Below are 72,089 nucleotides of genomic sequence, written 5' to 3'. Positions count from 1 at the left end.
CTGAATAAGATGGCTTTAGGTGGTAATTGATTATTCTCCATTTCTACTAGGACAGAGTAAACAGAAATGCACTTGATCTGTTTCAGAAAGAATTAGAGTGTTTCAGAAATGCCAGTAGGATTGAGATGCTTGAATGATGGTGTTATGCCCATGAGAAAGCACCCCTGACTTAGACTAGGTGTATATGGTGTGCCGTAACCTGGTTCTCTGGGGGCACAATGTTCCTGTTTGTAGTGTTTTCCTGGTTCTGTGGTGCACATACTCCCATCATGGCCAATTTCATGCCACCAGTGTGTCATCACTGAATGGGAAGATGGGAAGAGACATGAAGAATTGGCTGTCACTAGCCTGTGCCAGCTGGCTCCAGCTCACCCGACATCCCCTAATGCAGCGATCCCAAGAGGGGAATTTAAGTGCAGGGAACAATGGCATTGCTACATAAAGGAATAATACCGGTTTTTCTTTTTTTTGAACCAAGTAGAAATTTAAACCAAATCCCAATGTAGTGTGCAGTTTATAGATTTGGGCTGGGCTTCTCAGAATGTCCTTATGAGTCACCCGTGGGTCTTGTTAAAATGCAGATGGATTGTGGTTAAGTAGGATCTAGACTGTAGTCAGAGAGTCTTTGTTTCTCACAAGCTCCCCGGTGAGGCTAATGACGCTAGTCCAAGGACTATGCTTAGAGAACCAAAGCAAGTTGACTGACTTTGCCCCCCTGCCCAAACACTAATCAAAGCCTCAAAACTTACTATTCTAAGAAGTCCAAAGCCATGCTATAACCAGTGCCAGAGGAAATAGAGACTGAGAGCTCCAAATACTAGATGAATTGTCCTAATATTTGGCCAACCAGTTCCATTGTGCTCCTCCTCTGGAATGGAGTAATTAGAAAGGAAAGGAAGGCTTCTCTTGTCCAGAGACCAATGTCAAAGGACAATCCCTTGCCTAGGTGGGTGTCTGAAAATGGGGATCATTAACAAAGGCTGACTCAGGAATCTACTTTACTAGAGAGGCCATAAAGGACTTTGGAGGAACAGGGGCATCCATTGAAAGTAGGGGTTCTGCTTCATGTCCCTCTTTTAAATACACCACTTTAGAGTTTCTAAAGCATCTTTGAAGGGTTAGAGCTGACTTTTGGGGCCAAGAAAACCAGCCTTGTTATTGAAATAATAAATATCTCCTTCCACTGTCTGAATAATAGATATTTTTGAGTGTTTAAGGGCGTTAAACACTGTGCTAGATGTTTTATCTGCTTTTTCTCCAAATCTCCCACCAATCAGGCAGAGTGGGTATTATCCCCATTCTCAAATGAGAAATTAAGGCACAGTGAGATGATATAACATGGCTCATGTGAAGAAGGTATGAGTAAGTAGGAGAGCCAGAATTTAAACCCAAGTTTGTTTCTGCATTATCTGTGGATATTTGACCTTTTTGCCTCTTCCTACCTATAAACTTTTGAAAATAAGGATTATGCCCTTTCTTTTTTCTTTTATTTCATCCTGGAGTACCCAGGTAGGTTATGTGTGGGCTCATGTGTTTATATGCACAAAAAAAGTCTATATGCAATGCTTTGTTTCTTGGGGCTTGATAACTGAGCAAATAAAAATAAAATAAAAATGTTAAAATCACATTATTTATATACTTATATGTTCATACAAGTCATTGTGCCACAAAAGACTCCAATACTATTTTATAATTATTGGATGTAATTTTCAATATGCAACTGGTAGACTCCACCAATGATGTACAAGAAATGTTATGTGTGTGGTATGAAAACACACATCTGGACCACTCAGGGAGAAACCATCAAGCCTAACAGCAGAATGGAGTTGGAGAAACAGTTTTCATTGCAGTGGGCACAGAACCGAAGGACACTTACAAGCCTGGCAAGTGCCTTGACCCAGTGAGAAGTCTGAGCCAAGCCAGGTCTGAGGTGCCCTTCTCGGATTTCCTTTTCCTCCTCAGACCCCAGAGCAGGTTGGGCAAGGCCTGGATGACTTTGTGTGGGCCAAGAGGAAGTCTGCTTGGCTCCCTAGAGACCTTAAACTCAAGAGACCCTCAGGAAAGGGAGACCCTCTCTCCACAGCTGTCAGCAGTCTTCCTGGTAGCCCTTTACTGCTCCTCGAAGCACACAGCACTGGTATTGAAGTTGAGGCCTGCACCTACGCTAGGAAGGGCTTCCCCCACTTTCAGCATGCTTTGGGGGTAAAAGGTACATGTGTTTTGACACGAGTTGACCTCTAATCTTTGTAAATGTACCAGACACTGTTGGTGTTGGCCAGATTGGTGTTCTCCTCCTCCCTGGCAAAGCCATCCTCCAGTATTTTTGTATTTGTATTTTGTATTTTTGTATTGTTAGGGTAGATACCCAATAGCATGATTACTGGGTCATAGGGTAGGTCTATTTTTAAATGTTTGCAGAATCTCCATACTGTTTTCCACAGTGGCTGTACCAGGTTGCATTTCTACCAAGTGTGCAAGAGGGTTCCCCTTTCTCCACATCCTTGCCAAAACCTGTTGTTTCATGTGTTGTTGATTTTAGCCATTCTGACAGGTGTGAGGTGATACCTCGTTGTGGTTTTGATTTGCATTTCCCTGATGACTAGTGATGTCGCATCTTTTCATGTGTCTGTTGGCCATCTGTATGTCTTCTTTGGAGAAATGTCTGTTCAGGTCCTCTGCCCATGTTTAATTGGATTCTTTGTTAGAGCCAGGGTCCTTGATGTCATCATTAAGCTCCTGACCCAACCCTGGGGCCCAGATGTCAGGACAGCTTGTTCTGGGTGATAACTCACTATGTTTTTTATTGAAGCCATTGTTCAGTATTCTGTTACTTGCGGTTCAGAGCATCCTGAGTGATACACAATTTATATAATCTCTCTGAACCTAAGCTTTCATATCTAAAAAGTGATGCTAGCACCACCTAGGAGAGTTGGGGATAATTAAAGAATTGGATCTTTGTAGGTCACCTGACATAATGCTGCCTCCAAGTAGGTACTTAGTACATTTTAGTTAAGTGTGAAGAAAAATTGGGAGTGGGAAGCACTGCTTTTGGCTGAATATGAATATTGCCACAGCTACTTGATAAGGCTTCTGATGTAGAGAATGAACAGTACGATGATTTTTTTTTTGGCTTCGTATTGCTTTATGTTATTATTTGATTTATAAATACCTTGTGTGTATAAATATGCATTTATTCATTTTTATAAATAACCTACATTTATTATTTTTTTTTTCTTCTAACATCTTTTTCAGTGCTTTGTTAGGGAGCAGACAATCTTCCTCTTTCTCTGGGGAAGAAGGTTTATCACAGCAGAGTTTAAAGGCTCAGAAAACAGTCTGTTTACTTACAATAGCTCTCCATTTAAGAACTCCCTCTACATCTGTCTAGGCTGGTTTAAGCCTCCTCGTATCAGATTTTCTTGGTAACATTTTCCAAGATTGTATAAGCTTCAGCAGGCCACAGGCTTTACTAGAACTTTGTGCAGAATGCTCATTGATCTAATATGAAAATATTTTGAAATCCATTTTTCTCCCAGATGGGGGAAAAGCACTTGCTGGTAAAGCTGCCTCTCCTTTGTTTCCCTTCTCTTTGTCCCTTCAGAAGTTGCTGCTCTCACAGACTCTTGGGTGGTTGCTGAAATTGGCTTTATTTTTCTGCTTCTTAGAAAGCAATCAACTTGTCTATGAAAATCATCTTCCATTGTCAGACCAACAATGGCTCTTGTAGCCTTCTCTCTGTCTTCAAGTGGGATTCAGAAAGCACTGGTCTCTTCCAATTTCAAAGGGGCAGAAAGCAGCTGAAGTTTTGCTCCTAATGTGTCTGAGGAAAGTACTCCTGTGTCTTCTTTCTCAAGAAAGTCTATGAAATGGCCTGTTGTCACTGGGAAATTTTCAAAAGGAGTTGAATCGACAACTTCTTATATTCTCCTCTTACCTGTAGTACACTATACTCGAAGATACAAAGACCTATCTCTTTAGTAGAAGTGGCGGTGGCAGCTGGTCTGGCGTGGACTGGTGCCGAGGTGGGCAGGGGAGCCTCATTCACATACCCACATTACCAACATTTGCCATGCAGATAGAAGTCATATGATTGTGTCATCTCCCTAAATCCAGAATTTGAATATAGCTCAAAAGGTAGCTTTCACAAGTGGTATCAACTCCTGGAGGCAGATATATTTCAATACTTATTTTCCAGAACATTCTAAAACATACCTAGTCAAGCAAAAGAACTTCAAGAGTGGTGCTTGGTTCTTAAGAGCATTCATCTTACACTATGATGCCCTGAATGGGAATCTTCTGTCAGCTACTAGGTCCATGTTCCCAGGTCAAGTTCTTTCACTTCCACTTTGTGATTTGTAAAACGAGGGTTTTAATGAAACCTATCTCCTAGTAGTGCCTGTAAGGACAAGGTGAGGCCGTGGTATTTATCCACAAGGTACAGAAACCCACAACCCTTATGTACTGTTTTCATAAATTCTTTATAATCTCCTTATCAAATACCATTAATTCAACAAATATCTTTGAGTGCCTACTATGTCTCAGGAACTGTTCTCATGCCAGGAATTATCCGCTTCCTGCTAATGTTCACCATGCTGCATTCACTTGAAAGAGTGTGGCCTGCAATCCCCATCAGCTCTCCATCTCCTCCAAGGATCTGCCGTTCCAGCAGTTTCCCATAGAAAGCATGGCCCCGGCTGAAGAAGGCAGTCCATCCCCTACCACGGAGTAAAACCCGGTCTCAGCCAGCTTTTGTGCTCTGTAACCAAACCTGGCTTGTGAGAGCGTCTCAGATCTGCTGAGAGTTCTGGGAGCACATGGCTTGCTGGATTTTTACCTAACAGGCCTCACATAGTGAAGCGCTCTGCTCAGCCGAAGTACTGCTTTGATTTGCTAGGTGCATTTGGCTCCCCTTATGGTGAAATGCCTTGAGTATGCCTGGTGGCTTCTGAGCAAGTATGTAACCACAGACAAGGAAAATAGATGAAAGAAAGTACAAAGGATTTCTGGGGGCAGAAAATATAAGGGAAGATGATGTTAGGTCTCTTTTTTTCAGATATTATGTTCTCTTTCCTTTCCATGACCTGCCTGTTCAAAGAGGCCTCTAAAACACTGCAGGAGAAAATAAGAAAAAGGATTTTAAGTCCCTCTGTGTGAAAAGACCCTAAGAAGGCAAATGAGATGCCATTTTTATGTTGTAGGGAGCCATGGTTCTTGAGTGGTGCTGGTCATCCCACCACCCCTGGAAGGGAAAGTAGTAGTGGAATGAGGTTATGTACTAAGTGCTGGTATGAACCAGACCCAAGCTCAGAGATGGACAAATATTAGCACATTTAATTTTTTTACCCCCTCGGGTAAGGATTCAGTTGATTGCCAGGAGGAGTTCGAGGTCTGAACAGTCTAAATCTTCCAGGGGCACTTTTAATCGACACAGTTGTGTTACACCCCTGCTTTTTGTCTCCTCCAAGTCTGCATACCAGCCACCAGTGAGGACCTGGAGCCAGACTGACAGATTTGAACCCAGTGCAGCTCCCTTCCGGCTCAGTGGCCCAGGACAAGTGACTTAACCTGTCTGGGCTCCTGGGTCCCAGTCTGTACTTCCTATTTCATGAAGTTGTTTGGGCAGCCCGAGTTATTACATGTAGTACAGAGCGCGACACACAAAAGTTCTTGTCTTTGTTGATTGGGATATGGTCCCTGAGGAAAAATACATTCTTTGTATTTCACCTGTTCAGTCTTTTCTTGCAGGTATTAAGCTTCCTGGTCTATAAAAAGAGAATAATGGTATCTATCTCCTCTGATTGTTTTAATGATTTCCTATCTTGATGTATTTCAGGTATTACCCTATATACTATCTATTCATAAATACAATCTCTCAGTAAACGAGCTTGAACTTTTCAATGAATATATATATATATTCTTTAATATAGAAATTATTTCGACCTCAAAAGAATTATTTCTTGCATCAAGTGTAATGAAAAAATAAAAGAACTGTTTAAAGAAGGCAGTGTAAAAAGATCATTTCCTCATTGATGGGGACTTGTGAACTGCAATGGATTTTGACTCCAGCAAACTCGGCGTCTATTAACTGGTTATCTGTGATGGTCATAGCATTGTGCTGGATGAAGGAAGAGGGAGAATTAATTCTGACCCCAGGGAGCTTCCATCTACCCAGGCAGACAGCGCACACACACGAAACCGGAACACAAGAGCAGAAGGCAGGGTGCGATTGGGCCATGAGCCCCCAGAGCTCAGAGATGTTGTTGGAAATCAGTATGGAAAGATGTCAGGGGCAGCAGTGGGATTTTCAGATGAATCTCAGGATGTTTAATGATCTTACCAGACTGAGGGAAGAAAGGAAGGGCATTCAGGTGTTGGATTTGTCAACACGTGGGATTGGTGGGCTAACCATGGAGCGTCCTGAATGGCAGCCATGGGAGTGACCTGAGTGCATCTGGAGAATGTTAGCATTTAGAAAACACATTTGGAATAAAAGATAAGAGAGAGCCAGAAATTAGAGACTGACAGGGTAAGAGTGATGGAACGACACAGATGTGATCAGGAAAGCTTGGGGTGGCGTGAGGAGTCAGGGCCTTGCTGACAGGCAGTGGCAATGGGGATGCATTTAATTGAGTTTTTGAAATCCCCTTGTGAATGTGAGGAACCTTTAGTACTGCTTTACTGGGGGCATTTAGAGGGAGGATGGCTTGTGGAGGGGAGAGAAATAAATGATGATGAATTTGTTTTTCAAAATCTTTACTTTGGACTGAAGGCCAAGTAGAGATAACAGTATATGACGTCTGTGGACCCCTTTCTCTTCTCTGTGGGGGCACAGGGCTGCACAGTGATGAGCTCCTCTCCTCTCATCTTAGTAAATTACTCAGCTGTTAGGTGAGGTGGTGGTAGATGGTGGTATTTAGCTCCTGTAAACATAAACTTTCCTGTTTCAGAGCTGTTCAAAAATAAAATCCATATGGGGCACCAGGGCGTTAAGTTGGTTAAGCGTCAGACCCTTGGTTTCAGCTCGGGTCATGATCTCAGGGTTGTGGGGTCGAGCCCTGCGCTGGGCTCCATGCTCAGCTCAGGGTCTGCTTGAGACTCCCTCTCTCTCTTCCCCTCCCCCTGCTTTGTCTCTTTCTTTCAAATAAATACATCTTAAAAAACAATAAAATCCAAATGAGAACATACTATTTGCCCATTTTACAGAGGAGAAAGCCAAGCCCTAAGTGAGTTGAACAGTTTACCCAAGGAAGCAGCTGGTAAGCAGCAGACATGGGATGCAGGCAGATTGTCTCAAAACCCATGCTTGCAGGCAGATTGTCTCGAGGCCCCACACTTTCCCCCACTGTTCAGGGCTCAGTCATGTGAGAGGGTGAGAATTCTCTAAGAGCCGACGTGATCCTAATTCTCCACCATCTGAGAGTGGAAGACTCTTCCCTACCCATTCCTGCTCCCCTCCTCTGCAAATACCCTCCTACAGAGAGTGTTGTAAACAAATAAATAAATAACCCAGTACTTGTACAAAAATCCTGTAGAGTCCCACCCTCACCCCAAGTTAGATGCTCAGAGGAGAAGCTAGCAGCTCCAGGAAGTGCCCTCGCTGGTCTTTCCAGGCCAATGGACTGTATTGCTACAACCTTGCATGGGTTGGCAAGAACAAACAACACGTAGGAATCCATCAAAGTGAGCATCATAGGAAATAAACTTGCTACTACTTAATTCAAGGTCTACTGCTATGCCTGTTTTATGCCTTAGTTATTTCTCACCTGGACTATTGTTGGTTCCTTGGCAAGCCCTTTCTGTTCATCTGTCATGCTTTTACTGTCTATTCAAAACACAGAAACACATTTATTTTTTTCCCCACCAGCTGTAATTCTCAAATCACCCTTTACTCAGGCAATTATACCAGTTTCCTGTTTCATCAGAGAATTCAATTTAAAATTTTAGTGCCAGTGGTTAAAATACTTACTTCATACATAACTTCAAGTTTGTATGGTTTTAATTCACATTTATGTTTCTGTTCACACTTTGCATTCTTTAATTGATTTATTTGTTAGCTATGCCATCTGTAGATTTTAAGTACTGAGCTTTCACAAATGACTTTCCTTCCCCCTCTGAAAGCTGTTTTGAAAACTATTTCCCTCACCTTATTGCAATTAAATCTGTGCAACATTCTCATCTTCCGGATTTGAACATTTTTATAGTGTTGTCTTCTTGCATCTTTACCCTAAGTTAGACTATTAAACAGTTCTGGGCATACACAACAATATAACTTTTTAACTCCATAGATACTATTTTTTTTTGTGTGGTATCCCATGGGAAGGAGATCTCGAACTTGAGCTCTGTGATCTGCTCCACAGGCATCATGAAAATGCAAGTGGAATGAGTTCCACAGAGTTCTTTGGTTCTTTGGCATAGTTGGTGAGCATTCATCTGGTGAATGCACAAAAGTCCTCTGACTAGCTTAGAGATTGTGTATAGAGTTTCTACCTTATATTCCATAACCTTTGAGTGAAGGGTCCTTTCTATTTTGTTGTACCTAGAGCCTACCCTGGTGCCTGGAGTCCGGAGGTGATCAATAAATTACTGTTAGAGGAATAAATTATAAGTCCAGGTTGGTTATTTTTATCAATATAAAAGAAGATAAGGCCATTTTCTGCATGGAATAGGGAACAAAGGGGAAGGTTGCCTTCCTTTTGACTTCACCCAACCTCTTTAATGTCTTGGAAGTATATATGACCTATGAGGATGGAAGACCATGCATCAGTTCCCATCTTTCTCTTTGCCTATAAAAGTTGGTGATTGTATGGTATCTTGTGGATAATGAGACTGAGGGTTCTTTGCCTCTGACATCCAAGAATGTAGAGTTGGTCAAGTGTCCTCGCAAAAATACCTTTGCGTATAAGTGAGTTTTAGGATTTTGACCTAATGAAGTTCTTTGCTCCAAGTATTTATTGCTAGAAAAACCAATCGCTCAAGATCCTTTCCACATGATAGCACACATGAATATACAGATAGCAATGGTTCTTACGTTGGCTGCACACTGGAGTCACCTGGGAAGGTTTAAAACACATTGATGCCTGCCTCTCACCCCAGATCTGATTTAATTGGCTTGAGGTGTGGCCTTGGCACAGGGGATTTTAACAGTTCCCCGGTTGATTCTGATGTGCAGCCAAGGTTGAGAACTCCTGATGATAGAATATTATTTTTAAATACTCAAAAGGCTTGAAGTCTAAATGTGGCATAATACATTTTGTTTTACTTTAATATAGCTATTTTTGAACTGTTTTTCCACATGACAATATTCATAATGACTAGCACTAAACTGCATAGAAAAATATCTTTCTAGTGTCAGTGATAGATCACCTGGAAAACTTGTTAAATATGCAGATTTTTACCTTAGGCATTCTGATTCAGTACGTTTGTGGGAAATCCAAAAATCTGCATTTTAAGAAGTGTACTTGAGTGATTTCCTGTGCACACCAGACTGAAGAGATTGTCACAAAAAGACATCTGAGTAAGTTAAAACAGGTCGTGGTACTTCCAACAAGGAACATGCCACTTGGTGATCCCGGTGTCGTAGAAGAATAAGACCTCAAAGTATAGGGAAAACACAGGCTCGCATTTTTTTTTTTTGTAAATGTCTAAATATTCTAGTTTTGGAATGCAGATACATATTGACAACAGGAAGAATTTTTGAAAAACAAGGTGTGAACCATTAATGCATATGTTTACTGATGTAAAAGCAGTAGTGCATAATTTAACCCTATGTGAAAATACAAACTTAAGAAGTATTAAATCTAATTCTTTTAAGTTAAAAAAAAAGTGAAAGAATTCAAGACTGCTACCATGTCAGCAAAATATATATGCATTTGGAATACCTTTCAGTTTATGCTGAAAAAAGTTAGTCCTTGGTTCACAAATGTCTTATAGGAAGGAATAGGAAAGATTTTAAGGCATCTAGTCATGTTGGACAAATTTAAAAACACTCAGGATAACAAATTCTATGAGCTGTAGGATAAGCACACATTTTAGTTTAAGGCTGAAAGACTCTTCTATCTAGCTTAAACTTCCTTGGGAATTTAAGGAAATAAAATGAATTACTCAAACTGGAACTATATCAAAATGTCAAGTTAACACATTTTGGCTTGTAATGGTGCCAAGGGATCTACTGTTTGAATGATCAGGGCCTTAGGTTTCCAAATTATTTTAAAGATAATTTTATTACCAGGATGCTAGAGTTTTCATTTTATTTTCTTAGCTCTTCCCTATCTGTGCTTTTTCCCAGGCTAGGCTAACCAAGACCTGACAAGATCACACTGTCATTAATTAAAACAGCTGCAAAGAAAGATGTCAACACAGAAGTCTACACATTCAGAAAACATTTTAACAATCTTCTCATAGTAGTGGGTAACACATTTGATTTTCTGTAGACTCTTCTTGGGTTTTTGAGAGTTGAGTAACTCATTAAGGTAATACTATAAGGAAGAGTGAGCATCAGTGGACTGTGTTTGTTTGCCGTTGTTTTTCTTGCAAATTTTCCTAATTAGTGCCTTTTTCCCCTATACGTTTGTTACCTGCTCCATAACTTTTCCATGACCCTCACACCCAATTCCTGGTTTCAGAGATTGGCTCATAACCTGGGTAAGTCTAATCATAGCACCTCCGTATGCAGTAATTGGTCCAAAGGTTAGTTATATGGCTCCAAACTGTGCTAATCAGGGCCTATTAGACTTCTCTGTTTGGAGTGGGAGAAGTGGCCCAGCCTTGGGGGTTGGGGTACAGAAAAGACATAAAGGTGGGAAACCATCTTTCCCACTATTTGGAGAAAGCCTATCTGCAGTAGAGAGACTGGAGCAGAGAGAAAGCAGAAATCAGAGGCACTGCAATCCTGAGGCATTGAATCTTGCTTCTAATTCCTGAAGCCCAAGTTCCGGCAGTGTTTCTTTGATCCTTTGAGCTCTTCTAGCATCCTTTCTTTTGCTACAGGAACTAATAAATCCCTTTTGGCTTAAGCCACATTGAATTGGGTTTCTAAAATTTGCAACTAAAATTCTAATACAGATCAAAATGCCACCTATCCTTTTACAGACAAGAAAACGGAGGTTAACTTGCCCAAGGCCACATAGCATAACTGAATTGCCTTTCTGGCTCTTCAATCTACTTACTGGCATGCTCTCCCTCAAGTTGGAACTCCCAGGGTTAGTGTGTGTTTAATAACCCCCAACACGGTCATAATTGGTCCCAAGTAGACTTGTAATTGGGTAAACCGGTATCAGTTCTGAGGGCTAGGAGTACACTCCCAGAATTTGGGGCTATAGCCCTGCAGCTGAGTGTAGTAGCTGCACTGATTATTGCTTCACAGTGGAGCTACCCCCATAGAACTAAGGCCCAAAAGAGGCGATTCCCACATTCCCTCCAAGAGTTGAGTGAGTTTGTGGCATCTTGAATGATCTAAGGAATTGAATATGACGAAACAAAAAAACATTTGCTTAAAACAAGTTTTGTAACTGCTTTATTAATCAATACTAATTAGTCAATACAAACACCAAATTTGCAATAGTAACCAGCAATCTACCATGCAACGAATGTACTAGTAGTGAACATCTGTAAAAACCTTGCATGTCCAATTGGTGATAGGTTAAATAAAATGTAATACCCTTAGATACTACAGATTTCTGAGGTAGATCGAATTATCGGCCCTAATTCTTATCCCTGTCCTAGCTTCTTATGCCTGTGCTTGAAACTGCAGTGCCTCCTAGTGTGGGCAGTTAACTCCTCATCTAACACTGGGCTTGCTCAGAACTGCCTTGACACATGTAAGTTAGAGGGTCTAAAGAAACCCATAGACGTGGTTAGGCTTGTCTTCTTATGGTTGGTATAGGTGGGAATCTATAGAACTTAAAATAAAATTTAACCTAATTTTTGAATAGGTAGTATTTGCATGGTATAAATTTCAAAGGTACCAAAGGGTTTACAGTGAAAAGCAAGCATCTTCTTTACCCTCATCCTCAATCACCCAGGGTCTCCTCCCCAGGAAGTGTTTCCAGGTTCTTGTGTAACCTTCTGGAGAAATTTTATCCATACATAAGAGAAGTCGAATAGCAGTATTTACTATTGAGTGAACCAGGCAAGAGATAGCGGCTTCTGGATCAATCTGAAAAGCTGAATCTCTTATTTGAGGATACATTATTTATAATCTGAGAGATTAGCTCCCATAGGCAGACCTACAAAGGACTTAGTATGGATCAACTATCAGTCTACAAAAGCACTTGTCATACAGAGCAATCTCATTTAAAACTTAAAAATTTGCTGTTTCCAAAAGGGATTCAAGATTACTTTAGGGTGTATCTGAAGAATCAGGTAGGATGTTGCTTCTTGGGCTAAAGCAGGTAGCACATAAGCACATAGTTGTGATTTCAATTTTTTTTTCTTTAAGATTTAATTTATTTATTCATGAGAGACACAGAGAGGCAGAGACATAGGCAGAGGGAGATGCAGGCTCCTAATGGGGAGCCTGTTGTGGGATTTGATCTTAAGAGCTTGGGATCACGACCTGAGCCAAAGGCAGCCGCTCAACCACTGAGGCACCCAGGTGCTCCTGATTTCAATTTGTGCTAGACTCAAATTATTTTATTCTCTCCCATTAGAGACAGACCATTCCAATTAAGACCCAACACTTGAAACGCATGGTAAAAGTAATTTTCATCTATTTATAGCAATATACAAGTTAGCTATTTTCTCATTTTAACTTGTTTGGGACTCCACATTAAAAAAAATTAAGCTGAAATGGTGATTACATGTTAATCTTAATTAGTTTGTACCACAGATAGACTGTACTTGGTGTTTTCATTCGCAAAAATGTTTAAACCTTTAACTCTCCTCAGAGGTTAATAAAATGAGCAAAACTACCATTGATCAAATTGAAAAATTTATTTACAAAACTTTTTTTGATTAAAAAATTCAATTCATGAAGATTAATCAAAACATAAACCCCATCAAAATTTATTACAATAATCTTCTGTAGAATTAATAGCTTAAAAAAAAACAAACTGCCAGTGAACACTGATGTAAAACTGCAATGTAAAAATAGGAACTTTACTTCTGGTAAGTAGAATAAAAGCAGATAAATAATCTTTTTCAAAGGGAAAAAATACTTGAGGGGGAAAAAATGGTATAACATGTGTAAAGCCGGAAATTTAAATACCAGCTTAGTTTCTCATTGCCAGCATGGCATTTAGATCCCAGATGAGATTTCGTAATTGATCCATAATTTGCTTCAGCTGTTGATTCTTCTGTTTGAGTTTCTGTAGAAACAAAAGAATTTATCAGAAACGTTTCATGAATTACAGACCATGAAGTTAGAAGATTAAAATGTCAGAAGTCAGAACTCTAATGATCCAGACAGAAATTAAGCTAACTATTTCCTGACTGCAGAAGGTCTCAATCCTTCTCTGACCACAGGAACCCTCTGAAAGGCAGAGTGAATTCTGATTCCACCCGCAGAGGCCCCTGGCTCCAGCCCCTGCCTCCCGTTTCCACCTCCACTCTCCACCATCAAAGAAATTAAGCTAAACATTTAATTGTTATAAAGCCTAGGATAGAGGTTTTTCCAAGATGCAGTATAATGTAATGGTCAAGAGCACAACCTCTAGAGTCAGCTTCTCTGGGTTCATACTCCCCTCCTTCACTAACTAAAGATAGGAGGCCCAATTACTTAACCTCTCTGTGCCTCAGTTTCCACATCAGAACAATGGAGGTAATAATTGAGCCTACCTCGTAAGAGTTGGTAAGAGGACTAAAAGATTTGATTGACATAACCATTTTAAAATTGGGCCTGGCATATAAGTAAGCATTCAGCAAATGTTCCTCGTAGACACTAAATGAAAAAAAAACTGTCAATATAGGAAATAAGATTTAATGAAAATACAATGCCTGATGGAAGCAGTCTTTCAAAAATGTGGCAGAAGTCACTGTTTGCCCACAGCATGAAGTATGATCCACTTCTGATTGTGAAAACTGAAGACAAGTGGTGCAGTCTCTGATGTAATCTTTTTCACAACTGAGATCTGCTGGATGCCCTGAATACCCATGACCTGCAGCCCACAGCTCTTTGTATCTGGGTTTCTACTAGACCACAATTTATTAATTTCTCTTTAAGCATCTGTCCTTCAAATCCTATGTGGCAAATATCTGCTTAGGTAAAACAAAATAGAGAATTTCTGGTCAAAGTATTTACTAGTTATTATAATACTACTACTATTCCGTAATCTTTTAGAAACATTACATTAGGAAATAATATCTTTAATTAGATAATTTTGAAGATACTATATTAAAATATACTCCTGCTAAAGTAGTATATATGTTCATTATAAAGGGTCCTAAAACTCTTCGTTTTGATTTCATTAAAGAGCCAACTAAGATTAACGAAGTTATAGAAGTAATAGAAAGTAGCTTAAAGGGAGGACCAAGAAACTCTTACTAGAAAACAGAAAAACAATTTACATAGATTTTAATATTTAATATTAAATGTAATTTGTATTTGAGAAGAGAATACAGCACAGATATCAGGACACACAGTACACAGGGCATCTGCACAGTATACAGTATCATAAGGCTCACTTTAACATTGTTTTTGGGAAGGAGATACGGTTGGTATTTAGTTACTCAGTCTCCTTGTTGAGCTTTCAGATGGCCCATCTTCTGGGGTCTGTTGTCCTAAGTGTGTGGCAGTTATTTAAGCAACTGTGTACAGAATCTAATCAAATGGACCCTCATAACTAGATGAGGTGATGGGTGACCAGATGGCTGGTACCAAGCCCATAGAGTCTTTTCCATCCTAGAGACCAAGAAGTGGATGTTTGTGCCAGCAATCAAGGGTAGTAGCAAACAGAGGCAAGAAGAGTCAAGGTGCTCTCCCATATCCTGGGAGGCTGGAAACCTCAGTCCCAATTCTAACTTTGCCTGTGACTTGCTATTTCATCTTGGATAAATTCCTCTTCAGTTTTCTTATGAGATGGCATCATATAATTTATGAGGCCCCTGCCAATTCTACTTTCCATACATCCAGACTGAAAAGGACAGTTATGCAGACACACGCTGAAAACCAGTTAGGTTTATTTCAGTGAACTAATTACTGGCTTCAGAATGGTTCAGAGTCAGCTGCCCCATCACGCTGAGCCGTCGCTTGCTCCCCTAGCCATGAGAGACTACAGCTCCTGCAACGTCCGCTCTCAAACCTAACTTTTCAGGGAGAATGGAAAAGAACTACTGAGTAAGAATAAAAAGAAGAGAAACAATGTGGGTGAACTTAAAAAAAAAAAAAAAAGTCTTATTTGAATTAGCACCTTCTGACATACTTTGAATATACTTACTTCTAAGTTTCAGAACTTTGGAATGGAATTCTGAGACTGTAACACTTTCTGTTCTATATTTACCGAGGGTATATTATGTACCAGGCTCTGGGTTAGGCATTGTGAGGGGAGAAAAATGAATAAGGAACAATCCCTGCCTTGAAGAAATTCTGCATCAAGGAGAAGGAAAATAATGCCCAAATGACTGGATTATATAATCTGGTAAGGGAGATGTTGTGTAACCCCCAAAGATAGAGACACTGCCTCTTATGGGTAGGGTCAGCAAACACAGGGATTAGAAAAATTGGTAGTGAGAAGAGTGGAAGGAGGATAAACTTGGGCTTGGTGGTGGGTAATAGGGACCCATTAAAATTCTTGAAGAAAAAAAATATGATTTCAACTTAAATGAAAGAGGTTAACTGGGCAAATGTGTGGGATGGATTCTCCTGAATAATTGGTCAAAAAGCTGTCCATGGAAAAAGAAGGAGCAATGATTTAAATTTTACAAACAATTGAAAACCATTATTCAAAGACCAAGTCTAGTAAAATAAGCTCACTGGTCAAATTTTCAGTATAAATTACTAGAAGGAATAAAATTATATTCTTGGATAGTTAAAAGTACACTTTAAAGTCAGTATCAAAACAGGTCTGAAGGCTTCCACAATGGATGCATCACTGGCATAAATGCATAATTTAACCAATAAGACTTTTAAATACTCATTTGGAAATACAAATTCTAATATAGTTGTTTTATTAAAAAAATTAACCTCATTCTTAAGAAATAAAGTAAGAGAACTAAAAAATGTAGGGCATTTTCAAGGTAATATTCAACTTCAGGTAATAATAATTAAAAAAAATATTTTAATTATATATATAATAATAGGTACAGGTAATAATAATTTTAAAAAAATATATTTTTAAATTATTTATTTATTCATGACAGACACAGAGAGAGGCAGAGACACAGGCAGAGAGAGAAGCAGGCTCCATGCAGGGAGCCTGATGTGGGACTCGATCCTGGGTCTCCAGGATCACATCCCAGGCTAAAGGTGGTGCTAAACCGCTGGGCCATCGGGGCCGCCCAAAAAAACATATTTTAAGGCCTTGGAAAGTTGTTCTCAAGATGCCACAAAGTTTTCAAATTAAAAAAATTAGCATACAAGTAAGATACCTAGAGCCAAAACACATCATGACACTATCAGCAGCAAAGCTGACAGTTATGCTTATTAGTGCTTAAATTGTAAATAAATTTTCATGACATGATACAGGATTTAATATATACAGTCTTGCCCCTGATTGATTTTAACAGAGGTTGACAGCTGCTATTATCAAAATCCATCAGCTGTGCCTAATTTGTTACATTAACAGGTGAATGTGTAAGTAGAGCACTTAAAAAAATATGTTTATGTTAAGTCATGCCATGTCATTTAATATTCATATAAGGGCTGTGACCATTGGTCAAAAATGCTTTAATTTTTAAGTGCATGGACTCAATTATGTCAGCCCTGTAAAAAATACTCACATGGTTCTTCAATTTCTCCATCAACAAAACAGAATTCATTCTGATGTCCTTAAAACATATAGTCTCAAACAGGTGTTTGGTCTTTACTTGAATATTAGGGCTTATGGATTCCAGAATTATGAAGAGAAAATGAAAAGTATTAAGCCAAAAATCTGACTATTGAAACTCAGGCCATCCTATCATACCAGAATTTACATCAAATACTGATTACAAAATTTTGTACTCCCAAATTTCATGGCCTATGGTAGGTATTGGTGGCATATATACATTGTTAGAAGTCAGACAGACCACATATTAAATAGTAAATATACCATCAATGTGGTGTTCTGTACAATTTTAAGTATACAAAGATGTAATATATTTTAAAAATGAATGAAAGTTAACTGAGCGGTGCATAAAACTACTTATTTTATGTAGTTTATTTAAAACCAAAAATACACATTGTAATAAGCTTTTGAGTATTTTTAATTGAATGCCAAGAATACAATTTTATTACTGATTATATAGGCCCATAAAACAACTTAATCGTTTAATATAAAAGCAAATGTCAATGTGTTAAAAATATGGTCTGATTTTTAAAGTATTTAAATTCCAGGTGTTTTTTTTTTTTTTTTTTTTGTAAATATCAAAACAAATGAGTACATGAAAGGAGGGTACTGCTTTGTTTCCATTAGTCTTCTGTCCTCATAGAAGACATTTATCCATTTGTGTGAAATATGCAGTGGTAGACAACACATCTGATTCATGACAGAAACTCCCACACTTAGAATGATGACTGGCACAGAACAGGTACCCAAATATACAAATATTTTAATATTCTATTAAAAAAAAACAAAAAGCCAAGTCAAAAGCTTTCCAAATCCTAGAACAGAAAAAACAAACAAGGAAAAAAAAATTCCTAGCAGTCATTTTGCAGCTTATTCTTTTTTGTTTGTTTGTTTCCCAGTTAAATATGGCTTGTTGGTATGAAAAAAAAATACATATATGGCTATTAAAAATTATTCATTTTAATATTCTGTATCAAATTACTTTGATGTGTATTACTAGCTCAGATTGCTGTGAACCTTAAAGCTCTCCTACTACCACCACCTAATAACTAATAACTTAAAAAAAATGTGTAACAGGGAAGAGAATTGATAAAAATAGACAAAAGGAATATAAAAATTTAAGTTTATGAATATAGATATTTATAAGTAGTTGAAAAGTTAAAGGATTTAAACTTTATTTTTTAGTAGCATCTGTGTGATTATATAATTAGATTAGGGCACCATTTTACCATCTGTAGGTAGCTATTAACAAAACATTCTTCATAGAAACATTCAGCTGTGTGAGCCATCAAGGCAGAAAGAAAAATATATCCACTGATCATGACCTTACTCAGGGTTACAAAAATGTTCTATTATATATTTTAATCTTGTAGAAGGGAAGTACAGTTGGATGAAATTGGAAGAAAAGAATAAGTAATGTTAGTAGCACTAATTATACATAACTTATTAAGAGTTAAAATATGTGTTACATTCAATTCACAATTACAATGTTTTATTTAAGAAGTTAGTTAAAAACCTCTAGATTAAAGAAATCCACTTTGCTTGGTTTTTAACTATTCTTTTCTTCTTTATTTTTTGGATTTCAGTTTGAGTTAACCAAATCTTAGTCCTCCCCTCCTCCCTTTTTCTTAAAAATCTCTCATTTACTAATTCCCTACTTCTGTTTCAAAATATAGTAATAGTTCCTAGGAAGTCAGAGGTAGTTAAGAAGCCATCAAATGAGGACTTTCCCTGCCACTCAAGATACTTTCCCCCTAAATTCTCTTTAAAAGAATAATTCCTATAGAAACATAGGGCTAAACTTTAAATTTGTTCAATTCAAACATCTAGATTCTTTCTTCTTTGTAACAACCTTCAGTTTAATGTTAACTAAAACAAGTTCTACCCCAAAGTTAGAAGCACTTAAAACAGCAAAATCATCAGATTCAATGACTTAATCAAAGAAAGAGTTCTTAAATGCCTGAAGTATAATGGGAACACAAAATCTGAATATGGGCTTTTATTCCATAAATAGACAAATCTTCAGAAATACTGTGTATCTATTCTGTGTATTGAATAAACTTGTTGCAGATAAACGCTGTGGACTAAATTCATGCGTTTATCTCTTCTTTTCCGCAAAACTTTAGTAAAATGGCAAGAGAGGAATGAAAAAGCTATAATCCTATGTGGGGAAAAATGATCAGAAAGGAATCTGTAGCAGATGCAAGGTGGTAGTTTTAGAGGAAAAGTAGAAGGAGAGTGGCAAATGACTTGGGAGGAAACTACAGCCCAGGTGGATTTAGGGACACCAGCCACTGAGAACAGGCCTGCTCCTCCATGGAGACGGGAGGCAGGTGCCAGGGCAACAGCACCAGGTGAGGCCTGGGATTAAAAACTGGAGGAACAGCTGAAAGAGCTCCAGGGACTAGCAAGAGTCCCAGATGCACACTCCTACTCCTCATGAACAGGTGACTGAGTACTCTCTCCCTGTGCCCTGCCCCACCTCTAAGGATTAGGAGCTGTGTTTTTCTATGAAACTGAACCACAATGGCTGTAGATTCAGTGCCATCAGAACGGCAGAAGGAAAGACAAGAGCATCTTTATGTAGGCACTGGAAGATTGTTCTCTGAAGAAACTAAACAGCCTTAAAGAAAAAAAAATCCTGAGAAAATGATAATTGGGGTCAAACCCGCAAAAAAACCAACTTGCTTCCCAATCTCAACATGGTGAAGTCCACTCACAAAGCCTATTATTAGCTTTCTAGTGACTCATTCTTAAATATAAATGGCTCATGATTAAGCATCAGAGTTCATCAGGTCTTAATTTAGAGCCTCAATCTGGAAAGACAACAAAGTGAAATAGAAAGGGGTTGCAAACTATGGCACATGACCTGTTTCTATAAGGCCTGTGAGCTAAGGATGGTTTTTACATCACAGCAAAGATCTTATATGTCCCATCCCACGAAGCCTAAAATATTTATTATCTGGCCCTTTAGAGTTTGCCAAATCCTATTTGAGAAGATTATGGAAGAATACCTTCAAATTTCTGAGGGAAATTAATTTATAACATAGAATTTTATAGCCAGCCAAACTATCAAGTGGATAGCTTTGGGAAGACTAAAACTTAAGTCCTTATATTTCTTCTGAAGAAGCCCACTAATGTATGTACCTTACCAACAAGGCAATAAACCAAGAAAGAGGAAGACATGAGGCTGAGGAAACAGTGAGGCCAACAGAAGGGGCGAAGGGAGCCCTAGAACAGTGCTGAACAGCAGGCCTAGAGGGCATTCAATCCAGACCTACTGAGGAGATGGAGGACTCTGGGGAGAAAAAAAGAACCAATAAACTGCCTGATAATTTTGACTCTGTGGAAAAGCTGGAAAACAGTGCTGAGATGCTGCCCCAGATACATAATGAACCAAAAAATTTTTTAAAATTACAGAATTACTAACTCCAGTAGGACAAATAATTGTTCAAGGAAATGAGACCCCAGTTTAATATGTGGCTAAACAATAAATAATATTTATGTGCCTTAATAATACAAACACAATATTTATTGAATCCCAATTATGATATAACCGTATTGAAAAGACTGGGGGAAGAAAAGTATGTGGAGACTGGAAGTTAAATCCTAAAGTGGGGAAAGAAATTTTTTTATAACTTATCCTTCCTATCAATTATGCCCTTCCCTTAAAATTCACAAAATTCTAAATCAATAGCTAGTAGGATTTTTTGATTATATACTGTCAAAGTATTATTGTATTCTGATTATATGAAAGGTCTTTAAAAAAAATCAAGAGTAAGTTATTCCTAAGCCATCAAATTGGAAAAGAAGAGGAAAAACTCAGAAATAAAAAGTGAAATAAAACATATATTTAGAAAAATTATACATTTCTTTATTTACACAGGCTTTTTTCCCCTAAAATATCATTAAAAGCTTTGGTAGAGAATAAACTATATATGTCATATGCTCTGCAGTCAAAGTTGCCATTATAATGCCGTTTTATTTATATACATATTTCATTGTATTTTATAATTATTACAGAGAAAAATAATAGAGCACATCTGTTGTGAATTAATGCATAGATTATCAACAGAAACATATAACACTTCTTAATGAATGCCTCATCTCTCTAGACTACCAAACACCATTTATTCTTTGAGATGTAAATTAAAAGTTCCCAATCCCCTTCTCCTTCCCTATAAATTTCTTACTGTAAGTTCTTTATACTCATTCATCAGTGTCAAATTTTGCTGGAAATATTCTTAATTTGTATTTCTCCTTTTATGAAAAAAATTAAAATTTTATAAAATCCAGCTTTTTCCTTTCTCTTGAGTTTTGATATATATTTTCCCTAAATTTTTCAATATTTTGTTTTTTCAGGTCTTATTTTCAACTCTGATATTAATTTTGACATATGGTATAATGAAAAACTAGGTAATTTCCCCCCAAAGTTTCTATTTTTAAAGACAGATTTTCCACACAATCCCTCTTCTAACACAATAAATTCTTATATACAATAGGACAAGTATTTTTCTGGCTATTATATTACTAATCTATCTATTCTTGTACCATTACTTCACAATTATTGTTTTTTATAATATTCTCTATATTACATTTTAATTTTTGAAGCAAAGAGTTCTATTTTATGGGAATTTCTTTTGATGTTTTAGTATACTCACAACAAAAAAAAAATTCCAATTTGGATCTTATTTGGATTTGTTTTTTCATTGTGCTGAGCTAAAATCTTATTATTTTATGTACTTTCAAGAGAATTCATACTCAAGACTGGTCATTTCTAGAATATTTACTGTCTATGCAAGACTTTGGTTTTTTGTTTTTTTTTTTAATTATCCAAAACTTCTTTTACGTATCATAATAAGTTTAGTCACATATATCATTGATAATTCCTAACTACTTAATATTAGTTGTAATTATGAATAGGATTTATTTTATTTTTTTTTAGATTTTATTCATTTATTCATGAGAGACAGAAAGAGAGAGAGAGGTAGAGACACAGGCAAGGAAGAATCAGGAGCCCAACGTGTGACTTGATCCCGGGACTCCAGGATCACACCCTGGGCCGAAGGCAGGTGCTAAACCCCAGAGCCACCCAGGGATCCCTGAATAGGATCTTATAATCGGTTTATAACACTACAAGAAAATGGTATCATTCATATTAAGTCTTTTTATCAAACTCTTATTGACTCTAGTTGTTAATCAACTGAGTTTCTTTGAACTTAACAAGTCTGAGTTATAATATTATGTACAAACTTAACAAACATGTGTATAATATTATAACCCATTTCCCAATGTTTGTTTCTATTTCCTGTCTTTTTGTTCTGGCTAGAACTTCTAAAATAATAATAAACATAGTGGTATTGGTATACAGCATCTTATTTTCGGCCCGTTTTTAACAGAACTAGTTCTGTATTTCACCCATATGAAAATGTTGGCTATTTATCTGAAATAAATTTTTTTAAGACTAATAGTTTTAAGTGTTCTTTGAATCAGTAACATTTGATTTCTATCAAATGTCTTTTAAATCTGAGAAAAAATTTTTTCCAATTTAATGCACTGATACTATGTATTCTATATGTAAACTAAATTATCCTCATCTACCTCCAAAAACCCTTTCTGGCTGTGATGGATTGTTAATATCTCGATGAATTCTACTGACTAGAGTTCAGAATTTCAGGATCAGAGCTGGCAGTGGCAGGTGTGTGTGTGTTTGTGTTTGGAAGTGAATTACTGGTATTTACTTATTGTGCTGTTAAGTTTTGGTAATCACAGGCCATGTTTCTACCACAGAATGAACTGACAACTTTTCCTATTTCTCTTTGTTTTATGAGAACTATGTGAACATTGTCTTCTAAACTTCAAAAAATATTCAGTAATAAATGCATTCAAGTTAGGAACTTTTGCAGGATGGAAGGTGAGGTTGGCTTATTGCTTTGATAACTCTCAATTTCTTATTCCACTGTTGAGATATTCACATTTTCTGTTTGTAAATTTTTATCATTTGCTACTCCAAATATATGCTGTAAGCTAGAAAGCTAGAATTCTGTCTAGAAAAGAAAAAAGTAAATGAGTTGGTGACTCAGTGCCTATGAAGCTTTTCTAAGAGCTTTATGGCATGATTTCTGTGATCTTTCTTTTGACAATTTGGGTGCATTTCTGCTTACCTTTTTAGTTCTTGGTTATACTCTAGGTTAAATATGCCACAGAAACAACTGTGTAATTCTATAATTCAAACTATGTCTTTGAGTTACATAGATTGCCTTGCAATTCTTACCCATAATTCTGAAATATAAAGTACACAGACTAATAACTCACTTTATTCACTTCAGCAATTTCTCGCCTCTCTTCACTAGCAAAACGAGGTGGGCCAGCCCGATCGTCATTCTTTGAGCCATCTTCTTCTACATATGGAATTAGTTGCTGGGAGTGGCAGACAAGAGTTAAAAGTCAAAAACATGATGCAAAGTTTTCAATTGCACTGTATGCAAAATCTTTCTGATTAAGGTTAATTTTTATGCTTTTCACCTTGGGGTATATAAATAAACTGTATTTCACGTGATGGCCTAAAATAACAGCATTAGAAGTTTATCATTTTAGTGCCTCCTAGACATTACACGTTCAGGTTTCTTTTACAAACTAGCTCTTATAAAATTAATTGTTGCATACAGTTAAATAATAGACTACCTATTCAATCAGCAAATATTTAATTTTCAGACACTGGGTGAGATACTGCAAAAATGATAAGTAAGATATGATTCCTGCCCCTAAAAACAATTACAGTCCATTTGAGATAGAACAGGCTTTCTTTCATTTATACTAGAAAGAAAAGAACTTCATGGATGTGCATTATATGAATGTCATTTACTTTATTATCTAGAACCTCAATGTTTATGCAAATTTCTAGAGGTCTTCTTTTAGTTGGGAAAAAGTTTCTCATAAGAGAAAAAAATTTATATAGTAATGAAACATCTAGCAGAATTATAATGAAATACATATGGTTTGTGATAGGGTTTATTTGAAGCTCCTCATAAACATGACAAGAGATTTCAGGAATCATTTGGTCTCTACCATCTTATATCAACAATGCAGGAATACGCTAGAGGTAAACAAATGATACAACCGGGAGTCAGTCATCTGGCCAAACTTCTTCAAATTCTTGGGAAAAATATAAACTTATCCACATCACAACCATTCTTCCTTCCTTTCCTTTCCTAATGCAGAGCTGTCCTCCCTCTTAAAGATGATTGATTTCCCTTCCTGTGTTTTGATTTCTTCATCCTCCTGTCTTCATTATTTATCTCCCTATCCCCAACCTCTCCCTACTGTTTTCTTCCTTTATAATCTAAACATGTCTGGTCTCTTTCATTTAAAGGTTCTTTTTCCTTTTGTTTCTCTCCTTTTCCCAAAACCCTTGACACCAACCCTCCTTCCATCTACTGTTTTCCTCTTTTTATCTAACCTTTTTGAAAGATTGTTATCTACTTGTTGGCTTCAGTTCCTTATTTCCAGTTTAATCTTCAACCCATTGCAATCTGACTTTTTGTGGCTAACAAACATCTCAACAAAGCTCTGCTCATATATACCAACAATTTTCCTCGAGCAAAATCTACTGGATAATTTTCCTCCTTTATTTTCCTTGACTTTCTCTCCAGCACCTGCCAATGTTGACCACATTGCTGATCTTTCTCCTATAACTTTGATCACTTCTTTCAGGCCATTTTGTAGTGTCTGTTCATCCCTTACATGCTGATCACTCAGAAAGAAAGGACTTGTCACATGAAATTGTTCTCCACATGTAGTAAGAGAGCATCCAGACCTTCCCAGCTACTTTTGTTGGCAGAGACAGAACTTGTCAACAAGGGCCACTTATAAAAATATCATATACCTAGTGAACTAAAATACATGTTACCCAAGATTAAGTTTAAGAAATAGATTTTCAAACAAAAGTGATTCCGCTAATCTAAATTAATAATGATGAAAAAGATATTTCCTCTGTAAAGAACTTATTTGAAAGCCATTTTAAGAATATTTTTACAATACTATGAAAACTCTTTCTAAAAAGAAAAGAAAAAAGAAAAAAAAAAAAAAAGAAAATCATGCACTAATTTAATTAAATTGACCCTGGCAGCAATAATAAACTTGCCACAAGACAACTCTTTCCTCCCAACAAAAATTCAGTACAGGCTTGGATGTTCAAATCTACAAGTTATTAACATGAAAAGACAGTACTAATTCTATGCATAAATAGCATATTTTCACCTTCTCTAATCAATAGTAAGACCAATATAGTTCAAAATCTGAAAATATTGTGAGAAGACAAAGAGAAAAGGGGGAAAAAATTACAAAGGTCTGGCATCTTACATTCACCTTCCCTCTACCCCTATAACTTGCCTCCACTGGAATGGGATCCATTCCTCCGCAGTTTTCATTGCATTTGTCATAGACCAATCTCAGCTTCCTGAAGAGAATGGAAAGTTGGCGAAGATGATCTTGTAGCTTTGCTAGCCGGTCTTGATATGTTCCAGTATGGTAAGTGACACCATTTGGCAGCTTTTCAGGCAAAACAAGAATAAGACAGATATGAAGTAACGGCAATTGAGATTTTCTGTAAGTAAAGCTAGCAAAAGAGAAATATTTTTAAAGCACTGTGTAAAAGCAAACTGTTTTTCACAATTAATCAAGGGTAATTTTAAGAATAATTCTTATTTGTTAGCTCCTTGGTGTCTGGCTTCAGTGCTGTAAACCAGCCCTAGAAAAAACTCTGATCAGCTGAGATACTTTCCCCACAAACTGTGTATTATAACTTTAAAAATAATGCCACTATTTTAATATTATTATTACATAAGGGCAGCAAGCTGCTGAACTCGAGTATGGGAAGTTAAAAATAAAATACAATTAAAAGAAAAAGAAGCAGCAATAGAAACGTCCAAAGTGATGATCAGGGCTTTTCAGCAGAAGAAAGAAACAGTATACTGCTGCTATAGCAAAATAATCTCAAAATACCTTAACTATAAGGTAATTAAGATGCTCAAGACATGCACTAAAACAGAAAGCTGTCACCAAAAGTTTTACCACAAAAAGGAAATCAACAGTAGGAGAGAGAGATGCAGATCAATCTGTACTTGGGCATCATTAATAAATTATTATAATAACTGCTTATAATCATAGCTCTGTCTTGGATGCTTATATATTTTTTAATTCAGGAGTTTTATCAAAAGATGCCAAAAGTATGTGCCAAAAGGATAAAATTACAGACACATGGCGATTGACTATTATTTAGAACTTGTAACTAAATGCACCTTTTCTTGCACTGCTGAATCTCATGAACAAAATCTTCCTTTCTCTGTACATCTCTGTACATCAAAGTATTCTGTACAGCATTTTATTCCCACAATTGGATCTGTTACATTATACCATTAGAATTAACATTTAGACCATATTTTCTAGTACACAAGATGGTTTGATTACTAGCATTCACTTATATACTATCTTGGGGATTAAAGTGCCTTAAGACCAAGACACTAACTACTACCCAATAGCTAGAAGATCAGCCTTTCTAAACCTGTTTACTATTTTATTTTTTTAAACATATGAGGTAGAAATGCAAAAAAAAAAAAAAAAAAGTGCATGGTACAGAATTTGGGAAAAAAAGAAAACAGAACACTATCATTACAAGTAGATAAAACAGTAAACATAAAAAAAGACTGGAAAAACCTACACACAGTTGATAAAAGATGCAACAGGGAGATCTGCTTGAATAACTTATTTTTTTCTTTTCTATCATTTTCAAATTTCCTGCAGTGTCACAGTTTGAAAGTTAAGGAGATGGATCTTCTGAAATTATTTGAAATCAGTTCAGAAATTCTCAAGCATTAAAACACTCTGAGGCCAGTATCTCCAAGAAACATTATAAAATATCAAAGGCTGAATCAGTTAAAACTTTTATTTTTTTAAATATTTTATTTATTTATTCATGAGAGACAGGAGAGAGAAAATGAGAGAGAGAGACAGAGACAGAGACAGAGGCAGACACACAGGCAGAAGCAGGCTCCATGCAGGAAGCCTGATGTAGGACTTGATCCCAGGACTCAGGGATCACGCCCTGAGCCAAAGGCAGACGCTGAACCATTGAGCCACCCAGGCGTCCCAGTCAAAACTTTTAAAAAAATGCATGACAAGTTCATCCACCAAAAGGCATTCAACTAAATACAATGTAGGATTTCTCATGAACTTTCACAATCAGAGAAAAGTTTTAAAGGATCCTTGCTTTCCTGTTTGGGTGATAATAAGTGGTATAATGATTACATCTTGCATAAAGAAGAATTGTACCTTTACCTGTATCTATATTTATTAGGTTTAATACTTGGCCCATATCTTCTACTTTGTGAAGACTGTAAGTTATTTACATTTATATCCTGTATTTTGTATAGTGCACATCCATGGAAGAAGGTTTTAAAGTACAGTCTGAATTATTTTACTTCAGTGATTTTATCCATAAGTCTGTACTTAAGATTCACTAAGAAGTGTGTTATGTAAAATAAGTAAATCCTTTCATAAAGAAAAACAAAATCCTTTGAAATGCAAAGAACACCCTCTACAAGCTCACCCACTCAACCAAGTTTGGGTATTTTCAATTTTTTTTTTTTAAATTCATTTATGATAGTCAGAGAGAGAGAGAGAGAGAGAGAGAGAGAGGCAGAGACATAGGCCGAGGGAGAAGCAGGCTCCATGCACCGGGAGCCCGATGTGGGACTCGATCCCGGGTCTCCAGGATCGCGCCCTGGGCCAAAGGCAGGCGCCAAACCGCTGTGCCACCCAGGGATCCCAGGGTATTTTCATAGATAGCATCAGATTCTCAAAGAAGGGAAGATTTAATTCCTTCTAAAAATTCCTGCATGGTTTTCATGTGTCAGGCAGTGTTCTAGAAGCTACAGGAAGTAGTGAACATGAGAGAGACAAGGTTCCTCTACCACAGAATATAAGTTGTAATAGCGCCTAAGATCTCTTGGTATAAATCCACAGTATACATGTTTAGCTGAAAAGTTCATCAGTAACTATCTCACTCTTGAATGAAGAGTGAGAACTACTCTACTCTACTATCTACTAACGAAGATCTGTAAATATATGATCATACCCTTTGACACCAGAAAGGTGTTCAACTAAATTCAACATCCGTTCTTAAAACAAATATAAAACACAGAGTAAAAAATTTCCTAGCACTATAAAATACCTTTATCTCGGTTAAAAGGTCAGCACCAAGATTAGTGTGGGAACATTAAAAACCTCATCACTGAAGTCAGGAACAGAATAGGAAGTCTACTAAGAGCACTAATACTACTAGTGAACACTGTTCTGGAGGCTCTGGCCAAGCCAACTAGAAAAAAAGAAAACGTTTTGAAACATTAAAAAAGGAAGTAACATAATCATCAGTATTTATTGATATGATATAAATGATATGATACAGTGCTACAATCAACGAAAGTAAAGAAAGAGTGGGAACAAAATAATATAGAGAAAACAGCTTTACTTTCATATATGAAAACGAAAATGAGAAAGGAAAAAGACCCCATTTATAATAGCAGCCATAAAGATAAACGGTAGATTTAAAAATTTCAAGATATAGATGAAAACTTAAAATTCCTCACAGGGACACACACAAAAATATATTTGTGTTCTTAGTAAGACTCAACATCACTCTGATGTAAAGTCTCTCTATGTTAAATCAACCTAATAAAAGGCTAACAGGTTTTTCTCAGAACTAATCAAGCTGATTCTAAAATATGGGTGGAAAAATAAATAAGGACATCCAGGGCAATTTTAGAAATAAGTGTAAACAAACTATGGAGTCACAATAAATCTAAGATAGTTTGGGATTACTACGTAAAAGGCAGCCAAATGGAATAGAGCATCCAGAAACAGACTTGTTTGTATAAAGTAGCATGGAGGAATGAAAAAGAATTATTCGCCCTTTTTGGAAAATGTAGGGCTGGGGCCATACCTCACACTTTATAGAAGGATAAATTCCATATGGGTCAAAGTTTTCTATGTAAAATTGAAACAAAACCCAGAGATCTTCCTGATTTTGAAGTGGGAAAGTTCTTCCTAACTTGACACACAATGTGAAATCCTAAGAGACTGATAAATTCAACTGCCTTAAAAAGTACATACGTATGCCAGAACTTCCGTAAGCAGGGCCCAAGCGCAGACGACAGACCAGGGAAAAGAAATACTCGCAAGTTCTATCACACAGATCAAGTTTTTCTAATATGTCATAGCCAAATCGATACACTGAGGGAGAGGTTAAAGAAGACGCCCCCAAAAGGGCAAATAATATGAACAAGCAGCTAGTAGAAAAGGAAATATAAATGATTCATGAATATACGAAGAGACGCTCAAACTCATTCAAACTAGGAGAAACATAGAGTAGATTTTCTCCTATCATGTGATCAAAGGTTCAGAAATAGAACCTTGCTGTCAGAGCCCAATTGTTGGTCTTGGTTAGGACGTGGTAGCATAAGGTGGCACAATGCTCCGTGGAGGGCAATTCATCGAAATTCATCTAATTACAGAAGCACAGAACCACTTCTAAGAATTTATCCTACAGGTATACTTGCACATTTATGTAGGAGGTTATTCATTGCAGTATAATAGTGAGATTAAAAGCAACCCAAATGCCGAGAGAACTGTTTGAATAAATCATAGTATTTCCATGCAGTGTATTCCTGTATATACACCTTAAAAGGAAAAGGAAATATATTCTGTACAGATATGAATAAACTCCAAAATATACTGAGTGAAAATAGGAAGGTGCAAAGTGTTGTGTATAATATACTGTTATTTGTGAAAAAAGGGGGAAAATGAAAGAACAAACATGCACATTGCCTTAAATATGCATAGAATATCCGGAGTTATACACAAGAATAGTAATAAAAAGCATTAACATTCACTGCCTGTGGAAAGGGGTTGTTTGTTAGATAGCTAGCAGACAGGGATGGGAGAGATATCGTTCACTGTCATGTCCTCTTTTAATTTCTGAATTCTGAATATATTAAATATTAGTTTTTTTAAGATTTAAAGGATAACAACAACAACAACAAAAAAAACCCTTAAAGGATAACAAAACCAAAGCAGTTATTTTCTTACGCAGGGAATCTTAACCTGGGACCTAGCAATCCTTGAATAAAATTCCCCCTCATATTTTTTTCACCCTTAAGCTTTACTCAGAGCATATACATGTACATTTTTCTCAGAAGAGAATCTATACTTTTCATCAAATTCTCAAGAGACTAATGGAGACCTTATAAATAAGGAACCACTTCTCTAAAACACTTAGAAATAATCTCAGCAGTTTGTATTTATGGCACTTCATCCTTCTGGATTAATAATATAGAAAACAATTTAAAATTTTTTAATACTTCAAAAAAGGTATTAAGAACTAACTAGATTACGTATGGTCCTGGTTTGTGCCACTTCTTCCAATGATTGGGTTATGAAGGATCATGTTGTTGTTTCTTTTTTTGAGCCAATTATGGCATGCCTGAAAGGGTCTTACATGAATTAAACCACGGAATTCACAAAATAAGAGGCCCAACGAGGGTGACTGGGTGACCGGCACTGAGGGGGGCACTTGATGGGATGAGGTGTTAATGCTCTATGTTGGCAAATCGAACTCCAATAAAAAAAAAAAAGAAAAAAGAAACACATTAAAAAAAACCCTCAAACCAAAAAAAAAAAAAAAAAAAAAAAAAGAAGAAAAGAAAAAAAAAAGAGGCCCAATGAAATAACTATCATAGTCCCTCACAAATTGGTTTTGAATATATGTCCAAATGTAATCTAGTTATTGATTATATATTTTTGAAAGACTTTGGCTCTTTTAGTGTAGGTCTTGAGTGTGTATTATATCTCTGTTAATTCTATACAAAGTGTTTGACAGCATGTTAGTATTATAAAGAGATTAGTAGGAAGAACTACTAGGTATGTGTGATGTTTGGTAAATTCTTCTCTTTAAGCCTATTTCCTTAACTGTAAAATAAGGATAAAAATATGTCTTAGAACTGTTTTTACAACGGTGTGCCTGACCAAGAAAGTACTTGATAAATGTTAGCTGTAAGATCTATTAGTCCTAATTCAGTACCTAGTGTATAGCAGGGTAAAAATAAATATTTACTAAATTCTAAAAACCATTTAATCCTACTTTAATCATTTTTAGATATTAATTTTTAAAACTACTGCCAACAATTTCATGTCTTCTCTGATTCCCTCTGTATTGTGTTTCACACTGGCACATTGATATGGTGAAGAGATTTCCGTGTACCTGAATTACTGTTATAGTGCACCGACTGAAATCAGAGTTCTAACAGTGTGAAGACCAGGTTTCAGATTTACCCTATCACTGACTAGCTTTGGACAAGTCACTTCACCTCTTTAGCAGAACCCTCATAAAACAAGAACGATACCCACATCACAGAGTAGTAAGATAAGCAAGCATTAAAATTAAGCAGTAAGATAAGCAAAATGGTACTGGAACAACTGGATATCCAAATGACAAAAAAAAAAAAAATGCACTTGAATCCACATTTATGATACTATACAAGAAAATATACTCCATGTGCATCACAGACCTAATCCTAAAACTATAAAACTTCCAGAAAAAAAAAAAAAGAGACAGGAGAAAACATTTGTCCCTTGGGTTAGGCAAAGACTTTTTAGGTACAACACCAAAAGCAAAATCTGTAAGAGAACAAATAGGTAAGTTCGATTCCATCAAAGTTTAAAATACCTGTTCTTCCAAAGGCCATGTGAAGAGAATGAAAAGCTACAGACTGGGAGAAAGAATCTGCAAGCAAAAGGACACATACCAACAAGCGCGGTCAGGAGGAGGAGTACCTGGGGCCCTCCAACACTGCTGATGGGAATGGAGAATGGGGCAGCCACTTTGGGAAAGCTTCTCAAACCCTAGTTATTTGCCATATGACCCAACAGTTCCACTCCTAAGCATCTATCCACTCAAAAGAAATGGAACGTGTTCACACAAACATTTGCAAAGTAAATATGCATAGCATTACTTATAACGTCTCCAAAGGGGAAACAGCCCAAATACCCATCAACAGATGAACAGTCAAATTCTAATTTATTCACACAATGGAGCACTATTCAGCAATCAAAAGGAATGAACTATTGATATGAACTATATGATACATGCTGAACCAAAGGAGCCAGACAAAAAAAACAAAAACAAAAAAACCCCACAAAAACCCCCAAAAACAAAACACAAAAACTACATAGTGTAGGATTCTATTTATATGAAACTCTAGAAAACGCAAACCAGTTATGGTGCCAGAAAGCAAATCGGAAGTTGCCTGAGGATGGAAGGCCAAAAGCAAAGATTTCTTTTTTCTTTTTTTAATTTATGATAGTCATACAGAGAGAGAGAGAGAGAGAGAGAGAGAGAGGCACAGACATAGGCAGAGGGAGAAGCAGGCTCCATGCACTGGGAGCCCGACGTGGGATTCGATCCCGGGTCTTCAAGATCGCGCCCTGGGCCAAAGGCAGGTGCTAAACCGCTGTGCCACCCAGGGATCCCCAAAAGCAAAGATTTCAAAGGCACCTGAGGAAACTTTTTTTGGGGGTGTGGATGATGGTTTCTTTCTTTCTTTTTTTTTTTTTTTAAAGATTTTATTTATTTATTTATGAGAGACACAGGCAGAGGGAGAAGCAGGCTCCATGCAGGGAGCCCGATCGGGGACTCCAACCGGGGTCCCCAGGGTCACGTCCTGGGCTGAAGGTGGTGCTAAACCGCTGAGCCACCCGGGCTGCTGGGATGATGCTTTCCTAAGCAATATATACGTGTGCCAAGACTTTATATATAAATGTCATTTTAATGTACGTGTGGCAGTCATACCAAAAATAAAAATGTCTAACAAAACTGGTTAGCAGAATCTGAAGTCTTCAGCTCCTCGAACCCTCTGAAAGTCTTTCTGCTTGAAAAAGAGGTGGAAAGTTAAGGCAGTCTAAGGAGGTCAACACAGTGAGAGGGCCACCTCTTTGCCCCGAAAGGGACAAGAGTTTGCCCAGGGAACTAGAGAATCCGGTCGAAGGTAGAAAACGAGGCTGCGCGTTTCTAATGGCTGAGTAATATTCCATTGTATTCGTAGACCACGGCTTCCACGTGGAGGGGCCTGGAGGGTATTGTGCTGAGTGAAGTCAATCGGTGAAGGACAAACAACATTATATGGTCTCATTCATTTGGGGAATATAAATAATAGAGAAAGGGAATAAAGGGGAAAGGAGAAAAAAGTGAGTGGGAAATGTCAGAGAGGGAGACAGAACATGAGAGACTCCAAACTCTGGGAAACGAACTAGGGGTGGCGGAAGGGGAGGTGGGTGGGGGGTGGGGGTGACTGGGTGGCGGGCACTGAGGGGGGCGCTTGATGGGATGAGCACCGGGTGTTATGCTAGATGTTGGCAAACTGAACTAAAAAAAAAAAAACTAAAATAAATTAAAATAAATAAAAAAATAAAATAAAATTAAAATAAAAAAAAAAAAAGAAAGAAAGACAACGAGGCCGCGGCCCTTGTGAAGTCGCCTGGGGAGCGTCACCTGTGTGCACATCACAGAGTCCCGGGGGGGCGGGGGCGCGTCCCCGGGGAACACTTGGAAGGTAAGCGGGGCGACGCGGTACCGGAGGTCGCCCAGGGAGCCCCGCCGACGCCCAGGCCCCACCGCCAGGCGACGACGGAATGGGCTCCCCTTCCGGGCGGGAGCGCCCCGCCTCCCCTCGCACCTGCATGTTCCTTAGGAGCTGGAAGATCTCCATGGTGCGGTACACGATGTCCTGCACCGTCTCCTGCCCGATTCGGCACAGGGACGCGGTGTTGACCTCCCGGGCGGCCTGCTGGGCCTGGGGCCCGCCGAACGGCCCCGGCGCCATCCCCGACGCCGCCAGCGGAGGGGTGGACATGGCGAGGCTGCGGCCTCAGGCCGGCGGGGCCGAGACCGGGGTCAGGGGGCCGCCCGCCGCCGGTGCCGCCGGCCTCCGCCGCGGAAGACGCCGACGAGACTCCGGCGGCCCGATTTCAAAACAGCGCCCGGGACTTCCGCCCACCGTGACGTAACACGTCACCGTAGCGTCAACGGGGACCGCCCCCCTTGGTGGCCCCTGGGAACCTAACCTCGGCGCCAAGCCGGCCGCGATTGGGCCGGACGCCCGGGTGGGGCGGGACGGAGGAGTCGAGTAGCCAATCAGCGGCTGCACCCCAGCCAGGGGGCGGAGCTCGTGCTGTGAGGCCCCTGGGGTCTTCTCCCGGGTTCTTTCCTAGGGTCTCGCCCTGTCCCTGGAATTCCTCCAAGAGCGCCTAGTCTGTGTTAGTTTGCTTGCGGAGCTTGTACTCGCGACGAGGCTTGCAGTATTGCTATCCTTTTGCAGCCAGGAAGCAGACTCAGAGGGACTAGTTTGACTTGTTTAGTCGCATGCACCTTGCAACTGGTAAAGCTGGGGTTTGAGTTTAGAAAACGGAATTCCTGGCCCTGCAGGCTTCACTGTAACCCGATACGGACTCTTCCTTTGCTCTTGGTCCCCGCTCAAATGTTGGTTTATTCGAAAAGCTTGCCTGATCACCCTATATAAAAATAACACTACACTCCCTTCCCCCCTCCCCCACCGCCCTACCTACTTTTCTGACTTTGACACTTATTACTGTCCATGTTCTGTATAATTTTCGATTTCTTTACTTTTGGATTTCCCCTCACCTTATAATAAAACGCAAACTCCATAAAAACAGACTATGCAAAAATAAAAAAATAAAATAAAACACAAAAAAAACCCAGACTAATTATATTCTCAGCACCTAGTGATTGGCGTATAAAAGATGCTCAATAGCTACATGTTGGGTGACATAAATATAAGAAAACATAAAGTCGTTCTACCACCTACCTCCTACTGCCCGTATCTAAAGTAGGGGTTGGGGGCAAATGAAGAATGTGAAAAATAGTGATAGGCCCAAAAGTATTGCATTTTAAAAAGTATCTGAACACTCCATTAGTAAGGGCTTTATAAAGGAAATGGTAACTAAAAATTGTACAGGAGCCTTTGTAGAGATTTTAAAGGTAGTGATTTATAGATTCTCAGTGAGCAATCATTTGACAAATACCTCCTATAGGCTGGGTGCTAGGAATAGAGATAACAGTAGTGGACAGGTAAGGCAAAGCCAACTATTGTGATGGGTATTTAGAAACAAATGTTTGAGGTCCTCATACCAAGGTGCTAACCATTTAGGAGATCAGGAACAATCTAAGGGAGTAACTTGGGCCCTGATGGTGGGTGGGTGGGGATATTGACCATTGGAGGCTTTTCTATGAGGGGGTCAAGGGACGAGGAAGGCCAGTGGGAAGTGAGAAGGCCTCCAAATGCTTCCTGGGGTCTGAAGTTTAGTGTGAGGATGAGTGTCAGGAAGTGAGGCTGAGGACAGAGGCGAACCTTGGAGGACCTTCTAAGACATGTCTGTCAGTTGGGGCTGTCTTCTGAGTGAAACAGCAACCCTTTGAAGAGTTTCAGGAAAGAGGAATAATTACCAGAAATATTTAATCTGGAAGGTTCATTCTGGCTTGCAAAATGGAGAATGGTGGGTATGTACTGTCTCCTTCTTCCCTCCCAAAGAAAGAGGGCAATGATGAAGATGATCTGTAGTAGAGAAATACTGCAGTGGGTAACTGAGTAAATATAGGTAGAATCTAAAGAACTTGATGGGAGCATGAAGGAGAGGAAGGAATTAAAGATGACACATGTTTCTGCTTGAACAGATGGCTGATGTTTATGCCATTTACCAATAGGGTACACTGAAGAAAAACATGTTTCAGTGAAATTATGACTTGTTAGTTTAGTTAGTTAGATTAGTTTCCTTCCCATTGTGGCTCTAACAAATTACCTACCAGGAACTTAGTGACTTCAAATATCAAAGTTTATTATTTTACAGTTCTGTAAGATTGGAAGTCGAAAATGAATCTCACTGGGCTAAAATCAAGGCATTTTCTGCGCTGTCCTTTCTGGAGGCTCTCAGGAGGAATCTGTTTCCTTGTCTTTTCCAGGTTCTAGAGGCTGCCAGCATTCCTTGTCTTGTGGTCCCTTCTGCCTTCTTCAAAGCCAGCAATGTCTAGTCAAATCTATCTCATGATGCTTTCTCTCTCGTTCTGAGTCCTCTGCCTCTCTCATCCCCAACTAAGAAGCCCCCTCCTTTAAAAAAAAAAAAGATTCTATTCATTTATTTGAGAGAGAGTGAAAGCGAGTGTGCATATGAGCAGAGGGAGGAGTGGGCAAGAGAGAGGGAGTAGCAGACTCTGCTGAGCAGAGAGCCCTGACACAGGGCTGGATCCCAGGACCCTGAGATCATGACCTGAGCTGAAAGCTCAGCTGAAGGATCAGATGCTTAATGGACTGAGCCACCCAGGTGCCCTTTAAGAACCCTTTTGATTACACTGGACCCACTCACATAATCCAGGAAATATTTTTATTTTAAAATAAGCTGTTTTCCTACTTTATTGCCCCTTAGCAGGTAACAAAATGTACTCATAGATTCTGGGGATCAGGACAGCAACATCTTCAGGGTGGAGGGCACTATTCTGTACACCACATGCCTCTAGCCGAAATTGCTCCTGGACTTCAGACTCAGGTACCTATTAGTTATCTGACATCTTCACTTGAATAGCTAATTAGCATCTAACACTTAACATGTCCAAAAGCAAACTCATGATCCCCTAACTTTCTTTTCCCATCTCAGTAACTGGCACCACCGTGTACTCAGTTGCTCATCTGACTTCTCTTCCCACCCTACTTCCTAGCCACCAGAAAATACAGCGGACTCTAATTTTTAAATACATCCTCTATGAGACCGCTTCTCATGACTTGGCCTCTTCCATCTGAGTCCAAACTGTTTTCTTCTCTTATTTAGATTGTTGTAAAAATGCAGTGAAAAAAAAAATGCTTCCTAAGTGAATTTCCTTGCTTCTCCTCTTGCCCTATGCAGTCCAGTCTCATTACAACACCCATGGGGAGCCTTTTAAGAGTATTAGCTTGTGTCTCTCCTCTGCCAAAGGGCCTTCCCATCGTTCCTAGGATACAATCCAAAGCTCATGACCCACAGAGTTTCACATGTGCTGGCCCCTGGCCTCTCCTGCTATCTCAGCTCCCACTGCTCTCCCTGCACTCCAGACACATCAGCTCTTTGCTGTTTCTCAGACATTCCAAGTTCCTCTCACTTTAGAGTCATTCGTTTCGGTCCAGTAAGCTCTTCCTCTAGGTATCTGTGCAGGACTCTGTTTAGAGTGGTTTTCCCCAACCACTCAAAATAGCCTGCATTTGTTTTTTCCCATAACAAATTACAGGAATTTAGTGCCTTAAACCAACACAAATTTATTAACTTGTTGTTCTGTAGGTTAGCTGGCACAGGTCTTGCCAGGCCAGCATCAGGGGATTGGCAAGGATGTACTACTTTCGGGAGACTCTGGAGAAGAACCTGTTTTCTATTCATTCAAGTTGTCAGAATTTAGTTCTTTGTGGATGTGGGACTGATGTCCTTGTTTTCTGCTTATTGTAAATGGAGGGCCATTTCTAGCCTCTATAGGCTTCTACATTCCTTACCTTGTGGCCCCTTTCTCCATGTTCAAAGCGAGTAGTGGGGGTTTGAGTCCCTTTCATACTTTTTAAAAAATTATTTATTTATGATAGTCACAGAGAAAGAGAGAGAGAGAGGCAGAGACATAGGCAGAGGGAGAAGCAGGCTCCATGCACCAGGAGCCCGATGTGGGATTTGATCCCAGGTCTCCAGGATCACACCCTGAGCCAAAGGCAGGCGCCAAACCACTGCGCTACCCAGGGATCCCTCCTTTCATACTTTGAATCTCTCCTGACTCTTCTTCCATTGTCATTGTCACATAGCTCTGATTTCACCATCCTGCCTTCCTCTTTAACTTTTAAGGGCCCATGTGATTTTATTGGGTCCTTCTACATAATCCTAGATAAGATGCCCATCTAAAAGTCCTTACCCTTAATCACATCTGCAAAATCCCTTTTCCCATATAGTGAAATGTACTTAGAGCTTCCAGGGTTTAGTGGGTGAAGTCACCATCTTAGTAGGGCAATTAATCTATCTACCACATGGCCCTCTCCATCTCTCTCCATCTACTTATTTTCCTTCATTTTTCTTCACAAGGCTGGTCACAATGATGCTACTTGTTTTACTCTTTGTCTCTCCAGCTGGATAGTAGATTTCATGAAGTCAGAGATTGTCTCTTTAGGTTGCACTGGTAGATTCAGCACTTAGAACAGTACCTGGTGCACAGTAAGTGCTCACTAAATGATTGTTGAAAGAACTATGAGTTTACTCTGGGGCATGTTGAGTTTTGAAATGCTTGCAAGGTGGCCAAACAGAGCTATGCAGTAAGCAACTGAGTATACCCATGGAATGTGGTGTTTTGTTTTGTTTTTGATGGTGGAATGTGGTAATAAGCTCAAAAACAGATAACCTGGATAAAATACACATCCAGCCCAAACCAAGGGTAGACAAATCCCATCAACCTCCATGTAAAACATGGGAACAACTGCGACATCTACCTTTGGGGTTGATAAGATTAAGCTAGCTTCTATGTATAAAGTGCTTACAGTTCCTGGCATATAGTAACTATTCAATAAATGTGTGTTATACTTTCTTTCACCATGTGGAACAGTGAGACTGGCTTAAGGGGAAAGTGGGGCACAAAGTTGCCCCAGGAGAGAGCCAATAGGAACAGTAAGGGACAGAGGGAGAGAAGGCAATAAGAGCAGCTACAGTTGAGAATAGCCAGAGAGATTGGAGAGGAATCAAGACAGTGTTATGCCATGGAAGTCTCAGGAAGCATGGATAGTTTCAGGAAGGAGCTCCTGGTGAGCAGTGACAGATAACTGCTGGGAGATGAAGCAAAATAATTCGCACAAAGGAGGTATTATCTTAATTTAAAGAATGAGAATATTCATCAGAAGTGTTTTTTTTGTTTTTTTGTTTTTTTGTTTTTTTTTTTGCCCAAAGTCCCATAGGTAGTGAGAGGTTGAAACAGAGACTGTGCTTGTCTCTGGTCTCTGCTCTGCCTTCTTCCTTTGCAAAAGAACATTTGGTTTCCTGGTATTTTTCTTCTTTGCATGTTGGTAAGTCTACTTCAGTAGGTTCTAGCCAATGGGCTAAAGGTATGAGTGATGTAAGTCTATGGGCAGTTACCTTTAAAAGAAGGGAGGCCTCTGGACAGCACTATAAACAATCAACAAAATAAAGAGGGAACCTATGGGATGGGAGAAAATATCTGCAAACCATCTGTTGGGTAAGGGGTTAGTGTCCAAAACATATAAAAAATATAAGGAACTCAGCTGCAAAAAGGGAAATAACCTATTAAAATAAATGGGCAGAGGGTCTAAACAGACATTTTCCCCAGAGAAAACACAAATGGCTGACAGACACATGAGAAGATGCTCAGCATCACTAATCAACAGGGAAATGCAACTCAAAAGCACACTGAGATATTCCTCATATCTGTTAGCATGGCTATTACCAAAAGGATAAGAGATAACAAGTGTTTGCAAGGATGTGGATAAACGTGAACCCTTATGCACTGTTGGTGTAAAATGGTACAGTTGCCATAGAGAAGAATAGGGAGGTTCCTCAAAAAATTAAAAATAGAACAAGCAACCCCAAAGGGACACAAAGAACTTTTTGGAAGTGATAGATACATTTATTGCCCTGATTACGATGATGGCAAAATGAGTATCTACATGTGTCCAAATTCACCAAATTGAGACACTGATTATGAGCAGTTTTTTGTATATTCATTATATTCCAATAAATTTGCGGGAAAAAAGGAAACCCTGTAAGTTCCTTCTTCCAGCTAGCTGGGATGCAGTTATCATGGCTGCAGCTCAAATAAGCTGTCACATGCAGCCGAATCTTAGTATATGTGCTGCCGAAGTGAGCACTCACATGCAGCTGGATCTAATACTTAACCTCTGAAGTGACAGTTTGGAATTTGCCCTACATTTTATGTGGTTCTTTCTGACACCAAAGTAAAATAGGTTCTCCTAACACAATGATTTACCAGCTTTCTTTTAAATGACCCAAAAAGCACACTGGAGTTTCTTTTAACCTGGTCCATCATGCCCCAGACTCTTGTGTAATTGGAGGTTTGGAGCTAGCTTTGTTTATGCTGTCATAACACTGGCCTTTGCATTTTCTGGCATCTGGGAGGTGTGAACAATTCTGGGTTGGTTTTGTGGAGTTAGAACACTGTGATGGTTGAATCAAAGGCTGTAGACCACAGCTATTAGTCTGAACCTAAAGAAATCAGTACTTGAGAATACACTGAGTGGAAAGCAATGTGGGATTTTGGGGTAGGAAAGGGAGAAATCTAGATCACAGGAAGATGTAGTAGGACATAATAGAAGGAAGACTTTTTTCAAGTCAGTGAAGTGGGTCCCAGACCTACTTTGTCTTTAAAGCATTGGGTGGTTCTTGACTGCCTTATAATCCCTGCTTGTCATTCTAAGCCTCTTGCAATTTTCATTATATTACACAAGCCATGGAAAAGCTTCGAAATAATGTAGGTACATTTGGAAATATCACTGCACAGGACCTAGCAAAGGAAAGGGATGTGCGTAAACCATTACTGCCATGACCTTGGCCTTCCAGTAGCTATGTTGAAATGCCCCAGTTTATGCACAATTTATTCATGACTAATAGCCTATATTTTTCAATTCAGCCATGCATGTCAGGAATATTCCCTCTGGACATAGAATTATTGGATTTAAACAAACACTTATTGGGCACCTATAATTGGTCAAACTAACAAGCATTTAGGTTGATTTAGACTATTGCCTACACCTAATTAGTATTCCAATTTAACAAACTGTGCTAACTGGTCCCTGAAGGTTCATTAGTAAAGGTTTCCTTTGCTTCACAAATGCTTACCTAGAATTCCATACTTAAGAAATGCATGAATTAAATCACAACTTCACATTTAAGATCGGTTCCTCCCTCAAGTTTAGAGCATTTGTAAGCCCTGGTAAACTGTTTTGGACTACTTAAGCATCAAAGACCAGTATTCAGAAACACTTAGCCAGGATTAGGAGACATTTGTAAATGCCATTAATGAGAGCATGAGACTTTAATTAAAGAAACATGGTTTGAGATGAAAGGAGTCAAGCTCTATATGAATTTGTGTACTGTTTGTAGTTAATTCTCACAACCACATGTCCCAGGAATGGATGTACCTGCGTTGTGCTAAAAGTAAATATTTTACTTCTCTTTTTTAGATTTTGTAGTCATCAAACAATTATATTATTATTATTAGGTCTTATTATTATAAGACCTTTGTGATTGCTGGTACTTCAAGATGAGTAGTAAGTGAGGCAAAATAAAGCAAACAGTTCACCTGCCAGAAATTTCTAGTACCCTACTCTGCTAAAACTTCTCTTCAAGGTTTTTTTTTTTTTTCCAAACTTTTTCATAGAGTTCTACATGGAAATAACCTCTGCATTTTTGTTAATGCCCTAAAGAGTAGTCTTCAGATTTTTTTTAATACATTAGAAAGATTGGATACTTGTTCAAAGATGCCACAATATTGTTTCTCCTCCTCCTGCAACAAACTACCCAAAATCTACTGCTTCAGTATCTAATAGGATGATGCTGTAGAAAACTATTTCAAATTGTATCCATTCTCTCTCCTCCCCTTGGCCTCTCAATTATATTTATAATCTGATATATTTTTCTCCTACCCTCCACTCAATCTATTGAGAACCTCTGATCCAAAAAACAGATTAGGCCCTTTGTTAGAAAAAAGACAAAATGTCATTGCTTCAGAGAGAACCCTCTTATAACTGATTTTGTTGAGTTAAGGTGATGATGTAAAGTGGAAATTACCTATGTTGTAAAAAAAACTTACATTCTGAGGTACACAATAAAGGTATGCTAAGTCAAGGCGTTTCTTTTATGGAGACATCATCCCCAGATTGAATTTTGAGCATATTTTTGAGAGGAGTAACAGATGATGGCGAGGAGGGAGAGGAAGGCATCTCATGTATTGGCAGAAGATGAAACAGACAAATCAGGGGTGGGTGAAGTATCATAAGTGTTCAGGATAGAGATGATGTTGGGGGAAAGAACTTACTTGCCATTTGTCAAATTTTCAGAAAGTACCATTATGACAAATAGCTCCCACTCACTCTTTCCTAAGGTCAGAGAGGTGATTGTATGATGAGACTGGACCCAGGGTCTCTCTCTCTCTCCCTGGGTCTTTGGTTAGCCCTGCCATGGAACAATGCCTTCTCCTCCTCTATTTCAGTCTATGCACCACCCTTCCTGGGCCTGGGAGGAATTCTAGGGAAAGGCGAAGCCAAGCCATATTCTGTATTCTAGCTTTATCAATAATGAGGCTGGTGTTCCATCCTTTGACTTCTGTACATATTTCTCATCACATTTGATCCAAGAGTTTAAAAAGAAAGGCAATATGATATGACCTTTAAATTTCAATGCATGGTCTAATTGGAAAAGAAGCAGAAAATTAAGATAAACTTACTGTCTTTCTGAGACTACTTTTATCATGTCAGTTTCTCTTTATCTCTTCATATGATTCCAGTCACTGCCATAAAATGTCTCAGTTTCTTTGACTTTTCAAGGCTTCCATGTTTTGTTCCTACCATACTTGAGCAGCCTTGTTTCTCACTTTTTGCAGCAGATCAATCACAGTGCTTGCCATCCTCACGGCTCTTCCCAAAGGAAACTGCTCTTCCTACTTAGGTGGCAGTCTCCGGGAGCCACTTCTATACCACGTGGGCATGTGACCCAAAGGCAACCAATTCATAAATTGGCCAATAATGAATCACGTAGCCTTTTATAAAACTCTCTGCCCAGACAAGGCTGAAAGTAATGAACTGTGCCAGGCAGAGAGTCTTTCTCAGGACTTTAAAGGGGTAAAGAGTGAATCAGGCAATAATCAAAGGAAAAGGGATGGTTGGGAGCTAGAGAAGTGAACCCCAAGAGAAGCAGAGACAGAGGAGCTGGTGGTGCTAGGAGGCATGGGTGAAAAGAGCTTGCCTTTCAGAAACATGTAATCTAGTGTACTATCTACACTAATTTATTTGACCTCAAAAGGCATGTTGTTTTATGCCAGTTGGTCACAAATTTGCCCATAAAGTCTGGAATCCTGAACATGTGGGTCCTACATGTTTTGTTCATATCCTACCTTCTCTCAGCTCTTGCCTTTCTTCCACTTACACACTGCCCACTGTCACGTTGTTTTTGAAGCTTTTCAAAGGTACCAAGTCCTTTGCCTCCTCTATGTTTTCATACAGATTCTTCTCTCTGTATGGATTGCTTTACTTCATCCCACTTACTCCCAACCCTATTATTTTCCTGGCTGCTTCCCATCAGTTAAGTCTCAGGTGAAATGTCACTTTCTTGGACTCTCCCAACTGAAATATTATCCCTGTTTTATTCTTAGCACATGTTCCATTCTTTCCTAGCATTAATCATATTTTTCAATTATGTTTTCATTTGCATGTTTGTTTATTTGACAATGGCTCCTTCCATTAATCTGGAAGAAACATAGGGGGTAGGGATTATGTGCATTTTTTCCCCAATGGGTTCTTAGCATTTAGCTCAGTGCCTACTACATTGGAAATTCTCAAAATCCATTAAATGAATGAATGAATGAATGAATGATAAGAAATGGGGGAACCATTTCTGCTCAAACCCATCTACCTTTCTCATCGTCTTTAAAAAAAATTTTTTTTAAGATTTTATTTATTAATGAGAGAGAGAGAGAGAGAGAGAGAGAGAAGCAGGCTCCGTGCAGGGAGCCCGACGTAGGACTCGATCCCAGGATTCCAGAACCATGCCCTGGGCCAAAGGCAGGTGCTAAACCACTGAGCCACCCAGGGATCCCCATCTACCTTTCTCAAGTCCAAACACGGACCTTTCACTTATTTTTCTCTCTTGTTTTTTTTTTTCTTTCCTAATCTTTTGCGTTTATAGTTTGACCACTACAAGCACACTTAACATTTATAATAATAAATGTTATCTTTTATTCCTTAATTGTTCTATGTGTGCTGGGTTAATTTTTACACTGATGAGAGCAGGGACAGGGGCTCATGCCATGTTTTTCCTCCTTCCCCAAAGTGCCTAGCGCAGTATCAGACTTGTTAAGATAATTTTATAAATGCTTGATGACCTAAAACAAAGTCCTTTTCACTAAAAGATTTAGATGGAGGGTGCCTTAAAGTTCTAGACTTACTTTTTTTAATGATAATGCTTTTTCAGTAGGAGCTGTCGCTTTCTATCATCATTGTCCCAATAATTGAGAAGTAAAGGCCCATAGATGCAGAGTTCTGGAGTAAGCATTGGTGGTGGTGGTGGTGGGGGGCGGTTAAGGTCTACTGTCAAACATCATTCTAAACTTTTTTTTTTAGGATTTAATTTATTTATTCATGAGAGACACAGAGAGAGGGAGAAGCAGGCTTCCTGCGGGAAGCCAGATGCAGGACTCAATCCTGAGACCCTGAGATCATGCCCTAAGCCGAAGGCAGAAACAACCACTGAGCCACCCAGGCATCCCCTAAAATATTTTTCAATTAAAACTTAGACAACTAAAACTTGCTTTCTGCCTTGAGTACTAATAATCAGATTAATGGTTACCTTTGCCTGAACGAAGTCATTAAATGGTAAATGAACCCTGCTTATTCATCTAAAAATTAGATTTTAGATGGACTAGAATAATATTAAAAATTATTGTCCTTAACTCTACTTTTTGGTCCTATTGTACCTTAATTTCTTTTTATTTTACTGTTTCATCTGTATCTCATCTCCAGATCTAGATTATAAAAATCTTTGAGAGTAGATACCCTATCTTCTTTTTAAAAATACTTTATTATTTCAGTTTCACTTCTTAATAAAATAAAATTTATGTACAATATAATTGCACATATTTAAAGTACAATTTGATGAGATTTTGCTTGTGCTTACACCCCAAATTATGACTACAATCTTTATTACATCCACAAATTTCTATGCATCCCTTGCAGTTCATGCCTCACTTAATTCCTTGTGATATGCAATTACTGATCTGTTTCTAGCATTTTAGGTAAATTTATATTTTAGAGACTTTTATATAAATGCAACCATACAGTACATAGACTATTATTATCTGGATTCTTTTTTTTATATGATAATTTGTAAGTCATTTTATGACTTTCAAAAATAGTACCATATTAGTAGGTAGTGCCTTTTAGGTGTGGAGCACCATTCCTTTGTATGATTATACCATATTTTGTTTATTCACTGGTGATGGACAATTAAGTTATTTCTAGTTTTAGAGTATTACAAAAGAAGGTGCTAGGAACATTTATGAACAAGCCTTTATGTGGACATATGTGTTTATATGGAATAGAGTTATAGGTGATGGAATCACTGGATTATAGATGGTGTATGTTTAACTTTTTAAAAGTCTGCCAAGCTATTCTCCAAAGTGGTTGTATCTATTTACATCCCCATCAGTTTATGAAGACACATCACTCTTAACAGTTGGTCTTGCCAGCATTTTTAATTATAGCTATTTTGAAAGGTGTTTAAAGGTTTATCATTGTTTTAATTTTTTCTCTTGATGCTAAGTATGATGAATATTTTTTCCATGTGTTTATTATTCATTTATATATATTCTTAAGTGAAATGTCTGTCAAATCTTTTGCCCATTTGTAAACTGGCAAGTTGTGAGAGTTCTTTAAATATTTTGGATTCAAGTCCTTTGCCTGATATAATCTTTAAATATTTACATTTAAGGTGGAATGTTAGGTCATTGAGAATGGGTTGAATTTTTATGGTTCTTCATATTTTGAGTAATTTTGGATTCTATCATAGTCATTCTGAAAATTTTGTTGTATAGACTCTGAGCTCCATTATATTCCTCTGAGGAATTTTATTAATGTTTCCTTTTTTCTTTTCCTTTCTTCCTCCTTTTCCTCCTCCTCCTCTTTTTCTTCTTCTTCTTCTTCTCCTCCTCCTCCTCCTCTTTCTTCTTCTTCTTCTTCTTCTTCTTCTTCTTCTTCTTCTTCTTCTTCTTCTTCTTCTTCTTCTTCTTCTTCTTCCTTTTTTACCATCAATTAACTGGGTATGACATAAGCTATAGCTCTTTTATTATTTCACATGGGCAGTACTAAATCTTAGTTCAATTCTTTATGCCTTTATTCTGTTGTTTTAAGTCTGTCTCTCATATGCATGATTAAGAAGGCAATCAGAACCTTTTTTTTTTTTTTTTTTTTGCATACATTGAACTAAGGGATTTATTCATCTTATTTTTTCGCTCTGGGATTTTCCTTCTCACTTCCCGGTGGTGGCTGTGGTTGCTCAGGCTCTTTCCTTGGCTCTTCCATCCAGAAAGATGGCTGTGCTTCTCTCATAGTTTAAGCTTCCTGTACCACAGTAAAAGCCTATAACTGTAGCCCAACCGTGGGGCAAAGCCACAGAAAATACAAAACCCACCCCCATGCTTGTTGCTGCTGCAAATTTCTACTTCCCTGCATAATCTGCCTGCTTTTGTTTAGTCTTCAAAGTCCTTTGAATTCTTTTCTAGGGTTTTTAGTTGTTATGAGTGGGAGGATTGGTCTGTAAAGGAGTTATACCGCCTTGCCAGATGTGGAACTCTACCATATATTTATTTTATTCTATTTTAATTCAAGTTAGTTAACATATAATGTTATTATTAGTTTCAGGGGTAGAATTTAGTGATTCATCAGTTGCATATAACACCCAATGCTCATTACATCAAGTGCCCTCCTTAAAAAGCCCATCATTTAATTACCCCTTGCCCCCACCTACTCCCCTCCCTGTAGTTAAGAGTCTCTTATGGTTTGCCTCTCTCTGTTTTTATCTTATTTTATTTTTCCTTCCCTTCCCCTATGTTCATCTGTTTTGTTTCTTAAATTCCTCATGTGAGTAAAATCATATGGTGTTTGTCTTTCTCTGACCGACTTAGTTCACTTAGTTCTAACCCCATCATTGCAAATGGCAAGATTTCATTATTTTTGATAGCTGAGTAATATATGTGATCTATCTATCTATCTATCTATCTATCTATCTATCTATCTAATCTATATCTATGTCAATATATATATGGCACATCTTTTTTATCCATTCATCTGTTGTTGGACATCTGGGCTCTTTCCATATTTTGGCTATTGTGGACATTGCTACTATAAACATTGGGATGCAGGTGCCCCTTTGAATCATTATATTTGTATCCTTTGGATAAATACCAATAGTGCAATTGCTGGGTTGTAAGGTAGATCTATTTTTAACTTTATGAGGAACCTCCACACTGTTTTCTTTTCTTCTTTTATTCCTTGCTCTAATTACTTTAGAGCCAGAGCAAGAATTTAGAGATCAGGCAACTATTTTTCTCTCTGATTTTTCATGGCTATGTGAAACCAAGGCAAATGAAAGGACATACAAGCAACAAGCTAAAGTAGAGAAGTTGGGAATGTGGTTGGGGGAGAGACCAAAAGTGTCAAATTTTTTTGAAGAGATATTTTAGGTCTTCAGTGGGTTGCTGATACATGGACCATATCTAAATTTTTTTTCTGTCTGTTTATAATAAATACCATTATTGAACATCTACTATGTGCCAGACATTGTACTTGGTGCTTTATATACATTATCTTTCATCTGTATGTATATAAGGATTGAAGATGCTTTTTCATCTCTATTTCCCTACGTTAGGGAATGAGTTTCAGGAAGTTCAGCACAGTGTGGAGTGTCACATAGTTTATAAGCAGTAGAGCTGGGAACCCAAATCTTTTCATCTCTGAGACCAACGCTCTGTCCCTTTTCCTTCATCACTCTACTTTTTGGGCTCAAATTCTATACTAGTGTCTCTTTGCCTTTCCATATTATTTTGACGTAGATACCGTTAACTTTTATTGACTTAGGAGGCTGTCGATCCCTCCCAAAAGGGCTTACCACCTATGCAGTATGTTTCCAGATCTACACAAAAACTGGAGACTGAAAAAGAATTTTATTTGCATTACAAAGGGAAGCCCAGTCTCATTTCCCTAGGTAGTTCTCCTTTTTATCAAAAAGTACACTCCAGGTATTTGCTCAACCAAGCCTTCAATAAATGCTTGTTGAAATGAATTGAGTCCTTGGGAAAGTGTTTAGTGAGATCAAGTGAATCATTGAAATAACCATGACAGTTCAAAATCATATAGAATTTAAAAGATCTAATAGCACCTTTGGTTGTACCTTAACACATACATTGTAACAACTTGAAACTCATTAACAGCCTGTTCTCTGTCTTGTATGATCAATGGTCTCTTTCACTTACAAGATTTTTTTTTGCTCTGCTTCACTAAAGAAGAGATGAGGACTAATGGATGTACATACTAAAATCAGAGAAGTTTTATACATTCCTAAGAAATTTCTCAACATTTCTTAATTTTCAGCATTAAAAACACAGAGGTGTTTTATTCTTTTCATAACATTATAGTTCTGTTTATGTCTGTGAACTTGGTTATTTATGAAAAGGGGAGGGTTCTTTTCTTTTCTTTTCTTTTCTTTTCTTTTCTTTTCTTTTCTATGACTCAGTTAGTTCTTTTAGCAAACATTTATTTAGTAGCTAACATTGCCAGACCCTGTTCTGAGTCCTGGGGCCAAAGTAATGAAGAAAATTAAAAAACAAACAAAACAAAAAGAAAAAAAAACAGACAAAAAAACACATTGCTGGACACATGAGCTTCTTCTTCTAGTTGGGGAGACAGATAATAGACTAATAAATTAGTAAAATAGCAGAAAAGTGAAATATATACTATGTCAGTGGTGATAAGGGCTGTGGAGAAAAATAAGTCAGAGAAAGGAGATAGTAGAGTTTTAAATAAGACAGAGAATACCTCACAAGGTAGATAATCTTTGTGCCAAAACTTGAAGGAGGGGAGGGATCAGGCTCTGGGTTATCTGAGTACAAAACATGCCAGACAGCTTGAGTCTTTAATGGCTTGTGATCTTTCTTATAGACCAATGGTTTGAGGGCCCTGTGTAGGAGGGACCCTGAGGAAGGAGCTACCTAGCACATTCAAGACACAGCAGAGAAGTGATAGGCAGGTGGAGCCAGCACATTGCAAGCAAGGGGGTGGGGGAGTGTGGGCACAGGGGGACTGAGGTGGCTACATCACATAGAGTGCCATTTCTGAGGAAGCCATGGGGGTAGAGGGTTGGCTTGAGCAGAACAGGGAGATGGTCTGACTTTTTTTTTTTTTTAGCAGGATTTCACTGAATAGGAGATCAAGCTCAAAGGAACAAAATAGTAGAGACAATGAGGGGCGCCTGGGAAGCTCAGTCAGTTAAGCAACCACCTTTGGATCAGGTCATGATCCTGGGGTCCTGGGATCAAGCCTGCCCTGCACTGGGGCTCCTTGTTCAGTGGAGAACCTGCTTCTGCCTCTCTCTCTGCCTGCCACTCTCCCTGCTTGTGCTCTTTGACTCTCTCTCTGTTAAATAAATAAAATATTTTAAAAAGAAAACAGTAGAGACAATGAAAATAGTTCAGAGGCAAGATCCTGAAAGATTGGATCAGGGTAATGATGGGAGGAGGAAGAGAAGTGGTCACACTCTGGGTACATTTTGAAGACAGAGCTGAAAGGCTTTTGCTGAGTGGAATGAGAAAAACGAGGAAGTCAGGGATGAATGCCAAATTATGACCTGAGCACCAGGGACAATGTAGTTGTCATTAGCTGAAGGAGAGAAGGCCTTGAGAAGAGTATGTTGCAAAAGAATCAGATATAGTTTTTACAATGTGAAATGTGAAATGTCCATAAGACACACAGTAGTTGGCAGTCGGATGTAAGAATCCAGAGTGTAGGTGACAGGTTAGGCTAGAGCCACAGTTGTGAGTTATCAGAATATAGATGATAGTTAATACCATGAATGTGGTCAAGATGGCCACTGATCCCTGGAGTGCTATAAAATTCAGAGATACAGGAGATGAAGAGCAATAACAACAGATAGGGAAGGTCTGGTCAGTGAAGTAGGAGGCAAATTGGGAGAGTAGCTTGTCCTGGGACCCAAATTAAGAAAAATATTCCAGGGAAAGGAGCAATCAACGTATCTAATGCTGCTAATGGGCCAAATAAGTTGAAGAATAACAATGTGGAGGTCATTGGAGATTATGACCACATTAAAAAAGGTTTTATTAGAGCAAAAAGGCCAAAAAATGGGTGGCAAAAATATTTTAGAGTTAATTGGAAGAGAGGAATTGCAAACGGTGAATGTAGAGAATGATTTTTAGGAATTTCCCTCTAAAAGAGAGGCAGAGAAATTGGAAGTAGCTAGAGGCAGTAGCTAGGGCTAAGAGGATTTTGTTGTTGTTGTTGTTGTTTTTAATTTAGTTAGATGGGAGAAATCGCAAAATGTTCCTGGAAATGATCCAGTAAAGAGGAAGAAATGATGATGTAGGAGACGATGGTGAGAAATACTGACAAAAGCAAGAAGGGGATAGAGGCTAGTGTGTAAGGGATGGTTATTCTTAGATGACAGGATGGGCAGCTCTTCCAGAGCAAAGAGGAGGGAAGACCGACTCCTTTGGCAGATAAACAGGTGCATGTGGCATTTTCCTTCCAATTGCCAAAACTTTGGGTTGATATAAAGGAAGATCAAAAAATTTGAAACTATGTTGTCATATAACATAAAAACATAATAAAAAATTCTTGATTTTACTGGGAAAAAAGAAAAGCTAGAAGGGGTTATCTTGTTTGGTGTTTCATTTTTCAAGATGAGAACACTGAGGCCAGGAAATTATTAGCAACTTGTTGGTAGTATGGATGCCAGAACTCATGGTTTCCATCTCATCATCCTGTGCTTAGCTCACCACATTGTGTTACTTGGATATTGAAAAAGGTATCATCCCAGTTGGTAAACACAATATTTTAAATGGAATATCTTTCTGTGAAAGCAAATTACATCAATAAATAGCATATTACTAAGTAAGCATATAGTAATAGGGGATCATGAGTTGCAATCTTTCGTATTATTTCATCTACCCATCAGAACAATCATGAGTTGTGCATGACTGTGACCAATTTTTCAGGTGAGGAAATTGATATCTCAAAGAATTTATATAATTAATCTAAGGTTACAGAGCCATAGGTAGTAGAACCAGATTGGAAATCCAAGTTTCCTGATGTAATATAGTGTCTTATGTGTCATTTCTAGTAATGAAATATCAAGTCATGCTCCTGAGTTACCCAAAAGGTTAAATTATTTTCAGTATCTTCTATTAAGGTATGGAAATAATTAAGTCACATATAATTTAAATAAGTGTTTTAACACTTCAGGAAATATGTTTCAGTTGTCTGAAGACGTCACTTATCAGAACTCCTTACTTCCCAGGGACAGATAAATGTGCAGATGCAGAAAAGAACTGATGATCAGCAGGCAGCTGATAAAAATAAAACTTTTGGGGATGAGTACCACTTAAACCTCAGACAACTTAGTTTAAAAGTCATTGGTCATTTGAAATATAGAAGTATTTTTCGTATTTCTTAGACTTTGAGATCATTGGTGGGAAGAGAAACTGATATTTGAGAAGCATGATTTAAGAGAAGATCCTGACTCACCTCTCTTCCCATGAGTACAGGGAATCCAACTTGAAAATCCGAATGAGATCAGGATCCCTTGGAAGGCACTCCAAGATGTGATAAGCAAATATCTGACCAGCCTCAGTGCCAGTGGATAATAAAGGACAAAGGAGGCCTGAAGCAGTACCTCTGAGCAAGAGCTAGGGCAAGGTCCTACTCTGCTTGAGCAGGAACATGCTGAGTCAGGGAAACCAACACAGTGTTTTCAGTTTGAAATAGAAAAAGCATAAGAGGAGAATATTACTGTTCATGTCAGCATGAATTAGCTAGATAACTTTCAGGAGATCGGAAAGCGAACTACCTAAGATGTTAATAAAACCCAAACCATTTGACTTTGACTTCTTTTGCCTAATCTTCATTTTTATTAAAGCATTGACAACCAAGCAAAGTGAGTTTGAAGTATCCATGTGATCAGAACCGTGATTTTCAACTTGCAGATGGGGCCATGCAAGTAAGACTCAAACCTTTCTTGGTCCATCACCAAGCTGGTGGCCCCATCATAAGAATTCTCCTTCGAGGTCTATGGAGATTTCTAGCTAAAAGGAGACCTTCAACTACTAGAAAGACTTCACTGTCAACTTATTACCCTTCTTTCCAACTTTTCTCCTAAGGTTTCTCTCATAAAAACAAGAGAGCTCCAAGCCTTTCAGTAAGCCCTTCACCCATGAAAGAATGTGCAGAGTTCTAGTAGGACCCTGGGCAAGTTACTTAACATCTCAATACTTAATCTCTTCATTTTGGGCTGCCTTCTCCTGTGTCCAAGGTCATGCGTTTGGTAGATCTAATTCACTACCTGTCTACTCTCCCTCTACTCTCATGTTTTGAATATGGCATCATGTTTCACTTGTACAGCCCATTCATTCATTCATTCATTCACCCCTCATTTATTTAAATCAACATATAGTTTCTGAGTGCCTTCTAGGTGCCAGGCCTTTTGTTATTTCTGAGGTATATGTTGGTGAATAAAATAAAACAAGTTTCTTCCAAAGTTGAGCAATTCCTGTGTTGATGTGCTTGCATTTCTTCATAAAAACCTTTGACTTCTACAAAGTTTTGGTCCGGTTGCATTTAAATGAAAATATATACTGGTGCATTTCAAGAATTCATAGAGAATCTTAAGGAATCCAAGTTTGCTTACAAACACATTTCTGTAAAAAGCCAACTAAATGGAAAGATCAACTAAGGACTTAAAAAATGCGTTTATTTAACTAGCTTTACTTTTACCTTTAATTCTTAAAGTCTTTAATACTATTTTCCAGGTCTAAACATAAGGAAAAGGGCAAAGCTTCATAATTGCTTTGGGTAAAGTATCAAATTGTGGGAAGAGTTTGAATTCATCTTCCACTGTCATAGTTACCACACTTCACATAGTTTAAGGTGTTTTCTCTTTTTTGGGGGAAATTTCTCTTTCTCTCTCTCATCTATGTATGTATGTATGCATGCATGTATCTATCTATCTAGATATCTGTGTATTTATGTATCTATGTATCTATCTACCTAGATAGATATATTTGAAAATATTTGATACCTAGGATCCTGAGAAGATAAGCAAAAGCCCTATAGCCGTGCTTATAAGAGTGAGGGAAAAGTAAGCTAAAGGAACATCTAGGGACAGAACACCCAAACCTGTCACCAAAACTAAGCAGCTACAGCAAATACATTTTTTTCAAAACAGATTAATGTAAAACAAAAAGTCTTAAATATTGTATTGTTAAAACATGCCCACAAGTGTGTGCATATACACCCACACCCACCTACACACACACACACACACACACACACACACACACACACACTCAGTGTCACTTGGGCAAATAATAATTTGATTTTTAAAAGACCCCCAATCATGGCACCGTGCAATTACAATTTTAACAGCGACAAACTTTAATTAACTAGCTGTGAAATGCAAGCTGTTCTAAGCTACATAAGCATTATGTGTTACACAGGACTTCAGAATGGAACTAGCAAACTTAATTCTAGTAATCAAGTTAATACCTAAGAGACTCATTGAGTATTGTCCTTTCCTACATTTTATTAATGGTTTGTGTGAAACTCAGTCACATAAAATGTAGATTGCTTCAAAATTACAGGCTATATTCCTAATTGGATTGAGAGAAAATAAATATCAATAAAATGCAAACTCTGGGAAACTGTATATGTGATTGAAATATCGTTGCTTGCAGTACATGGACTTTGATCATGTACTTTCTTCTTCATGTTCATCTTGATTGCTGTGTTTATTTTGGAGGTTCAGAATTTATACTTTGGGAAAAGTATACTTGGAATGGTGAATCTGAACTTAATGACTTACTAATTCAGAAGATTTTTTACTTTTTCTTTAAAATGTAAACTCAAAAAATAAAATAAAATGTAATCTATTAGTTCTCTGGCATAAATCATTATGGTACCACGTTTAGTATGGTGCCAAGAATATAGTAGGTTCTATAAATATTTGTGAAACCAAACTTGATCTTCCTGGTCTCCATTTGAGTAATAATTATTCTTTATTTCCTTCCCCTACCCCCATCTGCGAAGTAAAGCCTACCCGTATTCATGATGTCCTCTATGATATTCAAAACTCATCTTCTTTCATCCATCTATCCATGAGTCATATCATTAACATCTTCCTATTCATGTAAGCAAGGTACTTTGAAGCCATCCTTTCTTTGCTCTCTTTAAACAACCCCTGTCCATATCTGTCAAATCATGCCACTACTTCATACCTATGGCTGCTGCCTTAAGTTAGTGCATCTTATCTTTGTTTAGGTTGGCACAATATGTGTCTAAATGGCTTCCTTGATTCCTTTTTTCCCCCTAGTTTCAGTCATCCTACACTCGGCTACTAGAGTTATTTTTCTAAGATAGGAGTTTCATCTCTTCCTTTTTGGAAATATTCTCAAGTATAAGATAGAGTCCAAACTCTTCACCATAAAAGATGAGAAACCTCATGGTATACAGTAGTCTGTTTCCCTCTTGTCAATGGCCGTGTTCTCCAACACTTCTTTAAGCTCACAGAAATTCTTGAAGTCCCAGAAACACGTTGAAATATCTATGCATCTCTTCTTCTGCTCATACTGTTTTTTTTTTTCTATTCTCTTTTCAAGTCTTAGTTCAAACATTACCTTCTCTGAAGATTTTCTTCTCTGCTCCAGCTAGGGATAAATATTATAGGATTTCTGCTTTAAAAAAGAAAGCAATTATTCCTATGCTGTTATTTGTTTAGTGTCCCAGTTATCTGCTAGATAGTGAATTGTCTGTAGGAAGGCTTCCAGTGATCTTCCCTCCACACATTCATGCCTGCCTGTGTAGGTCTTCTCCTTGAGTGTGGGTTGGACTTACTGACTCATTTCTGATGAATAGTGTAGCATAAGTAATGGGATGCCCCTTCCAAAATTCAATTATATAAAATTTTGTTTTCTGTCTTGGAAGTTCAGCTTCTATTACCTTCTTACTTGCTTGCTCTGAGGGACACCAGCTGCCTTATCATGAGTTGCCCTTTGGAGAGGCCCACATGACGAGGAACTGAGGGTGGTTTGTGGCAAACCGTCAGTGAGGAAATAAGGCCGTAAGCTCCATAGCCTGAGAAGAACTGTATCCTGCAGCAAACATGTGAGGGAGCTTGGAAAAGATTCCTTCCTAGCACTAGAAAACCAACACATCTCTTTGATATCTTCATATCTACTGCATTACGCTGTCTTTCAAGAAAGGTTTACTTCAGGTTTCCTACCATGTGCTACCCGAGTACTAAGCTAAGTAGTAGTTCAAAAATAAAAAAGACAGAGGTCCTTTCTTATTTTCTGGTTATTTTTGTTTCCAAAGCTACTTCTTGTCTCCCTATAGGCATGCTCAGGTCTTCCCTATGCCATACAAATAAAAATGAAACCCTAAAGCTCTCATCCAGTGATTCTTTCTCAAACTACTATCTGTTTTCTTTCTTTTTTTTTTTTTAAAGATTTTATTTATTTATTCATGAGACACAGAGAGAGAGGTAGACACACAGGCAGAGGGAGAAGCAGGCTCCATACAGGGAGCTGGATGTGTGAGTCGATCCTGAGTCTCCAGGATCACTCCCTGGGCTGAAGACAGCACTAAACCACTGGGCTGCCCTCTGTTTTCTTTTCAATGCTTAAAGGATCTTTAGAACAAAAAGATTGCTAGTATGAATTGGACACAGTGAAAAAGGGAATAGTGCGTAAAGTGGAGACAGAGAAGATCTAGAAAAATTCATACAGAGCCTTATAGGTCATAATATAAATCCTAGTTTTATCCTAAATACAATGAGATGACTGCATTATTAGTGGTATCTAAGCAGCAGTTTTATCTATTAAGCTACTATAGGCTTAGGTCTAGACAAGTCTTTGAACTTGTCAAAGGCTTTTTTAAGATCTGGAAAAAATCATTAGCTTAAAAATAAGAAAAAAATAATTCCTGGAAAATTAGAATCAATAAAAATATAAATAACTTTCTACAGGATATAATAGCAAGTCAAATAATTAAGCACGATTCCATCCAACTCAACCTAAATGTAAGCACTGTAAGTTTACAGCATAAGAAGAAAATAAATTATCTTTAACTTAACTCAAATTTATGAAAATTATAAAGAAACCTTTCAAAAAATTTTAGAGAAGTTATATATAACTTGTGATATGAGTGCATTTTTATATGTTTGAAATAGTATTGAGTGGGAGCCTCCAAACTTTAGAATATGGGTGACCAAGAAGTTCTCATAATAAACATGAACCTGTTTGCTAATATCTAAAAAGAGCAGAGTGTCTAAGAGGACAAGAATCAATCAGAAGATAAATAAATTCCACGTATATTACTATCAATAAATAACATCCTAGGATAGTAAAAAAAAATATATATATATATAATATGGCACATCAAATATAAGACATTATATATATTTCAGATGGCTGGGTTTTTAAAAATTTTTATACAAGAAGTATAGAATCAAGACATAAGCTATAATATATACGCCACTAGTATGTAATCCTGCCCCTTGAGTAAGGTTCAAGTTTATTTTCAATGTCATAACAAGATGTATCTGGCAGTTCTGAAAACTAGACCCAATAAATATTTACTTGATATTTCCCTTGACATGTGTCTGAGAATTTATTTCCTACCCGTCTAGCAGATTGGGTTACTTTTTTCCCTTTGTTAATTTTTGTCTCATATTGACTAGATACACACAAAAACACATACACTCATATGCACAAACACACACAAACATACGTATAAACACACAATTATAAAGATCAGGCATCTCATATCTCCAAAGAAAATTGAAATAAGATTTTTGCTTCTTCTTTATGTTTCCAATGTAACCTGGAACCCTGCCAGCCACACCAGAATTGGATACCATCTGTGAAATTAATTTGAATTTCACTAAGTTTAATTTGCTTTCCTCTAAATCAGCCATGGCAACCCTCCAAATTTATTTTTCCAAGTTTAGATTTTAATTTTATTCCAAGATCTTTCTCCTGAGTATATTTTGGTCTCTTTCACTGGAGAACTGTCCATTTTAACCATTCATATTTCTTATCTTCTCAGTATTTGAGTTAGTAGTTTGTGTCTCAGACCAAGCTCTAATATAGTTAGAAAGAAACGATGTTCGTTAGTTCAGCAAAGAATCAAGGAAATTGTTCCCAAGTCATTTAAAAAAAAAAAACCATTCCGTTTTTAGAAATATTCACTCTGTTTTGGAAGTTGTACATAGCAGGAAAGGGGGAGAGTGAAGAAGACCTTAGAACAGCCTTTCTTACTCTTGTTATCTCAGAAGAACCCTTGAAATAATTTTCAGGACTGAGGGAATCCCTGCATAATATTATTATATCTTTAGTCCTTTATATATTGGTGTAATCTGTAAATTTTAAATACAATAATCCAACTAAACTCTCAATGCTCTTTTGAGTGTAAAAAGATATTTTCCCATAGATCGGTTTATTTGGCCAACTTCCAAGATACTCTTTCTGTATGTTTCTTCCTTCTTACATGCTAATGCTAGTCAATAGGAAGGTGGAGGAAACATCAGTTCTTTTGGGTTTTCAATTCTTGCTTGATTTTTTTTAACCCTCATCCAAGTACCTTTGATACTCCGACCACTAATTTCTACCTCACAGTTGCCAGGGAGCTGTTGTATGTGTTAGATGACAGGTACAAGAGTAGTGTTAGTCCCTACTTAAAACCAAAAAAACCCTCTTCATAGCCAAACGTTCTTTAAAAAAAGCCAGGTAGGTAAGTAATCTCAGTTTACCTTTTTTTGAAATTATTCCCTTTTTTCCTTTTAACAAAGTTTTAAAACTCATAAGGCAAAGATAACAAATTTCTATTAAGTAAATGACTTCAGTCAAAAAAGGGGTTTGGTAGGCTGCCAAAGATAAGCTTGGTAGATTTAATTTAAACGAAAGTTGCAAATAGATTTTAATAAATGTTATTTTTGATATGAAACTTATTGGTATGTCAATAATACATTGACTTATTATACAAATAATAGAGCCTTTTCAACTTTTGATACTGCATGTACCCTAGCATTTTACTCACTTGACTATTGCATGTTGATATTATTCGGTTCTTAGCAATTGTGTTACCTTTACTTCTCTGGGCAGTAAGTTCTGCTGCTAAGTAACTTGGCTTCTGAGACTTTTCATTGAATGTTATTGGCTTTTTTCTTTTTTATCAAAAGCTTTATTAACCCTGTTTTGAGATTCCAATAACCCTTTATAATAATTATCCCTTTTATTTGTCAAATTGATATGATTTGTAGTTGTGTCTTTTTAACTTTGCTGCAAATCTAATTTTCTGGCTGTAGAGGAGTCACTAAAATTTGGATAACTTGGGATCCCTGGGTGGCGCAGCAGTTTGGCGCCTGCCTTTGGCCCAGGGCGCGATCATGGAGACCCAGGATCGAATCCCACATCAGGCTCCCGGTGCATGGAGCCTGCTTCTCCCTCTGCCTATGTCTCTGCCTCTCTTTCTCTCTCTCTCTGTGACTATCATAAATAAATAAATAAATAAAATTTAAAAAAATTAAAAAAAAATTTGGATAACTTGAATTACCAGCCCATTTAAAATCTCTGATACGGAGCTTTCACTATAGTGCCAAGCTGTGTGTGTGTGTGTGTGTGTATGTATGTGTGTGTGTGTTTCACTAGCACAGTGAAATGACTCAGAGGATTGTAGTTCTTCATCAGTAAGCATATCAGACTGGTTTGTAGGCCAAGGACTAGAATCCTTCTTTTTTATCTCATACATTCCCTAAAAACTTAACACATTGTATCATCAGATATGTTTCTAAAACACAAACATTAACAACCTACGAAACATAAAGTCATGAAAGAAGAACTAAATGAGAAAATCACCCAAAGAATCAAAACTTCTCAACACAATTGAGTTTGAATTTACACAATTTATATTTTGCAAACTTCACAGCAACAACTAAGTGGTAGGGGGCAGGCAGCTAAGACATGACATTGAAAAATTTCTTCTTTAAAATAGAAATTTCTCATAAATCAGTTGGTAGTACATGATGGGAGGTTGAGGGTAATAAGCTGACACTATTAACCTCTTGTCCCTTCTTTTGTGCAATAAAATGTGCACCAGTTACCAATGACCTCCTTAATCCTACATCAAAAGTTGAAAATTGGCTCAAGCAAATGAACATGGTCCTACTAAGCCCTGTCATGCGGGACTGATGGACCTCTACCAAAATATATCTACCTGAGACATTCATTTACTGTTTATCTCTGTAAGCATTGAGTGACACATTAAGTTAAAAAAAAAATGTATGCAAGTGCGGTTTTTGTTTGTTTTGGTCACAATCTGCTGTGGAACCGCTAGCCACAAATCTGAGAACCCTAAGATTTCATGGAACCCCTGCTGAGAAACACCATCTGTCAATGAAATAGTCCCAATTTTCCTTCTCTCCCTCCTCAATTGACCAAAAAGTCAAAGATTTTTTTTTCAAAGATTTTTTTGGTGCATCTACTGAAAACGCAGTACGATAATCACCTTGTGATTTGGAACTCAGTCTGTCCAACCCCCAAAGCATTTGCCTAGACATAGCAGACATGGAGGTGTGCAGCTCATTCTTTCAAGAAAGGGCTTCCTGCCCCACTGCAAAGGTGTGGTTAGCTGATGATCTCCAGCTATTTGCTTCCTCCTGACCCACCTTAACCTTTGAGGCAAGGTCTTGTTATTCTCAGGGCAGTTTCAGGCCAATGGCAAGCAAGATGGTGGTATGACAGCCTGACCATTTTCACCCAGGTGTGACTTCTGCCGTGAGCAATCCTTGCTCTGGTGTTCTCTTTCTGGCTGAGAGAGACTTGTGAGATCTGTATTGCAGATACAATACTGGCTCCCCTAACCAATCTGCTTCCTTCCTTTTCCTTTTATAAATGGAGTTTACTTTCTAAGAAACTATTTGCACTTCAAAGTCCGTCTTAGCTTTTCCTTCCTGATGAATCCAAAATGATACAGTTGTACCAGAAGTGGTCTGAAAAAGCAGGTGGTAAAATGGGACTTTGGAAATGTGCCACTCACTGGCTGGCTAGTAATGAGGATCCTATCCTTTACAGATAGCTCATAGTACAAAGCGGTGGTCCAGTTGTTACAATGCTCATCCATGGTGACCTGGGAGGTTGGGCTGGGATGGAACATGTACTGATTAGTGCAATCATTCAGGATTTAAAATATACCAAGAAATAATAAAAATCAAGACAGTAGAATTGGATGACTATTACTAAATTACATTGAGTCTCTTGTCTAACTTATAAAGAAGCCCTCATCTTATGCAGCAGAAGATCAGAAAAAGCTGAAGATCAAGCACAAGATTTGATAGAATGGCTGAATTTCAAAGATGGTCAAATGTTCAAATGAGGCAGGTCTGTTATGTGAAAGTCATGACAAGTTGGAAAAACTTAGGATCCTATACATGGGACGGGGACATTTGGTTTGAAGATTTTATTTCCCAGCCTTATCTAATTTTCTGGCCTTGAAGAAGTTGCCCATTCCTCCTGTTAGGAGGTAATACTTGCCTCTCCAACTCTCATGCCCTGCCAAGCCACAAGATATGAAAATAGGGATCTCACCTCAGAAGCTGCCCCCACTGCTTTCCTGAGTCCAGGCCCATACCTGAGTTAAGTAGCAGCATAATTCAGCCAAGGATGAACTACATCTGAAAGGCAAAAACAGGGGCCACACTCCAAAGAAGCTACAAGACCTGGTAAGCAGGGATCAGCAGAGGCTGGGGTGAACCTATGTGCTGGAGGCTGAGGATGCTTGGTCAAGGGAGTCCAAACATAACAGCTGGGTTATCAGAGAGTTTATTGACTTGGAGCACTAGTTTGGGGGTACAGAATTTAATACTCTGGCAAAGACTGCAGGAGATGGGGGTAGGATGGCTTCTAGAGCCTACATAAGGCAACGGCTCACACTGCGTGAGGTTGAAATACTTAACATTGCCTAATGTTTCACACAAGAGAACAGAAATAAAAGACTGAGTAAGGTGGATGTGCTGGAATGGTTATATTACGGGAGGCAAAAAGAATCACCAGATTCTCTTATGTTCCTTGGAGGTTAGGTCTCCACATCAAACTTTGACCAAGGCCATCAGGAATTCACTGGAGAGAAGGACACAGTATCACCATGGTATCCAGTGCTGGCTCTCCTCTGTGAACCAGAGCTGAAGGTAGAAGAGACTGTCAGAGAAATTGGCTCAGTAAAAGCAATAGGGATAATTGAGTCTAACACAGTAGGGGCCAGGAAATAGTTCTTAGCACCAGACATGGGAGATCATTGCTCTTCTGAGCGCAAATATGATCAGAATGGCAGCCAAGGGAGCCTAACCCACAGAGAACCATGAAGATGGTTTATAGCATGTTATTACATTGTGCCATGGGAAAATAGATAGATTGCCAACACAATCAAAAGAAAATAAGAATTGATGAATGGAAGTCTGAGGTCTGTTGCTTAAATAAAGCTACATTCTCCTTCCCAGTTTTGGGATCTGAGCCAATTTGGAGGCTAGGACCCACCGACTCAAAAGGATTGGCATCCTCAGGGGAAGGACTCTATTATACAGTATGATGGTTCCCCTAGTCCTTCTCCAAAAGATCCAAGAGCCTAGTCCAGTGACTGTATGTTGGGGAAGGAGTAGTACCCAAACATATAGAGGCCTATTGGATGCAGGATGTATCCTGACACTGATGTCAAGCGACTCTATGTGTTACCATGCCTTCTCCATTAGAGTAGGGAATAAATTCCAGCTATGGTTGGTCTACAGGTTATTTCCCTATTCCATGAATGCTTATTTGGAATTAACACACTTGGCTTTTGGAATAACTCCCACATTGCATCCTGGTTCTGTGAGATAGAAGCTATCATAGTGCGGAAGCTTCTGAAACTACCCTCAATGCTTTATTTAGGATAGTCATTAAAAAACTGCGTAACATCCTAAGGGCAAATGCTGAGGAGTAATGCTACTCTTAAAAATCTAAAGGACACAGTGGTAGTAGCCTCTATCATATCTACATTTAATTCCATTTGCCCCATGCAAAAATGAGATAGATCCCTGGAGAATGACTATAGACAACCACAAGATCAACCAGGTTGTCACTCTGATATAGCTGCTGTGTGTAATGTGGTTTTATTGTGGTAGCAGATAAATAAGGACTTAGGTACATAATTTAGAACTACCAATATGGCGAATGTATTTTCTATTTAGATCAGGAAAAAGAATCAGAAACAATTTCTCTTCATATGGAACAAAGAATTACTATATAATTTACTGCTTTGCCTTGAAACAAAACTTTCTCACTTTCAATCCTGTTATAGTCAGAAGAACTCTGGAACATGTGGACATCCTGCAGAATGTCATCACATAGGTGGCATCATGTTGAACAAGAGGGGCTAGCATGCAGGGAAGGACACATGTGCTCCAGAGGATGAGAGATAAATACTTGGAACACTCAGGGCCTAGCCATTCACTGAAGATTTTAGGGGTCCCAGGGCTAATAGTATGCCAGTATGCTCTTTCCAAGTAAGTTGTGATAGCTTGCATCTATACTATATCCCAAAGGAAGCTCTAAACGTGCTTGCCACTGTAGGGTCTGAAGGCAACACGTTCTTTTTGTTTGTTTTTTTAAGATTTTATTTATTTACTCATGAGAGACACAGAGATAGAGGCAGAAACATAGGCAGAGGGAGAAGCAGGCTCCTTGTGGGGAGCCCCATGTGGGACTCGACCCCAGGACCCTGGGATCACAACCTGAGCCAAAGGCAGATGCTCAATCACTGAGCCACCTAGGTGCCCCTGAAGGCAGCACATCTGTACCTAGGAATACTGCTCTGATCCTGATAGTGAGTGCAAGAAAGGCTGCCCACTTTGAATGAGACCTAGAGCAGGAGAGGACTCTGTATAGCAAGCCCAGGTTGCAGCCACCTGGGCAGTGGACCCTTTGGAACTCAGTCTCATTGGGGCAGAGAGCCCATGGGGTGAGAAGGGGAGGTAAGGCAGGAAAGAAAGACAAGTGAATGGGCCAGAGTCAAGAGTTGAGAGCCTTCAGTGCTCCTCTGAAAAATATATTCATTCTCCTGTGGGCAATTGGGAGCCATTACTTTTTTTTTTTTTTGGTTTTATTTTGTTTTGTAAAAGAATAGCTTAGCAATAGAAGTTTTATGGAAACTTTGATAGGGTTCCATGTACAAGATGGACTAAAGGATACCGGGTGTTCTCAAGAAAATAATTTAACTTTTTACATTGTCTTATTTCTCCCCTCTCTCCCCTTGAACATGCTCATCCAAAACATTTATCTAAACTAGCACTTGGAAAGAGAAGAGACAGGAGAGTGAGATTGTGTGCATGACACATTCCATTTTGTCCCTGCTTGATTCGGGGCTAATTTTTTCTCCTGCTTGTTAGTTTGCTGCAAAACGGCTCTTTCATTCTCTGCTCCTGGAGACGGGGAAAGTCATTTCTATCAATGCCTTCATTACTACATAGATCCACTACAACCAAATTGCATGTCTTAGGGAATTCATTACAATGAGCTTCTACCTGTGTATTGTAAGTACTACATTGCCTATAAAGGACTCTTAAGTTCCTTGGAGAATAATGTTATTTATTCTTTGCAGCTCCTTTAGAATCTCTTAAAAGTGTTTGACTTCTACCAGACTGAAAATATTTTCTAGCAGGAAAAGTAGTGAAACTGTTTCTAGACATAAAACAATGAAGCACTTGTAATAATCAAGCTAATCAAAGCAAATGAGGTCTTTTCATCTTGCTTCCATGATCAGGATAATTGAGTTAATTCTTGATTTCACTTGTAATATAAATATTTATAGAATTAATATATCAGTCATATAATTCGTATTAAAAAAACTAATGGTTTGTCAAATATGCCCTAATTGAGACTGCATGCATGCGTGCGTCCGCACACACACACACACACACACACACACATGCACACACACAAATCAGAGGTAGTGGTGGGGAGAGAGAGAGAGAGAGAGAGATAACACTTTTCTTCCAAATCTCCTTTTCTTTATAGTGAAATCTTGTATTGTATTGAATTATATGTAAACATAGGCCTGGGGTAACCTTCTAGGTTGGTGCTTCCTGTATTTTTCTTAAGTGTAGGTAATTAGATTCTAGCATTTCCTTACAGGCTTCAGTGTGTTTCTCCTCAGAGTCAGGCCAAGTTAGTACTTGAGTAAGAGCTCCCTCCACTGGAGTCTAAGCTTTAAAACTTTTGCCTACTATCTACCTTCCATCAAGAAGTTCTCCTTCTTGCATGCATCCCACTCAGCGCTGGCAGATTAAACCAACAGAGCATTGAATAATGTTCAGAAAAGCTGCAAGTAAGCCCATTTATCATTCCAAGGAGGTTGCACTACAGAGAAAAAGAAAAACCCTCCCCAGCAACTTCGTCACTCTCAAATCCCATCGGCTGCCCAGAATATGCTCTTGGAAGCCTGGAGCATAAACTGACTATAATCACATGCCTTCAAGGTCCTGGTTCAGTTTTTCATCAAATTCACCTTTTCATGAATTATTGCTTTCAAGAAAGATTTGGAGATTAACATCCCAAAAGTTCTACCCCAGGGTCACTATGTTTTTTTTTTTTTTTTTTGAGAAAGTGTACAAATTTGGACTATTTCTAAAAAAATGAAGACTCAGATATTTAATGTTGTTTTGGGGGATTTTGGTTAATTAGATATTCTAGTTAATTCTGAGTGACTGCTTTTGTCATATTTGGATTGCATATTTTCAATGAGCTAGAATAAAATAAGACCAGATAATTAGTGCAAACTATATAGGCCACGTTCAACCATTCTTGTGAGGTCTAGGGTTCACCATTATGAATATTCATTACTAGCTCTGTAACCTTTATTAAGCTACATAACTATTTTGAAGGTGTTTCTTCATCTAAAAATGGGACTATTAGCACATTACCTACTTCAAAGGTTTGTTCCAAACATTTAATGAAATAACGAATGCAAAAGTGCTTTGTAAATCATAAAATCTACCATGGGAGATGTGGCTCTGAAACAGTAAGATAGATGTTTTCAGACTGGCTGAACTTTATAATGAAATCTACAAAGAGTATTGTATGTAGAATTAATATCATTAATATAGTGAAGAACGCTATCTTTTCACACAATAGAAATACATCAATTTTTGTTTTCACTGATGTTATTTTTCTAAACCCAGTTCTCCATTTGCAAAGAAAGAGAAAAAGTGCAATTTCATCTTGGAGGTTTATTGTGGATTTCTTTTTTGAATGAGCAGATATTTCCAGCTTATTGTAGTTCAATAGTATCAGTGAAATTTGAGTATCCTTATATAAATTGCACTGTCAAAGTCAACATAAGCCAATTGATGCATACAGTCCTCCAAAAATAAATTGGATTGTGTGATCACAGTGCTGCCAGAATGTGTGTACATACTTACTATGTTTGGCTTTACCAGTATCTACTCCTGACCACATTTCTCCTTTTCCATGTCACAAATCCAATCACATCAGTAGGAGCTCAATAAATCTTGGGTGAAAGTGGTCATTATACTTACATATGGTAGAAGTATCAAGCTCCCTGGAATAATGTTGAAATTAAATATTATAATTTTTTGGACACTGAAAAAAAAATCAGAGGCAGCTTATATGTGGACTACCAAAGTATACTTCAGATATTTTTCCATGTAGTCTCTGAATGCCCCTTATCAAGTGGAACTCATTATATAATTGGCTGAGTAAATATTTGCTAATGATTCTCATATTGAATTATTTCAAAATGTACTTTGTTTATTATGACCAAAGAAGACGAGAAACAATCTGCCCTTAGAGGTTCAAGTTTCATTGTAGTATGTACTTATGACAACTCTATCTCAATACTCACATCATTTCCTTCCTACCTTGCCTCTTCTGATAAAGTTCTGTTCTTCCTTCATGTGTTCAAGTAATTCTTTGTATATTCCACAGCACATTGCGTTAAAAATATTCTTTCAAAACTCAAGGACTCTGAATTCTTTGGAGCTTTTTGTTTTTGGTTTTAATATCTTTCATACCTACCACAGCGTCTGGGGTCCACACCTTGATCTCAATATCCTTTTATTATATAATAAGTGAGTAACAAAAGAAATACTTTCATTCTTTCTCTACCTTGTTAGGATCCTTGAGATATGACAAGGTGATATCCTCAGAAAAATATTTGTAGGCATAGGGGTGACGGCTTGCTTGATTTAACAATTTGCCTATAAAGATTGCTAAAAAAAAAAATCTGAACTTCCCAGGGGATAAAAGTAAATGATAATTTTTTGTCATTGTTGTTTAGGGCTGGAACATTTGAAGTGAGCAGCTGGGACTATATCCTCCTTGCACTTTGTTCATACATAAGGAGAAATGAAAATTCTGAAAAGACATCTGTATTGTAAATCAAAATACATTGCTGAAATCAATGTTGAGTTGACATTCTGCTTGCAAATATTCTTTTGAGATTGGTTCTTGTAAATCTCTTTCCCATCTGGTTTTTATGTCTGCTCTGGGACTTTTATGCACATAGTTGTCTAGGATCTGCTCAGAATGTTGAAATAAAGTGCGTGGTTTTTAATAAAAGGTTAGCCAGGAGGGGAAGATACTGTCTTGGTCATATCTAAACTGCTTATATATCTTGTAGCTTGGCTTAACTTTTGGAAACTTTGCAAAGTGTTTTCTTGGAATAACAAAACTTATTTGAAGTCATGAGATATCCTACCCTGCAACTTATATCTTTGTAAAGAACATTTGCTGGGAGGATAATTTTTATTTTTAAACACAGGAAGAATGAGCAGCAGAGAAGAGTTGGTGATTGCAATTTCCTCTCTTACTATAATTGCACTATTTCCATTAGATTAATGATGGAAAGGAACAATTGTTTATAGAAGTTCCTTTCCTTATTGAAAGTTGGTTAATTTGAAAATGTTTATCCCTTCTTAAAAGGCAAATTCAATGATGACAAAGGGGAAAAAAATCAGTCTGAGACGTGTCATGATAAAAAAGCCCATGATTGGAACTTCACATCTGGAACTGATATTCCTCCTTGAGTTTTATGAGAGTTTGGTGTTTTGAATGGACTTCCAAGTGAGAACATAATCGCTACCATCATCACATAATGTTTACTCAACTGTAGTCTCTAATTACAGGTCAATGATTAATCTTGGCACCCCAACTTATCTTGCATTCATGCAAGGGAAAAGAAATATCACCTTACCTCTTGGAGGCATGAAGTTGGTCCTTGTTCCTTCATCTGCTATATTAAATGGAGTGTGGAGGTGTCTGCATGTGTGGAGGTGCATGTGTTGGCATGGGCTTGTGTGTGTATCAGGGCATCTAAGGGGGAGATTGGAAGAAGAGAAAGCACTGAAAAAGTCCTACGTAACCTTGAATATCCTCTGCACTGAAGAAAGAACTAAATAGATCCACTGTAGCTAGGAGCTTTCTCTCTGAGAGTAAGGATACGGCTACTGACTTCAATTTGTCATTTTGGGGGGATTCTTTTTGACTCCATGAAGAAATCATGGAAGGAATAAAGGGGATTTAAATGTCCTCCTTATAGACCTTTGGGGACCATTGTTGTGTCCATGGGAGATGTAAGGGAAGAATATTAAATCCACCTCAATATCTTCATTTCAGTGGAGTCCTCTCTTACTTGCATTTAATGTCCAGCTCTCTCCACCCAACCCCTCATAGCAACAGCAAATCCACAATCTATTGTCATATATTAAGGTTTTAGACTTGATTTTAAAACAGAATGGGACAAATTATTTTGTAAAGTGGAATATTTTAAAATTCTCTACTAATCTCTCACTTACCACTAGGGATTTCACAATTATCCTAGAAACAAAATGGCTTTTATGACCTGACATCTGACTTTAGAGTTCTCTTTTCTTTCTTTCTTTGTAGAATTTTGTCATTTTCAAACTTTATATCTATAAGAAAGAGATTTTTCAATGGTAATTTTGTCTACATATGCTTTTTACTTGTTTACTTGACTTGCACCTCTGCTTAAATTATAAGTCCCCTTATTATGATCCTCTAGGCCTCTCTCTCTGTATTTTTTCCTAAAAGGAGGTAAAACAGAAAAGGAACACCATGGGGAACACTGAAGCCTGCTTGCTGACCTGCTGGATAATCTAGGATGCCTTAAGGGCATAAAAATGTATTGATCCAAAGGGGCACCTATACCTCAATGTTCATAGCAGTAGTGTTCACAATAGCCAAATTGTGGAAAGAACTGAGATGTCCACTGACAGATGAATGGATAAAGAAGATGTGGTATATATAGATATAGATATAGATATAGATATAGATATAGATATAGATATAGATACATATGTATAATGGAATATTACTCCGCCATCAGGAAGGATGAATGCCATTTACATTGACATGGATGGAACTGGAGAGTCTATATTGAGTGAAATAAGTCAATTGGAGAAAGACATTTATGCGGTGTCATCATATGTGGAATATAAGGAACAGTACTGAGAATCATAGGGAAAGGGAAGGAAAACTCAATGGGAAGTCATCAGAGAGGGAGAAAAACCATGAGAGACTCTTAACTCTAGGAAATAAACTGAGGGTTGATGGAGGAGACACAGTGAAGGGCGTATCAGGTAACTGGATGATGGGCATTAAGGAGGGCACATGATGTGATGAGCATTGGGTGTTATACAGAACTGTTGAATTATTGAACTCTATAACAGAAGCTAATGATGAACTATATGTTGGCTAATTGAATTTAAATTAGAAAAGGAAGAAAAAAAAAGGCATTGATGAGCCTTCAAAAGAACAACTTAAGAACACTAGCTGCAGGCCCTGAGCTGGTCCGCTATATTCTAGAAGCATTTTAACAGGATACCTGCTCTGTGATGGTCTTCAGAAGGGATTTGATGGCTGAGACCCTTTGTGAGGAGTCCATGTGCCTTTGTTTTTTTTTAATAATAAATTTATTTTTTATTGGTGTTCAATTTACCAACATACAGAATAATACCCAGTGCTCATCCTGTCAAGTGCCCGCCTCAGGGCCCGTCACCCATTCACCCCCACCCCCCACCCTCCTCCCCTTCCACCACCCCCAGTTTGTTTCCCAGAGTTAGGAGTCTTTATGTTCTGTCTCCCTTTCTGATATTTCCTACCCATTTCTTCTCCTTTCACTTCTATTCCCTTTCACTATTATTTATATTCCCCAAATGAATGAGAACATATAATGTTTGTTCTTCTCCGATTGACTTATTTCATTCAGCATAATACTCTCCAGTTCCATCCACGTCGAAGCAAATGGTGGGTATTTGTAATTTCTAATAGCTGAGTAATATTCCTTTGTATACATAAACCACATCTTCTTTATCCATTCATCTTTCGATGGACACCGAGGCTCCTTCCACAGTTTGGCTATTGTGGCCATTGCTGCTAGAAACATCGGGGTGCAGGTGTCCCGGCGTTTCATTGCATCTGTATCTTTGGGGTAAATCCCCAACAGTGCAATTGCTGGGTCGTAGGGCAGGTCTATTTTTCACTCTTTGAGGAACCTCCACACAGTTTTCCAGAGTGGCTGCACCAGTTCACATTCCCACCAACAGTGTAAGAGGGTTCCCTTTTCTCCTCATCCTCTCCAACATTTGTGGTTTCCTGCCTTGTTAATTTTCCCCATTCTCACTGGTGTGAGGTGGTATCCCATTGTGGTTTTGATTTGTATTTCCCTGATGGCAAGTGATGCAGAGCATTTTCTCATGTGCGTGTTGGCCATGTCTATGTCTTCCTCTGTGAGATTTCTCTTCATGTCTTTTGCCCATTTCATGATTGGATTGTTTGTTTCTTTGGTGTTGAGTTTAAGAAGTTCTTTATAGATCTTGGAAACTAGTCCTTTATCTGATACGTCATTTGCAAATATCTTCTCCCATTCTGTAGGTTGTCTTTTAGTTTTGTTGACTGAATCCTTTGCTGTGCAAAAGTTTCTTATCTTAATGAAATCCCAATAGTTCATTTTTGCTTTTGTTTCTTTTGCCTTCGTGGATGTATCTTGCAAGAAGTTACTGTGGCCCAGTTCAAAAAGGGTGTTGCCTGTGTTCTCCTCTAGGATTTTGATGGAATCTTGTCTCACATTTAGATCTTTCATCCATTTTGAGTTTATCTTTGTGTATGGTGAAAGAGAGTGGTCTAGTTTCATTCTTCTGCATGTGGATGTCCAATTTTCCCAGCACCATTTATTGAAGAGACTGTCTTTCTTCCAGTGGATAGTCTTTCCTCCTTTATCGAATATTAGTTGGCCATAAAGTTCAGGGTCCACTTCTGGGTTCTCTATTCTGTTCCATTGATCTATGTGTCTGTTTTTGTGCCAGTACCACACTGTCTTGATGACCACAGCTTTGTAGTACAACCTGAAATCTGGCATTGTGATGCCCCCAGCTATGGTTTTCTTTTTTAAAATTCCCCTGGCTATTTGGGGTCTTTTCTGATTCCACACAAATCTTAAAATAATTTGTTCTAACTCTCTGAAGAAAGTCCATGGTATTTTGATAGGGATTGCATTAAACTTGTAAATTGCCCTGGGTAACATTGACATTTTCACAATATTAATTCTGCCAATCCATGAGCATGGAATATTTTTCCATCTCTTTGTGTCTTCCTCAATTTCTTTCAGAAGTGTTCTGTAGTTTTTAGGGTATAGATCCTTTACCTCTTTGGTTAGGTTTATTCCTAGGTATCTTATGCTTTTGGGTGCAATTGTAAATGGGATTGACTCCTTAATTTCTCTTTCTTCAGTCTCATTGTTAGTGTATAGAAGTGCCACTGACTTCTGGGCATTGATTTTGTATCCTGCCACACTACCGAATTGCTGTATGAGTTCTAGCAATCTTGGGGTGGAGGCTTTTGGGTTTTCTATGTAGAGTATCATGTCATCGGCGAAGAGGGAGAGTTTGACTTCTTCTTTGCCAATTCGAATGCCTTTAATGTCTTTTTGTTGTCTGATTGCTGAGGCTAGGACTTCCAGTACTATGTTGAATAGCAGTGGTGAGAGTGGACATCCCTGTCTCGTTTCTGATCTTAGGGGAAAGGCTCCCACTGCTTCCCCATTGAGAATGATATTTGCTGTGGGCTTTTCGTAGATGGCTTTTAAGATGTTGAGGAATGTTCCCTCTATCCCTACACTCTGAAGAGTTTTGATCAGGTATGGATGCTGTATTTTGTCAAATGCTTTCTCTGCATCTAATGAGAGGATCATATGGTTCTTGGTTTTTCTCTTGCTGATATGATGAATCACATTGATTGTTTTACGAGTTTTGAACCAGCCTTGTGTCCCGGGAATAAATCCTACTTGGTCATGGTGAATAATTTTCTTAATGTACTGTTGGATCCTATTTGCTAATATCTTGTTGAGAATTTTTGCATCCATGTTCAACAGGGATATTGGTCTATAATTCTCCTTTTTGGTGGGGTCTTTGTCTGATTTTGGAATTAAGGTGATGCTGGCCTCATAGAACGAATTTGGAAGTACTGCATCTCTTTCTATCTTCCAAACAGCTTTAGTAGAATAGGTATGGTTTCTTCTTTAAACTTTTGATAGAATTCCCCTGGGAAGCCATCTGGCCCTGGACTTTTGTGTCTTGGGAGGTTTTTGATGACTGCTTCAATTTCCTCCCTGGTTATTGGGCTGTTCAGGTTTTCTATTTCTTCCTGTTCCAGTTTTGGTAGTTTGTGGCTTTCCAGAAATACGTCCATTTCTTCTAGATTGCCTAATTTATTGGCTTATAGCTGTTCATAAAATGTTTTTAAAATCATTTGTATTTCCTTGGTGTTGGTAGTGATCTCTCCTTTCTTATTCATGATTTTATTAATTTGAGTCTTCTCTCTCTTCTTTTTAATAAGGCTGGCTAATGGTTTATCTATCTTATGGCTATGTGCCTTTGTAACCTGACAGTACGGTCTCATCACTTACTGCATGTGCATGA

The 72,089-nt window shown here is 38.1% G+C and overlaps 1 protein-coding gene across 1 annotated transcript; it reads right to left on the bottom strand.

The window, feature by feature from the left end:
• Positions 1 to 12,911: 12,911 nt before the first annotated feature.
• MED30 (mediator complex subunit 30) lies at positions 12,912 to 34,009 on the bottom strand. The gene is made up of 4 exons (XM_038555384.1): positions 33,704 to 34,009; positions 25,311 to 25,469; positions 23,235 to 23,339; positions 12,912 to 13,304 (listed from the first exon to the last, which is right to left on the bottom strand). The coding sequence occupies exons 1-4, from the start codon at positions 33,878 to 33,880 to the stop codon at positions 13,209 to 13,211; spliced, it is 537 nt and encodes a 178-aa protein (XP_038411312.1). The 5' UTR covers positions 33,881 to 34,009; the 3' UTR covers positions 12,912 to 13,208.
• Between the last annotated feature and the right edge of the window lie 38,080 nt (positions 34,010 to 72,089).

Source organism: Canis lupus, chromosome 13 (assembly GCF_011100685.1).
Source record: "Canis lupus familiaris isolate Mischka breed German Shepherd chromosome 13, alternate assembly UU_Cfam_GSD_1.0, whole genome shotgun sequence".
In the NCBI taxonomy this organism is placed as follows: Eukaryota; Metazoa; Chordata; class Mammalia; order Carnivora; family Canidae; genus Canis; species Canis lupus.
The sequence above is the reverse complement of the archived record's forward strand: the minus strand, read 5'-3'. Positions and strand labels throughout refer to the sequence as shown.

Bases quoted from the DNA above. Each gene is read 5' to 3' on its own strand.
- MED30 (XM_038555384.1), bottom strand. From the start codon at position 33,880: ATGTCCACCCCTCCGCTGGCGGCGTCGGGGATGGCGCCGGGGCCGTTC. The intron at 25,470-33,703 runs GTGCGAGGGGAG...TTGCCTGAAAAG, and splicing joins AGCTCCTAAGGAACATGCAG to CTGCCAAATGGTGTCACTTA. The intron at 23,340-25,310 runs GCAAGTTATAGG...TGCCACTCCCAG, and splicing joins TGGATCCCATTCCAGTGGAG to CAACTAATTCCATATGTAGA.